This window comes from Macaca fascicularis, chromosome 4, assembly GCF_037993035.2.
Source record: "Macaca fascicularis isolate 582-1 chromosome 4, T2T-MFA8v1.1".
NCBI lineage: Eukaryota > Metazoa > Chordata > Mammalia > Primates > Cercopithecidae > Macaca > Macaca fascicularis.
In genome coordinates, this window is record NC_088378.1 from 162,735,309 (window position 1) to 162,807,023 (window position 71,715).

Here is a 71,715-nt window from a genome sequence, read left to right on the forward strand (position 1 = left end):
TAGTCAGGAGGCTGAGGCAGAAGAATAGCTTGAACCTAAGAGGCAGAGGTTGCGGTGAGCTGAGATCGCGCCACTGCACTCTAACCTAGGAGACAGAGTGAGATTCCATCTCAAAAATAAATAAATAAATAAAAAACGCAATGTGATGCTAACCATTTCCCTGTGAGCAGTTCCTCTCCCTGGTAAATTTCGTATCATACTAAAAAGTGATTTCTTGAAGTTCTTGCATATTTCCATCATGTTTAATGCAATACCGTAAACCCTACATAACCCAATGGAATGCATACGAACTGTGCTGGAAGTGCTCCCAACAAGCAGAGGGAAGTCATGACATTACAAGAAAAAGTTGAATTGCTCGATATGTACCATAGACTGAGGTCTGCACTGTGGTTGTCACCCTTTCAGCAGATGATTCATCTTGTAAACAGACCACAAGAAACTTACAATATTGATAAATACAGCACAGTACTGTAAATGTATTTTCTGTCCCTTATGATTTTCTTAATAACATTTGCTTTTCTCTAGCTTACTTTGTTGTAAGAATACAGTATACAACACGTATAATATACAAGAGATGTGTCAATTGACTGTTTATGTTATCAGTAAGGCTTCCAGTCAACAATAGGCTACTAGTAGTTACATTTTTGGGGAGTCAAAAGTTATATGACAACAACCACCATGTTGTTCAAGGGTCAACTGTACTTCCCTGTGTCTGTTACGCTGATTTGATCCTTCAGTATTTAGTGCCAAGAAAGGCAAAGAAATTTCTTCTAAAGTCAGCCAATCTCATTGTTAAGAGTAAGACTTTTCTGAAGCACTTTCGGTGCTGCTTGTTGCTTTGCAAAGCCTCCCTGATGCTTGTAGTTCATCCTTATCAAATTTTAGTCTACAGAGAGAACACTTTGCTTCCTTCAGAAGCACTCAGCACATCTGAGTTTTCCCCACTGCTCAGGAGGACTGCCATTCTTGGGTTGAAACTACATTCAGTTTCCTCTCTGGTCCCGTGTTCCTGGTCTGGCTGCTTGGCCTTCATCCTGCCTGGAATTCTAGTCCAGGAGCAGACACCAGCCACCGCAACATGATTGTAACTTGATCGCCTGAAACATGTGACCTCATGCCCTCTTCGCAGCAGCCCTGTGTGACGTTGAAAACAATGGCAAAAATAGCAATTACTTTTGCAGCAACATAATAAACCCCAGCCCTATCTCCAAAAGCTTCCCCCACACTGTTGGCTTCTCTGACCCCCTTTACAACCAATGGCAAGAGGTCTTTGCCTGCACTGTTCCTCTTCCTAGAATATTTTTTCTTTTGTTTCTCACTTAGCTCTCCTTTGAAACTTAGTCTAAGCCTCATCTTCCCCAAGACTCCTCTGACAGGTCTGTCTCTGTGATTGCACATCACACTTGTGTTTGCTCCTCTAGCAGAAGACCACATTGCATTGACGTGGCTTACATCATGGTTTCCGCTTCTAGACATGCAGAGCACAGAAATAAAAGTCTAGCCCAATCCTGTGTTTCTAATCTGGCAAAACTGCCTCCATGGCATTCATCCCACTATGAGTGGGCCTTGTCATGGTTGCTTATGTTGCGGTCTGTGTTGCGAATCCGTCACTCTTTCTTACACTCTCTGTTCTTCTCCTTGGCTTCTGGCTTCTTGCCTTGTTTTCTGATGGTGGCTTCTCACTTAACTGAAACTGGGTATTGTGCTTCTAGTCTTGGGCTTGACTTTCTCTTGGGTCTGATTTCTAATTCCCACTTCCAATGAGTCTACTTGTTTTTTTTTTTTTTTTTTTTTTTTTTGAGTCAGAGTCTCACTTTGTCTCCCAGGCTGGAGTGCAGGGGTGCGATCACAGCTCACTGCAATCTCTGCCTCCCAGGCTCAAGTGGTTCTAGTGCCTCAGTCTTCAGAATACCTGAGTCTAGAGGCGCGCGCTGCCAGGAGTGGCTAATTTTTGTATTTTTAGTAGAGACGGGGTTTCGCCATGTTGGCCAGGCTGGTCTGGAACTCCAAGTTTCAAGCAATCTGCCCGTCTCTGCCTCCCAAACTGCTAGGATTACATGCATGAGCCACTGCGCCTGGCCCAATGAGTCTGCTTCTAACCCCTCTGACAACAACGCAGCCTAACACAGAAGTTCCTTGGTTCTTCCTTCAGCACCAAGGTCATAGGCTAACTCATAGCACCAACTCACAGGCTAACGCTCAGGCCTTGTTCATCTCATGCTCTGTGGAAATGAACTGAAGAATTAACCCAGAAAGTGCGTGCACTGTATTAATATTATGCAAAACAGTGAGAATATGGGAAAGTGAGCTATAAACAGAAAGCAAGATTGTATGTGACGTTAATTTTGTTGTGTAGACAGCAAGCAAAGGTGGTTGTAGAAAAGAAAGCGAGCATTCTAGACAAATATTGGCAGGAAGGTGATCAGAGTCCAACTTAACTTGAACCAGAAAGCCTGGAGAGAGGCTACAGGTCTAGAAAATCTCCAAATGTGCTAACATAACAACATGTGGAATGTCAAGTTCTCAGGTGGTCAAGTTGGTGTCGTAAATATCAGCTACATCCAAATGCAGTGAAACTTCCAATTTCTAGTAACAACCCTCACTATTTGAATTCCTCACTTTGCCTTCATTGCTGTCATCAGCCCTGGACAGTGACTCAGTTTTAATTAATTTATTTTGTTCTTTTATCTAATTGGCTGCATTTAAGATCCATGGTGACTATTTCGGGGGCCATTTTTCACAAAGAAAATTTGTGACAGCTATGAAGAACTTGGCCTCTGGATAACACCTGGGACAAAACCCTAGCTCCCCCGCTTACTACTTGGGTGACCTTGAGTGGGTTCCTTAACCGATTCATGCTCATTTCCTTTCTCCATGAGACTAAACACTGCACAGAAAGCTGCTGGCACACACTGCTTGATACAGAGTAAACAATGAAAGGTAGCTATTATTATTGTTATTTCTGAGAATTACTGTGTGAAAGACAATTAGTGGAGTACAATACATTTCCATTGAGAATTCTTTTTTTTTTTTTTGACACAAGGTCTTGCTCTGTCACCCAGGCTGGAGTGCAGTGGTGTGATCATAGCTCACTGCAGTCTTGGCTTCCTGGACTCAAATGATCCTCCCATCCCAGCCTCCTGAGTAGCTGGGACTGCACGTGTGCATCACCATACCTGGCTAATTTTTTGTATGTTTTTGTAGAGATGGGGTGTAACCATGTTGCCCAAGCTGATCTCCAGCTCCTGCGCTCAAATAATCCACCCTCCTTGGCCTCCCAATGTGCTGAAGCGATTCCACACCCAGCCCCCATTGAGATTGGGGAGTTGGATAGACTCAGTCACTGATCATGTCACGGGCTCCTTTCACACACCTGTGGTTAGAATTTGTGGCTTAGAAAAAAATACAAATTATGACATGTCATGAACCTCCAGAGTCACGCACAATGATTTGAAACCTCACATGTCAAATCTGCCAGTGATGAGGGTCTACAATACTTTCTTCTCTTGTGTCAGTTGGAAGGAACAGCTGGACACCAGGCTGCGTGTGCTTGTAAACAATGATTTAATTACCCTGTAGACTTGTCTTCTTCGAGCAGGATGAGCCCAGTTCTTTTAACCTTTCCTAAGCATGGTTTTGATTTTCAATCTCTTTAATCATCTCTGTGGCTGTCTTCTGAACCTTCTCCAAGTTCTCCATGTCCTTTATTTTGCTGTGGAGCACCTAATTGCTCAAAATTCTAAGCTAGAAATGTTCACAGCATGGAATATAATTATACCATTTCTAGATGCCCTACTGTCCGGCAAAGGTAATTTTCAAAGGGTTTCTTTACCTGTTATTTCCTTTGATCTACATTATAATCTAGTGAGGTAGGACTATCATCCGCTTTTTTCAGTTGGGGAAATTGAGATTCAGAAGGATTCAGAGACTTGCCAAAGGCACAGAGCCAGCACATATTATGGCTGAGACTGGAACTGAAGTCACCGATTCCAGTGTTCTTTCTACTGTATCCAGGCTCACGCCTATAAACAATTTATAAAGTGCATGGCCATCTAAATAATTTTCTGCTCTACTTCACAAGAGCTCTTTTTTTTTCCCCACTGTAGTTGGGTCGGTTTCATTAATTCATTAATTTCCCCCCACCAAACTTTTCCAAATTCTTCCATTTGGCTCACTGATCCCTTGTTACTTGGACCACTGCATAATGAAGCTGAGTGGCTGGCTGGTGAGAGAGCAGGCTCACGGCAAATGTATCCCATGAGTAAGGACCTTAAAGAGATGCTTTTGGAAACATTGTTATTTCAAAGATACCGACTGGTAGTTTTACTCCTAACGACCCACCTTGCAAGGAGAAACTTTTGCCTATGGAGTTTTACATTTAATTTAATTTAATTTAATTTTTTGAGAGAGAGTCTCGCTCTGTCACCCAGGCTGGAGTGCAGTGGTGCAATCTTGGCTCACTGCAATTTCCGCCTTCGGGGTTCAAGCGATTCTCCTGCTTCAACCTCCCGAGTATCTGGGATTACAGGCATGCGCCGCCATGCTCAGCTAATTTTTCTATTTTTAGTAGAGACAGGGTTTCACCATGTTGGCCAGTCTGGTCTCGAACTCCTGACCTCAGGTGATCCACCCACCTTGGCCTCCTAAAGTGCTGGGACTACAGGCATGAGCCACTGCACCCCACTCCCTAGAGAGTTTTTTGCTCACAGTTTCCATTAAAAAGGGTATTTTATTGTGGAGGAAACAGTGATTACAAACCCTCTCCAGTGCATTCTCCTCTTGTACAGCCCAGGATGCTTGGTGCTGTTTCTGAGCACATGCGGCTTCTCATGTTTGTGACCAAAGTCTGTGGAGGGTAGACTGGTGCTAGGCCAGGGCTCCATCTCTTAGTGTTTATGTAGATTGGTTTTCCTATCCCATAAAAGTATAAATACCCTGGCTCACACCTGTCATCCCAGCACTTTGGGAGGCCAAGGCAGGCGGATCACAAGGTCAGGAGTTCGAGATCAGCCTGGCCATGTGAAACCCCATCTCTACTAAAAATACAAAAAAATTTAGCTGGGTGTGGTGGCACGCACCTGTAATCCCAGTTACTCGGAAGGCTGAGGCAGGAGAATTGCTTGAACTGGGGAAGCAGAGGTTGCAGTGAGCTGAGATTGAGTCATTGCACTCCAGCCTGGGTGACAGAGCAAGACTCTGTCTCAAAAAAAAAAAAAAAAAAAAAAAGAAAAACTATAAATACCCAATTCTTTTTTTTTCTTTTAACCATTACAATTTATTGTTTTAACATTAGACTTAATTGACTGTGTGTTTTGGTATTTATGCAGATGAAAACATAGTACAGTCTTTACTCTTCATCACACCACCTTTTATTGCAATCCTCTTATTTCATCTTCAAAACATCACTGTAGTCATCAGATAATTTTTACATCATAATTTACCTAGTAAATATTATTTGTGTGCATAAATACTGAATTCTAAAGAGGCTATCACATTTATAATTCTGGCTACAGAATTTTTTATGATTTATATTCCATCATCAAGAAGGATTTTTAAAATGCCGATTCACCTATATGTTGTATATTTTTTAAAAATGGGGCTAGGTGAAGAGGCTCACGTCTATAATCCCAGAGCTTTGGGAGGTCACGGCAGGAAGATCACTGGAGACCCAGAGTTTGAGACCAGCCTAGGTAACATACTAAGATCTTGTCTCTACAAAATTTTTTTAAAAAGTAGCTAGGCATGGTGCTCTGCAGCAACTCAGTAGTCCCAGCTACTCAGGAGACTGAGACAGGAGGATTGCTTGAGCCTAGGAGATTGATGCTGCGGTGAGCTATGATTGTGTCACTGCACCCTGGCCTGGGTGACAGGGAGAGACCCTGATTTAAAAAAAAAACAAACCTTAAAAATATGCACTCACTCGTTGACTGAATTAATGAGTCACTTAAAATGTTTTAAAGTATTTCCACACAAATTTGCAACAAAAGTTAAAGAGATGCCTTTTGAATAAGAATGCAGGGCAGGGCAGTTGATAGCAGAGATGAGGGAAGAAAAGTGGACACAGCTCACCGTGGCTGTGCACAGAGCCGTCTAGATGGGGGTGATGGGGGTAATAAACACAGCAGTGCCCCCTGCCCCTGCCATTCTGATTTCATTAGTTTGGGTGGAACCCTGCATAGATTTTATTAAAGCTCCTCAGCTGACTTGAAGCAGTCATAGTTCAGACCCAATGATGAGAGAGCATGAAATGCTTGGAGTCTGATGGCTACTGCAGGCAAGCACCTCCTGTGCCCTGGCTTCAGTTTGCCCAGCTTTGAGCAGCTGGTGCTGGTGTTGGATAGAATTAGCAGATCCAGGCCTGCACCTGGCAGGTGTGGGAAGCCCATGGATGTCTAGCTTCAAGTTCACCATCTTGAAGGACTTAGAAGCAAGTCAGCCTCTCCAGATCTTGGATCTGGTGACTTAGTTACGTCTTCCAGTTTCATGTGGGCCTCCTGTACACAACTTCCCAGGATACCTGGGATGTGAGAGCCCCTGGGCTCTGGTGCCAGTAGATTTCCAGTACTCTCTAGGTAAATTTTGTGAACTGAATATATCCTCCCCTCCAATTCATATGTTGAAATTTTAACTCTCAATATGATGGTTTGAGGAGGTGGAGCCTTTGGGAGGTCATTAGGTCATGAGGACGGAGCTCTCCTGAATGCGATTAATGTCCTTATAAAAGAGACCCCGTAGAGCTCTCTCGCTCTCTTTCCGCCATGTGAGGACGTGATAAGAAGGCAGCAGTGTGTGACCCAGAGAGAGCCTCTGCCAGAACTCAAGCATGCTGGCATCCTGATCTCAGACTTCCAGCCTCCAGAGCTGCGAGAAATAAATTTCTGTTGTTTATAAGCCACCCAGTCTACGTTACTTTGTTATAGAAGCCTGACCTAAAGTAGGAAGCATTTCCTAAACACACTTGATGAAAAGAATTTCCTGGGGTGCTTGTTAAATGTGAATATTCCTAGACCCTTCCCCTGGAGATTCTGATTCATGAGTTCTGGGGTGGGGAACTGTAGCCAGTGTATTAACAAGTCTTACAGTCAAGCAAGTTTAGGAAGTTTAGTTGAGATGTAGTTGAGGAGGTTATTAAGAGGTACAGATTTCCAAAGGCCACCTAGAATCAGATGCAGTTGGCCTAGGTTGAGGCCTAGGAATCTTCATTCTCAACAATTCCCCCGTACTCTTCAGGTAGATCTAATGTGGGTGGTTCTCATGTTCACTTTTACCAATGTGGCCTCGAAGAGAACTGCTATTTATTAAGGGCCTACTAGCTGCCTGATCCAATCCAAGATGTTCTAAACCTCTGAGTGCACTTGCTGTCTGTCTGAATCTTCTGTCCTCCCAACCATATCCAGGGTTCCTGCCACTCTTTGACGCCCAGTTGGGGCCGGGAACCCTGACAACCATGTTCGCAGCTTCCCCTGTCTTCTTGTCTTTACACATTGCCAAGGTCTCTGCAGTGCTCATGGCCAAACCTGCCAACATCATGTATCTCTCCTTTCCAGGCAGTTGAGGCAAAAAGGAAATTATGTGGGTATATAGATCTAGTTTGGAAAATGATAGCATGTAGATTCTCTAGAAGTAAGCTCTGTTCCCCTCTAACATTAAATTCAAAGAGTAAATTCAACACATGGATTCATGTTTTTTAAGTTATTTGTTTTTAGAGATAAGGTCTTGCTGTGTTACCCAGGCCGATGTGGAACTCTGGCCTCAAGTGATCGTTCCCTCTCATCATCCTTCCAAGTACCTGGGATTATAGGCGCGAGCTACCCCACTTAGCTGGGTTTGTTTTTAAAGGACGATGGTAATATAACGCCTTCAAGACTGGTTTTCCAGAAGATGCAGAAACATATATAATGGGTTTTGTACATCAACTCTTGATAAAGAGTGGTGGTATAATAATACAGTACAATAAATCATACAGTTAACATACATGAGGCCACACATACCATCTAACCCAATTCTAAATGGGCTTAAAGGAATTTATTGGCTCAAGAAATTGAAAAGTTCAACACTCTAGGAAGCCTCAGGGTGTTTTCTTCAGCTCCCCGGCTCTGTTTCTTTGAGATTCTTTTTGCTTTGCCTTCTTCTGGTGGTTGACTTTATCCTCAGTTTGGATTCTCTCAGAGCAGCAAGTGGCTGCAGCAGCTCCAGGATTTTTATGGGCAAGCCATGCCTTCCTAGAGGAAGAGAGAATTGCTCTTCCCTCAACCACTAAACAAAATCCTGGACATCCCTAGGATTAACTTAGCATGGGTTACACGCCCCTTCCTGAACCAATAATTAAACTGACCAGCACAGGACCATCGGGATCCACCCTGGAGACGGGACACCAAGATGCCCAATCTCCACGACTGGGAGATGATGGGATGGGAGGGAGGCTTTGAGAAAAATTGACAAGATCCATTACAAAAGCAATATATTTTATTCTATGACATAAATAAGACATTCTATTCCAGATGTATTGCTTTCTAGTTTACTACTTTAATAGAGGACGAGGAGGAATATCTTTGAGTGGGGTCAAAATTATCTCCTTAAACAGTTGAACTGACAGTAGACTTGAGCCTAACATTGTGCCACTTAGCATGTCCAGTTAGTCAATTACAACAGCATGACTGACTGAACCAATTGTGTATGGAGCTTGCCTTCCTGACTGTTTTGGGCCTCATAATAATTGCTATCATCTATTGATATTATGCTAGTTATTCTCCACAGTTTATCCTATTGACCTTTGACAAGGTAGACACATTGACTGAGGAAGTACCTGCGTCTCAGAGGACTTAAGTAACTTGCCCACAGTGACACAGCTAGGGAAAGGCTGAGCAAGCCTGGACTGGGACCCAGGTGCTCCTGCTTCCAAGAAAAAGATGGCCATCCTCTTCCCTCTTTGTACAGGTGCTGCCTCTTAGGGAGCTGTGAAACAGGATTCAGGAAGACCATTAATCCTAAGTGCCACCTAATCTCTTATTTCCTTGTCTCTGAAGCAGAAATGAGAAAACCCACCAGTTTCTTAGAGATTCAACACATGATGAGTGATATTTAAACATCTACAATTAACAAATGTGTCTATAGCAATAATAAAAATATTAAAATGTTGAGCAGCACCAAGCTTAACAGCCAAAGTCTTGGAGACCAGGTTGGGTATCTCTAGAGCTATAGAAGGCACTGTTGATGGGCTGTTTCTCCACATCATCTTCAGAGGACGTAGATACAGAAGCCTCACTCACTGATGATCTATGAATACAATTTTATGTATTTTTTTTAAAAAGTAGGGAGTGGGGAATGCTGGCTAAATAAATGGTCAAGAAATAATAGCAGCTAATAGGTTTAAATAATTAGCAAAAGCAAGGGTGCTAGTTATACACTAACAAGTTTCATATGAAACCCTAGGGTTGGGCACCCCTTCAGAGAACCCCACTGAACTGCTCCCTTTCAATAGAAAAATCTTGCCAGCTGAGTGGTCGTAACTTCTCTTCCAGGGGAATCTGTCCTCACTCCCTACCCCTCATCTTTACATGTCCTAGATAGTGGTCTAGAAAATGTGATGAGGCAATTTAACCTAATGGATTTGCAACTACTAATATTAATGGCTTTCAGAAAAGTGATTGGTGAGTGGGGGAAAGTCTAATTCTCATCATCTTTTGAATGTGGTATCTGCTTTGTGATAACTTCAGAGTTTAATAAAAAGCCTGCTTTATTTGTTTATTGAAGACTTTCCTTGTCAAAAGTTTGTCTACTCAATGAATATAATATTTTTGGGGAAGTGGGAGAGAGATAAGATGTTATTCTGGCCTTTCAGGTTTCCAGAATACCTGGCATAGATAAGGAAGAATGAGAGGAAGGGCTTCAGAACATCTGGGCACCTTCCAGAGAGGCGAACCAAATTGCAGGTGGGCTGAGTACTTCTAATTGCCACTAGGCTGGAGAGAAGAGGCACTTTGTGCCTTCTTCAATAAGTTATCTAATATGTGCAATATTTTCCCAGCAACGACAAGAGTGATAAAGTAAATTAGTTAATATGTTGTCATTAGACTGAGACATGGGACAGCCAGGAAGGTGGGGATAGGGCGGAGTGCAGAGGTAACGTGCCTTCAATGAGCGGATCAGAAAGAGCTGGGATTTCAGAATATTGAATCCTAGGAGCTGGATTCGCTGAGAATGGAGGGGTCGTATCTGTGGGCCTGGTGCAAATGTGAAGACACAGCATTAGCATACTTAGATGACTTCATGTCATGTGTCTGTTGTTTAACTCTTCTGAAGTAAAAGTCTTGCACGTAAACATGAAGACAGTAGGGGCCAAATTGGCTGGAACTTGCACGGCTTCAAAGGATAATGTTAAGAACTTGGCATTCGTTGAAAATGCTTGCAAAGGCCCTAGGGATTTTTTAGGACATTAAAAAAAAACCCATGAAACAAAAACAAAGGCCAACTTTAACATATATATGGTAAACATACATATTAAACATATGTATATTAAACATGTATATTATATATGTTACCATATATAATATATAATACTTTAATATATATGTGAAACATACATAATATATTAGATATGTTATGTATGTTTAACATATAATATATAATACATATGTGATATATAATACTTCAACATATATGTTAAACATGTACTATATATTATGTATGTTAAACATATATTATATATAACAGATATGTTACATATATAATATATAATACATATGTGTGCTAAACATATATAATATAAAATATATAATACATATCTGTTATATATGTTTAACATATATAATATATAATATATGTTTAACACATATATGTTAAAGTATTATATATTATATATTATATGTTAAGCATATATAATATGTTATGTATGTTTAACATATATTATATATTATAGTTATTTATCTATTTATATGTTAGACATAACAGATATATTAAACATATATAATATATAAGTTAAACATATATGATATGTTTAACATATATTATATAAAATACATGTTTAACATATATGTCAAAGTATTATATATTATATATGTATTATATATTACATGTTAAGCATATATAACATATCTAATATATTATGTATGTTTAGCATATATTGTATATTATAGTTATTTATTTATATATGTTGAACACATATATTATATATAATATAACATATATTATATGTGTTTAACATATATATGTTAAAGGGCCTTTGTTTTTGTTTTATGGTTTTTTAATATATATGTTTATGCTGTGTATATATGTTTATGTATATATTTATATACATATATGTTTATGTATATATAAGGTATATATAGTTTATGTTTTTATATACATATATGTTAATTGTTAATTTGGCCTGAGATGCAGATATTGTAAAGCTTCAAAAGAACAACCAAACCCCAAACTAAGTTCCTTGGGTCTTTCACTTTCCCTAGAAAACAAAGTGAGGCACAGTCTTCAGTTTCCGACTGGGAGTATTCACCCCGCCCTTCAGATTAAGCTGGAGTCAGCCAGAAGGGAAAGGTGTGATTCAGTGATTTGGTGACTCAGAGAGAAGTTGGGCTTGCCATCTGGCACTCTGAGGGGAGGTGAGGCCTCTGTCCACACCCTGCTCGTCACTGGCCACTCCTCAGCCACGGCCTCTTGTCCACTCAGGCTCTCAGACTGTGCGTAGTGTCCATGCTAAAGCATGGCTTGTGACATTTTATCTTCTGACATTTGATTTTGTCCCTTGAGAAGGGGATAGGTATGATTTTGAAGAATTAGTTTCACCCTTCCCAGTTGCCTTTTTGAGGTGGAAAGAATTGAAAGTCCAGACAGTCTGGTACTATTAACTTGAACACATGACTCAGAAAGATTTGGCTTCATTCATGGCTTATTAGCTGTGTGACTTCAGGCAAGCCTCTTAACTTCCCTGTGCCACAGGTCCTTGTGTATAAAATTAGAGGTTTGCACCAGATGGATCCTAAGTTCCCCTCTAACTCTAAAGATCCTGACCCAAACCCAACAGGAGATATATTTTATTTTATTTTTATTTATTTATTTAGTTTGAGATGGAGTTTCACTCTTGCTGCCCAGGCTGGAATGCAATGGCACGATCTCGGCTCACTGCAACCTCTACCTCCTGGGTTCAAGCAATTCTCCTGCCTCAGCTTCCTGAGTAGCTGGGACTACAGACGCGTGTCACCATGCCTGGCTAATTTTTGTGTTTTTGATAGAGATGGGATTTTGCCATGTTGTCCAGCTGGTCTCGAACTCCTGACCTCAGGTGATCTGCCTGCCTCGGCCTCCCAACATGCTGGGATTACAGGCGTAAGTCACCGTGCCTGGCACCCATAGGAGATACATTTTAGACCAACGGAGTCCTGCCCATTCCTGCCTTATTGGAAGGCCCAGTTTTGCATCCTTAAGAGTAACAAACAGCACCTGTGCAGGAGACAAAGGCTGGGGAAGGAAGGGATTCTAGTTTTCACTCTTGAAGAACATGAGGAACTTGTTAGAAAAGATGAGTTTTATACACTTTAATTTTTCTGGATTCCCAGGAACACTACGTTTTTAACTGATCTTTGTACCTTCAATTTTTTTCACAAAATCAATGACCTTGTCCGTCTCCCTGTATCAATCCCACGTAGAAATCCACTCTTAAAAGCTCACACATGGAGTGATTTCTAATCTCATTTCCTATATCCTAAGTCTCAGTTTTCAAATACTCCCAAATCCCTTTGGTTCTTCTCTGGCCCCTCCACCAACATTGTAATGGTTGGAAGACACAGACAAGCCTATTTGCTCTCCTCCGTTCCTATGATCAGCCTCCAAACTGCTCACTCGGTGATTAAAAGTGAGTTAAAATCTGGATCTAAGAATCAGCTACCATTGCTTGGACATGTATGCCCTTCTAATGACACACGTTTTGCTTTTTATTTGGCCTTGATTGACTGACACCTGAATCATTTCGCTTCCCAGGGATCCCTGTCTTCCCTGCCCGAGTAGGGAATGCAACCACATTTATATGAGTTCTACATAAACTTGGGTTTCTATATAGGATGCCGTGTTTGGAGAAATTAAAGACCATCTCAGTTGTTGCTGTTGTTTTAATGTAAATCGCCCACAGAACCTTGAGAGCAATTTCGAATACTGTACAGTCTCACCAAGTCCTTACCAGTGTTTGTGTCCATGTGGAACACTGTGCTCCAGGAGCATTTGTTCTGAATGACTGGGATTTCTGAAAGCAGATGCTATGGTGAAAATGTGGCTCAGGATAGCTCTACTTATTTATCAATGCTTTCATGCAAAACAAATACTTCAGTTAAAGACAGCATGCTTTGGGCTTCTGATTAGATCACAGAAGTATAAATATCACAGGGCTTTTGTGTGTTTGTATGATGTGAATCAGCAAAGTTCTTTCCTCTAACCCTTCATTTTTAATGTAAGCCTGTCCAGAGAGGCATACTATTTCTTGTCGCTGTTCTTGCTCAATATACTGCTCTCTGGTTTGCATTATTTGAATAAGTAGGAGGTTTACAGATCAAATAAAAATAAAAAACCCCACCAACTTTTGACAATTCTGCTTTTCATCCTTGATGGCAAGGAATGCTTGTTTTCAACCAGGCTTCAGGGATGGGTACTGTGGAGGAATTTTTTGGACGGTATAAACTCAGCCCACTAGCTTCCCTTTCCAGGATTCAGACCACCTCACAGTCTTGCAAGCTCTTCTTTAATAATGGAAGTGTGAGACTCCCAGGTCGGATTTAAGCATTTAAAAAATATAATGGTTTGCATACTGTGCAGTGATTTGTAAAATGTGAATGCCTACAAAAGCCGTGGTTACCCAGCATAACATTATCTTATTTTTAGTTACACAACCAGTAAAACAGCTGGAGGTCTAAAATCATGGCCTAGCACTAAATGCATTACTACATTTTATCCATGCAGTAAGGGCCTGTCCTTTTCGCTAGACGATAGGAGAAAGTGGAGTGATTACTGGCAAATTAACACTTCCAATTTTAATAGGGAAGCAAGGCCTACATAAAAGCATCGGAATTAGAATCTATGCCAGTTAGATATTGTACTGCACATAATGTGCGCCAAGATCACACTAATATACTACTACATTTTATAATCAAATGAACCTTTATTCATTAGTTGAGAGATAACATCTACTCAAGTTGACTGAAGAAGTCACCAGCAAAATATTTTACTTTATAGCTTCTTAACATAGTTAATAGAATCATATTGGCAATAATAGCAAAATATAATTGCCACTTAGCCGTGCTTGTTTTTGTTTTTTCTTCTGTAAAAGCATAAAGTGGTGTGTAACACCCCATTCCCTTTATCTGTAAAACTCATCTTTTCAGCTTGGTCAGTAATTTTCATATAGCAGACCCAGAAAATATGAAAATATGCAATTGCTGATATTGACTTATGTGACTACAAAGATGGCAATTTCCTATAATCTGATTTAGAGTGTTTCCCCACAAAACATACACACAAAAACACAAGCATGCACATGTTTGTAGTTGATACATTTATTTGTTATACGAATTGTGAATTTTGAAAGTAAATATTCCTGATTTTTTTCCAGTGATATTTCCTGGGTGGTTGTGTCTGGGAGCTGCATGCTCCATCTGCCGCACTCTTAAGCCAGACGATCACACAATAAATACAAACAAAGCATGTTTTTATTTGTTATAGAAAAATGAGAATGAAAGCATTTTTGCTACATTTATTGATCTGAATCAAAACATACTAAAACAACCTCTCGACAAGACCTATGGACTCTTCTCCATGCCTACAAACAGATTCTCCCGTCCAATACCTCTTAGAAGGAAATGATGAAGTTGCTGGTACCTCTGCTTCTGTTCAGCCATTTGCTGAATGCCTTAGTCCTTGTCATCACACAGAGTGGCTTCGCTTCTGGAATCTTAAATTCAATTATCCTGTTTGATCACAAGCTTTTATCATGACAGCTCAGCCACCTACTTTCTTGCGTGTCTCATCTTCTTTGAGACGTTCAGTGCCTCGTCCACACTGCTGATATTTTTCCCCATCGGTTTTACTACTGTAAACAATATCATTAAAAAATTTTATTTTCTACTTATTTGTTGCTGGTGCATAGAAATACAATGAACTTTTCTAGTTGTTTTGTTTTAGTAACATTGCTGAGCACAAATGCCAAACATTTACTCCAGGTTCTTTGGGGTTTAGAACACTAGTGCTATTTTTTCTAATCATATTCCTTTTGAAGCTTTTCTTGTTTTACTCTCCTATCATACTGGGTAGGCCTTCCAGTACAGTTGTGAATAAGATGGTCATATGTGTCATTTTTTTTTCTAATTTTAAAGCCAGTGCAAGCTGGGCATGGTGGTGCACACGTAGAATCCCAGCACTTTGGGAGGCTGAGGCAGGAGGATCACTTGAGGCCGGGAGGTCAAGACCAATCTTGGCAACATAGCGAGACCTTGTCTCTACAAAAAATTAAAAAATTAGCTGAGTGTGGTGGCATGTGCCTGTAGCCCTGGTTTCTTTGGAGGCTGAAGCACAAGGATGCCTTGAGCCTAGGAGTTGGAGGTTACAGTGAGCTATGATTGTGCCACTGTTAAATATGGTATTTGCATTAGTTTGTTTAAATTCTTATTATGAGGTTAAGATGTTCCTGTCAATTTTTAGTTTGCAAAATATGTTTTTTTTTAATGCTCTATTCCCCTTGCACATATTAAGATAATCAAATGGCTTTCTCTTTTAACCAAAGTGGTGAATTAATCAATTTTCTAACAATAAACCAATCTTGCATTCCACAACTAAACCCAATTTGGTCTGTATGTATTAAGTTTTAAAAACATATTTGTTTTCTTAATATCTTGTTTAGGTATTGGATCTATGTTAATATGTGAAATTTGCTTGTAATATCCCTTTTTTATACTGTTCCTATATACAGTATCCTGTATACAGTATCCAACATCATAAAATACATTGAAGAGTATTCCCACTGTTTTCTGGAAAATTGGATACCATTGGATTGATAAGTTCTTTAAAAGTTTGCTGAACTTGCCATAAAAGCCTGGGCCTGCTGCATTTGTGAGAAATTTGGATTACATTAATAGTCATAGATCTAATTTGGTATTCTGGTTCTTTCTGAGTCAGTTTTGGTAAGTTAAATTTCTTTCTGTGAATTTCTCCATTTTGTATAATTTTTGAAAATTTATCGGTTTGTTGTTCATAATGTTTTATTATCTTTTTAGATCTTTAAAGCATCTGTGGTTATGCCTTCGTATTCATCCCTAATAAGGTTTCTTTATATCTTCTTTCTTTTCTCTTGATTAATCTTGCAAGAGGTTGTCAAGTTAACTAGACTTTCCTAAGAATTAAATTTTGGCTTTGTTGATATTTATTGTATGTTTTCTGTTTTTCTTTATTTTTGCCCACTTTCTGCTTTCTTAAATTTAACTTTCTTGCCTTTTATCTGACTTCTGAAGCTGGATGTTTTGTGCATTTTCAACCTTTTCTTTTCTAATATAAGCACCTAAAACTAAAAACACTTCTGTTAGTAACATTTCAGTTCAATATGTGTATTTTCAGTATGTTTTCATTTTGACTCTCTTCTAATTTCTATTTTTTTTTTTTACTCATAAGTTATTGGAAAGCATGACTTAAATTTCCAAATGATTTTTTAAAAATCTAATTTTCTTTTTGTTATTGATTTTTAACCTAATTTTATTGTTGTGAAAGAATTTGCCCGTATGATATGAATTCTTTGAAATGTGTTGAGACTTGTTTCATGGTGTAGCATGTGGCCTATTCAAAAATATGCTGGGTGTTTGAAAATGAATATATATTCTTCAATTGTTGGGTAATACATAAATCCAAACTTGTTAATTGGGCTGTTAAAATGTCCTGTCTTTTTATTTTTCATTGTTTTTGTTTGCTTGATTTAACTATAATTGGTAAGGTTGCATTAAAATATTCTACAAAGATGGTTGATTTGTAAACTTGTCCTTAAAATTTAGTTAATACTTTTTCTACTCTAAAGTTAACCATATTTTTAGGATTTATTATTAAGTATGTAAACGTTTAGAACTATTACAGCTTGTTCTTGTGGATTGAAGGTTTTGTTGATATAGAGTGACCATGTTATCTTTCGGAATACTTTTTTCTTAAAGGTTTTTGTTGTTGTTCAGTGGTAATATAGCCTAGCCACCCTATCTTTCTGTTGGCTAGTATTTTCCTGGTATATTTCCCAACCTTTTACTTTCATGTCCTTGTGCTTTAAGCATGTCTTTTTTTTTTTTTTTTTTTTTTTTTTTGAGATGTAGTCTTGCTCTGTCACCCAGGCTGGAGTACAATGGCATGATCTGGTCTCCTCTTCCTCCCAGGTTCAAGCAATTCTCTTGCCTCAGCCTCCCGCGTAGCTGGGATTACAGGCGCCAGCCACCACTCCCAGCTAATTTTTGTATTTTTAGTAGAGGTGGGGTTTCATCATGTTGGTCAGGCTGATCTCAAACTTCCGACCTCAGGTGATCTGCCTGTCTCAGCCTCCCAAAGTGCTGGGATTACAGGCGTGAGCCACTGCTCCTGGCCGAGTATGTCTATCTCTCTCTCTTTTTTTTTTTTTTAAATTTAATTTCAATCGTTTTTGGGGAACAGATAGATGGCTTTGGTTACATGGATAAATTCTTTAGTGGTGGTTTCTAAGATTTTGGTGCACCCGTCACCTGAGCAGTGTACGCTGTAGCCAATATGTAGTCTTTTACCTCTTATGCCCCCACTACCCTGCCCCCTGAATTCCCAAAGTCCATTACATCATTCTTATGCCTTTGAATCCTCATAGCTTAGCTCCTGCTTATAAGTGAGAACATTCCATGTTTGGTTTTCCATTCTGGAGTTACTCCACTTAGAATAATGTTCACCTGTATCAAGGTTGCTGTGAATGCCATGATTTCATTTCACTTTATGGTCTGAGTAGTATTCCATGGTGTGTATACACCACATGTTCTTTATTTACTCATTGCTTGATGGGCATTTAGGTTGGTTCCATATTTTTGCAGTTGTGAATTGTGCTGCTATAAACATGCATGTGCATGTATCTTTTTCATATAATGACTTCTTTTCTTTTGGGTAGATGTCCAGAAGTGGGATTGCTAGATTGAATGCTAGCTCTACTTTTAGTTTCTTAAGGAATTTTCATACTGTTGTCCATAGTGGTTGTACTAGCTTACATTACCACCAGCAGTGTAAAACTATTCCCTTTTCACCACATCCATGCCAACATCTATAATTTTTTGACTTTTAAATTATGGCCATTCTTGTATTGTGGTTTTAATTTGCAATCCCCTGTGGTTTAATTTGCATATTTTCATATGTTCGTTGGCTGTTTGTATATCTTCTTTTGAGAATTTTCTATTTATGTCCTTTACCTACTTTTTGATGGGGTTATTTGTTTTTATCTTGCTGATTTGTTTGAGTTCCTTGTAGATTCTGGATATTAGTCCTTTTTTGGACATACAGTTTGCGAGTATTTTCTCTCCCACTCCATGGGTTGTCTGTTTACACTGCTGATTATTTTTTTTTGCTGTGCCGAAGATTTTAGTTTAATCAGGTTCCATTTATTTATTTTTGTTGCATTTGCTTTTGGGTTCTGGGTCATGAATTCTTTGCCTAAGTCAATGTCTAGAAGACTTTTTCTGATGTTATCTTCTAATAGAATTTTTGTGGTTTCAGGTATTAGATTTGAGTCTTTCATCCATCTTGAGTTGATTCTTACGTAAGGTGAGAGATGAGTTAAGAATTTCTCTTATGAACAGCTAATAGCTATGCTTATATTTTTTACTCAGGCTATCAAACTTCAGATGTGTTTGGATTTATTTCTGCTATTTTGTGTTTTCAAATATGCCATAGGCTCTACTTTTCTTTCTTCATGTCTTGCCTTCTTTTTGATTGATTTTTCTCACTCTATTATTTTTCACTGTACTAGTTGGAAAGTAATAAATTATACTTTTAGTCTTAGTTACCCAGGATGTTTAGCATGCCTACTTAATAAATCAATTACTGTTTTTACCCTTCTCGCAGATAGTACAAGCAATCTGCCCACCCTATTTCTACTCAAGTGTTATTTTAATTCTTCCTATATTTTTGATTCTACAAATTAGATACTTCATTCTTTTTGTTTTATATGTTCAATGTTTGTTTTAGATGTCATTAAATGTTAACAGTGTTCTTTGCCTGGCATTACTTATGTGTCTTATCTTTACTCTAGAATTTTCTTTTTTCCTACTGATATTCTTCTATAGTGTTTTGATTAATTGCCTTTAATAAGGACTTGATTGTAAAATTTCTTGTTTCTTTTTTTGGTTTGTCTAAACGATGTTTCTATTTGGCTTCGCTCTAAATATAATCTACACAGGCTATACAATTTTAGATTGGCAGTCATTTTTTTTTTCTTAGTACTTTGAAGACACTAGTCCACTGTCTTTCAGTTTCCATTGTATCCTGTCTTTGTAATAATTGTTCTTTTTAAAGTACATAGGTCTTTTCTTTCTCTGATTCCTTCTAAGATCCCCTTTCCATTCCTATTCTGTAGTTTTACTGTAATGGTCTAGATGCAGATTTCTTTATATTTATCCTGCTTAGAATTCATTTTAATTTCTGGATCCGAGTCTTGTCCATCAAAGCTGAAAATTTTCAGCTGTTTTGTCTCCAATTATTGTTTTCCCCAGCTCCCCATTCTTTTATGATTTTGTACAGCTTTTATTGTGTGTTAGGTGCTCTTGAGCACCTATTCCTTGTCTTTTCTCTCTACAATCTAGTTGTCTTTCTGTGTTACATCTTGGTATAATTTTAGCTTTAAAATTATATATGAATCCTACTTTCAGATGCGTCTAATCTTCTATTTAATCAATTTCTTGTGTTTTAAAACTTCAATTACTATCATTTTTTTATCTCTGTTAGTTCTATTTAGTGTTTTTTCAAAACTGCTTGGATATTTTTATTGTCTTTTTTCCCCTCTTACTCATAATGTCAATGCCCCCTTTTATTTCTTTAAACATGTAATGAAACATTTGCAAACCATAACATCTTTCTTTAACCATATAGATTTTCAAAATACACCTACTGAAGTCTATGTAGGTCTGATTCTACTGTCTGTTATTCCGGCTGACTCTTGCTTATGGTGCCTTGTTTTCTCATGTTCTTAAGGATATTCAAATGTGAGGTTCAGTTTAATGGAAATTTATCTATGGAAATTCTTTGCAACCTGGCTGAAGCAGCATTCTTCAAGACAGAAATTTTCTTTTGTCAGGAATCTGGGGGTCATTACCAACCTGCGACCTTTTATTTATTTTTAGAGATGCAACTCACTCTGTTGCCCAGATTGGAGTGCAGTGGTAGGATCATAGCTCACTACAGCCTCAAACTCCTGGACTCCAGTGATCCTCCTGCCTCAGTCTCCTGAGTAGCTGTGACTACAGGTGTGCACCGCCACACTTGGCTAATTAAAAAAAAATGTAGAAACTGGGTCTTGCTATATTGCCCAGGCTGGTCTCAAACTCCTGGGCTCAATCATCCTTCCACCTTGGCCTTCCACAATGGTGTGATTGCAGGTGTGAGCTACTGCACCCTGCCCCATGACTCTTTCTTTCTTTCTTTCTTTTTTTTTTTTTTGAGACAGAGTCTCACTCTGTCACCCAGGCTTGAGTGCAGAGGCGTGATCTCGGCTCACTGCAAGCTCCACCTCCCAGGTTCATGCCATTCTCCTGCCTCAGCCTCTCGAGTAGCTGGGACTACAGGTGCCCACCACCACGCACAGCTAATTTTTTTGTATTTTTAGTAGAGTTGGGGTTTCACCATGTTAGCCAGGATCATCTCGATCTCCTGACCTCGTGATCCACCCGCCTCGGCCTCCCAAAGTGCTGGGATTACAGATGTGAGCCACCACGCCCGGCTGACTCTTTCAAGAGAAATTCTTGGTTTGAGGATTCTTTGAACCACCCTTTTTAATGAAATGGTCTCCTATCAGTAACCTCCTTAGTAAGGTCCTGTGTTTTATCTGTTTTTTATCACACTTCTTGTGACTGTCCAAATGAAAGCTCATGGTCATTAAAGAGCACAAGATGCTCTAAGGGCAGCAGTATCAATGCATGTTCTAGGTGGCTACTAATTTCCTTCTGATGTTTTCAGGGATATCCCCACTTCTGGTTTTACCCTATCTCAAACAAAGCCTCTTAATTCCTTCTCATCTTCTAGATCTTTTATCTTTGGAATTCTCTCACTATTGATCAAGTCCTCAAGATCATTGTGGAGGTATTCATTCAGCATGATGTTTTAAGCCCTGGAAAGGTATCCTTTGTTGCTCCTGACTGTATCACGATCTTAGTTATTTTTCATTTCTTACATATTTTACATACAAACTTTCCCTCCCTCCCTCTTTCCCTCCCTTCCTTCCTTCCTTCCTTCCTTCCTTCCTTCCTTCCTTCCTTCCTTCCTTCCTTCTTTCCTTTCTTCCTTTCTTCCTCTCACTCTTTTCCCCTCCCTTCCTTCCTTCCTTCCTTCCTTCCTTCCTTCCTTCCTTCCTTTCTTTCTTTCTTTCTTTCTTTCTTTCTTTCTTTCTTTCTTTCTTTCTTTCTTTCTTTCTTTCTTTCTTTCTTTCTTTCTTTCTTTCTTTCTTTCTTTCTTTCTTTCTTTCTTTCTTTCTTTCTTTCTTTCTTTCTTTCTTTCTTTCTTTCTTTCTTTCTTTCTTTCTTTCTTTCTTTCTTTCTTTCTTTCTTTCTTTCTTTCTTTCTTTCTTTCTTTCTTTCTTTCTTTCTTTCTTTCTCTTCTTTTTCTTTCTTTCTCCCTTTCTGTCTTTCTCTCTTTCCTTTCATTTTTTGACAGGGTCTTTCTCTCTTTCTCTCCTTCCTTTCATTTTTTGACAGGGTCTTGCTTTATCACCCAGGCTGGAGTATAGTGGCATGATCATAGCTTAGAATTCTTAGAATTCTTTTTTTATCTATGCTCTTTCCCTTGATGACCTTGTCTAAACACTTAAGTCCAAACCCATTAATGCGCTGATTATTCTCCATCTACATCTTCAACCCAGGCCTATGCTGAGCTCCTTACCTGACTTTTCCACTTGGATGTCGAACAGCTCACACAGTGTCTGGTCTTTGCCTCCTGCCTCAAATTGATTTCTTCTTCAATTTTCCTCCTTTTAGCTAACAGCAACTGCATTCTTCTAGTTCTTCTAATTCAGAGTCATCTAGGACTCCTTTTTTCCCCCACCCCACATTTAATCCATAAATAAATCTCACTAGTTTTAACTTCATACTAAGTCCAGAATCTGACCATTTCTTTTCCCCTCCATGGCAACCAGTCTTATCCACGCTAATATCAAGTCTCGCCTGATTTACTGCAACTGTCCTAAATGCTCCACCTCTCTCTGCTGTTGACCCCTTTAGTCTATTTCCACTGCAGAGGCTGTGGTGGTGCTATTAGGATGTCATTCAGATAATGTCATCCTTCTGCCTACAGCCCTCCAGAGTAAAAGCCAAAGTCTTTGTAATGGTCTTAAGATCCTACAGTCTGGTTCCCATCACTTTCTGACTTCACACTTCCTTTCGCTGTCTCCCCTGTATTCTTTGTGCTCCACTGGTCTCCTTGCCCTTCCTTGAACACACAACGCATGCATCCCCTTCAAGGCCTTTGCATTTAATGTCCACTCCACCAGAAGCACTTTCCCCAGATCTCTGCAGATCTCATTTCCTCATCACCTTCAGATGTTTGCTCAAATGTCACCATCTTCATGAGCTCTGATCAGACCACTGCATTTAAGATTATTACCTCTCCCTCCACATTCCCTATTCCCCTCCTTACTTTGTCGCTCTACATAGCACTTATCTTCTAACATATTTCATTTTGTTCAGTATTTGGTGCTCTTATTAGCTTCCTCAGGTAGGGCTTGTTCTTCTCTTGTTCACTGATGGATTCTCAGAACCTAAAACAGTGCTTGGCACATACCAAGCATTCAATACATAGCTATTGAGTGGATGAATGAATAAGTGGAATAATTAGCCTGCTGACAAAAATGGAAAAATTGAGAACAAGGAACAGAAAGTGATCGTTAAAGGACTCAAATATTGCTTTCTTTTCATGGAAGAGGGGAAGAATGAAAAAGAAGAAAATCATGGGTGATTTTGAAAAGTCCCTAAAAATGAAGTTATTTGTTTTAAAAAAAGTTATCAGGTGCTCCCTATTGATCAAGTCCTCAAGATCACTGTGGAGGTGTCCATTCATCATGATGCTTTAAGCCCTAGAAAGGTATCCTTTGTTCCTCCTGACTATATCATGATCTTAGTCATTTTTCATTTCTTCTTTGTTTTGCATACAAACTTTCTGTTTCTTTCTTTTTTCTTTTCTTTTCTTTTTTATGAGACAGAGTCTTGCTCTAATCACCCAGGCTGGAGTATAGTGGCATGATCATAGCTCACTGCAGCCTTGACTTCCTAAACTCAAATGATCCTCGTGCCTCAGCTTCCTAAAGTGTTGAGATTACAGGTATGAGCCCCCATGCCTGGCTCAAATGTTCTATGTTTGCTTTGTTTTCATTTGTGGTGCTCAGATCAAAATCATTTCGTGTTAACAAAGATCTGATCATTATAAGAAAAATGTAATTACTGTGAGATGTCTACATGCTTACTTCAATTTTATAGAGCCTCTTTCTTAAGAAACCCTGAGAGTGACTACCAGCAATGATCTACCCTGGCTCGTCAGGATATTCAGATTTTTTAAAACATTCCTTGTCATGTGACAATTATGGATTATTTTTATGTTTTCCTGTTAGCACAGCGTAGCATAAATATCATTTTAACTCTCCACAAACTTGAGTTCACAAATTCATGACTTTAAAAACTAGAAAAGTTACTCCATTTCATTTCTAACTTAAGCCCTTATTCCACTGGTGACAGGCACTAAAACTTAGTCAATGAGGGATAACTTCTCCCTGGGACTGTATCTGAGACATAGGGGAGAGCTTCATGCTGTCAGTGAATTGGAGGGGAGGGGCATCTGGTCTTCTGTCTTCACTGTCTATTCATCCAGTGTTCCTTGAGCCATTTATGGTCACACCATTGTCTCTGGTTGTGGTCCACATACTCCAAGTACAACTCATTTTGATCTTGAGGCCCCTCCTGGTTCCTTGGTTTTCTCAGCCTTTTTGCTCCCTCATGGGAAGTGGGAGGATGTAAGACTGTGTGCTGCTTTCCCACTGCTTTCTGGGGGAGAGACTCAGGGACCTGCCTCAGACCTCCTGCCATTTCACTTCTTTAGTCGCCACCTCATGCTGGCTAAGGTGACTTCTCCTTGAAGTTTCTCAATGTCCCAGGCTTCCTTGAAGAATTCCAGTCTCCCCTGACCTCAGATCCCTATCTGGAATTTCTACCAGTTCCCCTCCCTCCAGAGCCCGTCTTGGCTGTGGACATAGGGCAGGGTCTGGTGAACTCTCTTGCAGGCCTGCATCATCATCTGACTTGACTGTTTTCCTTTCCTAATTGTCTACCCTAGCCAATGGAGTTGCAATTTAGTTTTCAGCGATACTCTTTCCAATCTATTGTTTATGTCATAAACTTTATGTGTATCAATAGGCTCAGTCTATTGAAACCCAAAAGCCCAGTTCTTAAAATCACATCTTTGGTGTGCATGCCTGTCATTTGTGTAGGAGTCTCCCAGGTCAATTTGGAAACTCAAACCTGAGTATGATTGGGTTCTTTCTCTTTATATTTTGATAATCCCAACAATCCAGGAGGTAGTGGGTGTTCTGATTTGATGAATGTTCAGGAGTCTAAGTAGAGAAGCTCAAAGGCAATTGGTGAAAAGGAAGTATGGGAAAGAAGTCCTCCCCAAATCACAGTGACTTAAAAATAATTATCCATAAGACTCCAAACATCTGTATTGAAAAAGTTCTCACAAAAACATTTTGCATGTTCACTCTACCCTCTATGGGGCAATTTGTTTCTTCAGCTGCTGTCTCTCTTTGCATGATCTGAAAATAATATTGATTTATGATTATTATTTGTTGTTTACTTTTTCCAGTTTGTGAAATAACCACAGAAAGGTTTTTCCTTTTCATCTGGGATTTTTTTTTAATATGAAAGGGGGTATGAAGATTATCTCAATCTTTGTCAAGAAAAATGTAGAAGTATCCTAAGGAGATAAAAACCATAATAGGTAATCAACTGTGTATTAAAACAATTGACTAAGATTAAAAAAAAAACTTTGAGTCCCCCCAAAGCAGAAAAAATGTGATACAGAGGTAAGAAATACTTCTATTGCTATTTCTTTTGGAGCAGATGACTTGATTTTCTGCTTACTGGTCATGAAACCACTAAATATGTAACTTCCTAGGCTGAAGGAAAAGAAGACTAAGTGCCCTTGTTGTATTGTGCTCTGGATCTCTGATGACAGCCAAGAGAGTCACTGTGAAAGAAAGAGTCACGCTTAACTCCTTGTGGTTCTATTAAGCTGTCTGTTGGCTCAGAACGCCAGACTTGCCTAAGAACATATGAGTTCTGGGGAAAGTCATGGCTAATCAGCTCTCAATAATCCTCTGGAAGCTCAAAAACCCTCTTCACTCTGGATTCTCTTTAGCATCCCACTTTCCAGATTTGCTGCCCGAGAAGAATAGACAGAAAGCATCATACCATATGGGTTTTTGAGAGTAAAGGGCAGGGTGGAGGCGGGGGATACAGAATAGAAAGCTGTTCATTCCATCTTTCATGTATGTCCTTGCTCCGGAGATTTTTACGTCAACCCCATTTCTTGTTAAGTCAAACCCATTTCTCCTTCGATGGGATGGATTTGAATCTTTCCCCAATACTACTGTATGAGAAACGAACCATCAACATAGAAACAATTCTCAAAAGTCAGTGATTTAGCAGTAAAAGGTGCCATATTTAACTTTATTTTATTTTTTATTTAAATAATGGTTAGATGCCACGAAGTAGGTGGCAATGCCTTAACTAAATGCTTGTTGTCAGGCCCGAGGGCCTCTTCCATCCTTGTCAAGGGGAATGCCAACCTGCTCTCCTTCTGTACAACACTGAAGTCAATTTTAAATTTTTCTTTAGAGAAATCAGTTCTTTGGGATTCTCCAATCACTACCCTTTGTTCACGCCCAAAGCCTACTCTTGTATTCTGATAGTATGAATAAGACCAGACATATTTTCCTCATTACAAAAAAAAAAAAAAAAAAAAAAAAAAAAAAAAAAAAACTCTGGGACAAGCATTGCTTTGGTTTAAATACTTTCAGAAACTGTACAAATACTGGAGGAACAATTGATAGTAACAGTGAAAGCAAATAAAACTTGGTTTAAATATAGTTATCCGCTTCTTCCCCTCTTTCTTTCTCTAATAATAGAGCATTTATTAGATGAAACAAAGTAGGATCTGGTGTTTCCAGGGTGGGTAACATACACAAGTTGAATCTCCAGTTTCAATGTATAAATGTGTGGTCTCACTGTAATCTTTGTGAAGGCCTCAGCAGCTCAAGATAAGCGTTTACATTTCAGAATCCGTGAAAGCAAACTTAAAAATAAGAAAAAGATGCCAAAGTAAATGCAAATGCAAGCGGCCTCTAGTTTCTCATTTAGAAGTTATATATTTGGTATTATAAGAAGACCAAAAAAGACACCTGAAGGGGGCTTATCCTCCATACAGAGACATGTTTATGACCCCACCAGAGTTGCTCCATCCCAGATGTCTGCAGTGTGGTCTGGACATCTGTTTTTAATAGTTTCCAGGCTTGCCAGTGAGAACATTATCACAAATGGGTTGAATATGATTTGCACAAGGAGTGGAGGTTGTGGGGGAAACAGACAGCTAATAGAGGTTCAATAGTTTGGATAGTTCTTAATTTTCATGAACAACTCTGGGAGTGTGATGCTGAGCTCTATACAATTCAAATGCATGGTGCTTTTTGTTAAAAGGGGTATCTTGTAAAAACTTTCCATTCTATATTTGTGACACAGAGAACACCTATTTTAAAATTCTTTTGTTTCTTGACAAAGCAAGATTACCAGCTGTGGGGTAGATAGGTAGAAAAGGGCAATATCCCTCTCATGTCATTTACCCATGTGCATGTCAGCTGACCCTCTGACTACCACTGCCAGAACCCGAAAACAGCCCCTTCTTCAGGTCAAAAGGTGAACAGATCCAGAGGGGTATATAGGAGGGAAATAGCATTGAGAGGGGCTCTGCTGACTGCAGGCTGACTATGCTTAGCTCTATTCCAGGCATGGCCAAGGCACGTGACCTTTTAGGACACCCCACAGACTCTGCTATTGGTCATTTTCTTAGTGGGCAAGAAAACACCAGGGCCAGTAGAACCAGAGTCTACTGAATGCCAACCTTGATTTTTTGTTTGTTTGTTTGTTTTTGAACTCAAACTTAATTCTAGGTTAGAAGCAAATTCTAGTGGAAGCAAATCCATTAGAAAGGGGAGGGAGTCAAGAATTGTTTTGGAATAGCACTGTGCATTATCCATTCACCTGTGTTCTTCCTATCATTCTTCTCATCTGTGTTTACAGTAAAGATTTTCTAAGTTGTCATTTTATCAAGCATCCTAAAGAGTAGGGTTCCCCAACCCCTGGGCCAGAGACTGGTACCATTCCATGGCCTGTTAGGAACCGGGCCACACAACAGGAGGCAGGCAAACGAGTGGAGCTTCATCTGTGTTTACAGCCACTTCCCATTGCTCGCATTACCGCCTGAGTGCTACCTCCTGTCAGATCAGCAGCAGCATTACATTCTCATGGGAGCATGAACCCTATTGTGAACTGTGCATGTGAGGGATCTAGGTTGCTGGCTCCTTATAAGAATCTAACCCTTGATGATCTGTCACTGTTTCCCATCACCCCGAGATGGAACCGTCTAGTTGCAGGAAAACAAGCTCAGGGCTCCCACTGATTCTACACTGTGGTGAGTTGTATAATTATACAATTATTTCATTATATATTATACTGCAAATAAAGTGTACAATAAATGTATAAATAAAATGCACAATAAATAGATAAAGTGCACAATAAATGTAATGCACTTGAACCATCCCAAAACCGTATTCCCCACAACGCTGTCTGTGGAAAAATCATCTTCCATGAAACCAGTCCCTGGTGCCAAAAAGGTTGGGGATCGCTGCTCATGAGGACAAGAGAAAAATAAAAATTTGGCATCTATAGTTTTATCTCTATTGATTCCTTAAAACTGTATCAGCAAATGTATTATTTTTCAATTAGTTATTCATTCATATATCAGATTCAAAAGTATAAAAATATGTACATAGAAAAGTATTTTTCTTGCCCCATCTGTTGGGCATTCTTTCTTGGGGTCACTAATGACTTTATCCCTTCAGAAATATTCTCTATAACTTACATTTTAAACCTGAATATTTTTCCTGGCAAAGTGAAGAAATACCAAGACGATTTTTGAGTTCTAATCTGTTATTGCAACATTCAATAACGTTGCGTAAGTATATTTCAAAAACCAAGTTACATGCTCAATAAGCTTACTAGGGACCACAAAAGAAGTCCATGGTATAGTTTCTAGCCTCAAGGAATTTAAGATTCTGATAACCAGAGAGATCATATGCATAATGTAAATATATTTTACTGAACTGAGCACAAGGCATTGTAATTTCCTTCCCTTTGATTAGGATTGTCTTGACAATAGACTCTTTCTCATTTATCTTTCTATATACATGGGTCCTTGCATGGTGCCCGGCCCAAAATAGGCAGTCAATAAATGATTGTTGAATGAAGGCATGGATGAATGAATGAATGAATGAATGAAGAGTGGATCGAGAAGTCAAGGCAATGCTTGAGAGAGAGAAAATCCTACTAATGGCCTGCAATGACTGGTGATAGTGAAACAGAGAATACCCAGACATTGGAATTCTGAGAGTCTCCCTCAGGAAAAAGAGAGGGGTGAGGTTCCATGGAAAAGGTGGAGACAGGAAAGAGAAAAAGGAGGGAGTGTGAAAACCATTCTAGGTGTGGTGAGCTGGGTGAACAGGAAAAGCAAATTTATGGTGGCAGAAATGCACGGTTTGCTAACCAAGACCAGAGAGGACATTGACTTGATGTAAGCATCATTTTTCTTTTGAGATTTGTTGAAAATTCGGAGAGGCATGATGAAACTGAATTGTGATGAGCCCTGAAAGTCAGCAGAGGGATTTGAGCTTTATCCCAAAGGCATTAGAAAGTGATTCAAAGCTTTTGAGCTGGTGAATGCTTCAGAAAAGTAATCTGATAAACCAGAAGCCAGGAGACTGACTTGGTAGGTATTGTGATATTTGAGGCATTGGATGATAATTTTTAGGAAAAGGTACAGTTCTGGGAATGGGAAAGAGAAATTGATCTTTAAAACATTTTTGGGGGATGTACCAAGGGCATTTGATAGTTGATGAGACAATAGAGGAGAAAAAAAGGAACAGTTTTTGTGTAAACTCAGTTATCTAGAATGCCACTAATCCGATGCACTCACATTTACTGAACACCTACTGCGTTCAAGGCCTTACACATTTCATAGAGCAGATCCCTCAGATACACAACTGGACCTCATCAAGAACTGAATCAATACAAATGTCCTTATTGGGATATTAGTTAACAAAAAGGTTTTCTGGATATTGATCACATTTATTGACATGTTCTACTTATTTAACTTTTTCAAAGGGGGAAAGAAGAGCTGTAAAATGCTCTTGAAATCAGGTTTGATGGCAATTAGAATGATCCATCTGCAAGGAGGGCCCATTTTCTTGTGCCATCTTTCTCTCCTCCTTCTTTGGTTCTGACATGTTGACAGTCATCCCAATCTCATGATTTTTTCAGTCCCTGGCTGGGGCTCTCTGGACTTGTTTGCTCATAAATCCTGTGCTCTTTTAGAAGTTGTGGTTTGTGAAAGATTGATAACTGGTGTCAGGTCCCCTCCCTCCCCAGCCCACCCTCTGTGGTCGTTCCATAGTGGTATATAATAGTGACACTTCAGAAGCCACAGAAAGAACTGGGAGGATTTACTTGTTAACAGATAAATTATTGCTGCAGAGGGAAATGCCATTCCAAGCCTGGGGAACACGTCGCTTGGCATTTGCTCAGGGTTCTTCATAATCTGGCTCAGTCAGTTTTGGTTTTATGAATTTTTTGCTTTTTGGGGTCTAAAAACCAGTTTGGGATGCGTTCCTCTTTCCAAGCCTCCCTTGTTCCATCTTAAAGTGCGCGCGCGCACACACACACACACACACACACACACACGCCCCATTACTATGTGCCTTTAGCACTTAGTTGTCCATAACAAAAAGTGGAAATTGCCCCAGAACGTGACATGACTTAGAACATAGTAAAAAAATTTGGATAAGGCTGAACAAAAGCAAGAAAGAAGAAAGGAAGAAGAAACACTCCCCCTTAATCAAATCCTTCATTTCCCCTAGAGCAAGCAGCTCTTAATTATATTGAATGAACAGACACAACAGTGTGCCACAAGCTGCTCCAAACAGCTGTGGGAAGTCTCCATTTTCAGGCAGACGTGGCCAGGGAGGAAGACTCCACTGGCCAGTCTGCACATTTAGATCAGGATTAGTTCTGAGGTCTGTTCCTGGGCCTGTTTGGGAGGAAGACCAAGGCTTGTTTCACTCCAGCTGTATTTTTCTGTTGACGTTCTTTTGCAATTAAATATTTCAACCAGGCTTTCAGTGGGTTCTTCCAGATCTGTCATCTACTCTACTTTACTAATAGTCAACTGTGGATGGATTGGCATTTCCGTGAGTTCACTCTTTGGTCCAGAAACCTGCTGAACTTGTCTCCAGCTACAGAACAAGAGTTTTCTTCTCCTAATCTGTCGCTTAACTACAGGTTTGCAAACAGAAAAGAGAACAAACTCACTCCATCATCTTTCCCTGGTCACCCACTCCCAATCCAGTTCCCACTCTAATTATAGCTGCTTATTTTCTTAGCTTTACATGTCTGGTTTTTGTGTGAAAAAAATACGAATGCATGCGAAAGAGGACAACCATTTAAAAATAAATGTTACTGCCTGTTTACAAGATACTTGTCAGCAAGAAGACTGTACTTGTTCTTCTTTTCCTATTATATTTCTTTATCTCTCTTTATTTATCATACATAACCACAACCAAATTATAGTACGGAAAGAAACACATTCTGTAATCTGGGTTTATTAAATTTCCTATCATCCTCCTTTTATGTTTCTTTCAACACACATTTTATCATCCCAGGGGATCTGAAACATTTTCCCATGTAAATAGGCATCTAAACCACCAAATTTTCCAGTCTTGTTTCTTCTCATGTAGGTTCTTTATTGATTGTTTTCCCTTTTCACTTTATACAATTGTAAATAAAATAAACTACTAGTTAAACTTTAAATCACGGAATCAATTGTATTCTATTCATTAGCTGATAAACTTCTAATATATTTACAGCATTAGAACTTTCTTTTTGGTCTCATAACACTTTTAACATCAGGCCATATGCTTTGTTAATGATAGAGTTTTTGTTTGGGTTTGTTTCCGATAGAATTTTCCCTAGTAAATCCATGTCTAGTAATTGTCTTTAAAGTGCTGTTTAGTACACTGAATTTCTCTTGTTATTTCTATTGGGTTAACAGGTAGTCAGACATGTTCTCATTTGTTGCCATATTAAAGATCCATTACAAATTAATAATGAAAGTAGCATCAAATTTCCCCCCAATATTTTCTCAATCTTCCACTGATTTAACACTATTCTGCACATAACACCAATTCCATTAAAAAACTCTTCCACTCCAAAGTAAACAATATTCTATTAATAGCAAGGATGTTAGGGCTGTGGCTTGTGGCCTTAGGCTTCCATTATATTATTCAATCTCTCTGTGCCTCATCCTGTATTAGTGAGGGGACATTGGGCAAGATATTGTAACCCTTTCTTTGCTGCCTTTGACAATGAGGAAGAGGGTTGTTCATAGAGATGCAAGATGAAGATGATGTAAGATGAAGAGACGAAGTGATGGAAAAAGTACTAAACCCTTGAACTGAATTACACGATGACACATATTCCAGTTCCGCCAGAGGGGCTGAGTCTGTTTCTCAAGCGCTTCATTTGGATTTAACGATCTTCTCCTCAATCACTTTAACTCATCACTTTTGCCTAGAGATTCCCAACCGCCCGCACGTTAGAATCACCTGTGGTGCTTTTTAAAATCCCTGATACATTAGTCACTTGTAAAGTTCCTCATGTGATTCCACTGTGCAGTCAGGGTTAAGAACCAGTGCCATGCCCAGTCATGTGCAGATTAAAATTCTTGTTCTTAACTCCTTTTCTTCCTTTTGAGGAACATCATGATTTTTGGAGAAATGCTTTGGGTTCAGCAATCAACTTAAAAAGGATGCTTGTGGACATGCCAGTGATTCTTCTATCCCAAGGGCACTCATACCCTGAGATGGTAAAACCTCATCTGGGGAAAAGACAATAGGAAAACTAACTTATATCCAGTGAAAGGATGTAAGTGGCTCTCCTTGTGCAGTCAGCTAACCGGCTGCCTGGATCTTTCTCTCCTTTTTGTAGCCGGGTAGATAACAGCTGGCAGACATGGGGTCTGTGTGTGCCAGTTGCTGTCCCCCCCCTCTAGGCCTGCGGGGTGGCGCCCTGGGCTGCCCTTCAGCAGCAAGTCCAACTGCCTTCAGAGAGGAATTAATGGAGAGTCCTCAGGTCCTGGAACTCAAGTCCATCTGTCTTGTGTTCTGGGATTCCATGGGCCCCTCTGGTTTGTGAAAATACCTGGTCCAGGTCACCCCTGGTGAGAAGCAGGGAAGCTGAGGGAAGGCAGATGGTCTGGTGCCTCTCCTACTTTTTGGAGCAAGATATTCCAGTGTGAGAAGAAGTTTATTAGGGAATCTCTCATACAGCTCAGAAAGTGAAACGCTGTATAGAAGATCAGTTTTGTACTAGCTCCTTGCCCCCCCCCCTTTTTTTTTGTTTTTTTTACAATGCCTTTTTCTTCTTTTTCTCTCTCTTCTTCAAGTTCATTGCTTCTTTCCTGGTGGAAAATACTACTCTTAAAAAAAAAAAAAAAAAAAGCAAAAGAAAGACAGAAAAGAAAAAAAAATCAATGAAAGACCCAATACTAAAAATCATCACTGTCAATAGTTTTTCTTCCAGTCTTTTAATATGCATATTGTTTGTTTTTTATCATACTGAACATCCAACTTTTTCCTATATTTTCTTGTAATACCACGAAATAAACATTCGCCCATATTATTGATAACTTTTCAGAAACATTTTCTTCAATAAATAATATCCCATGAAATGAATGTAACACACTTACTGTTTCCCTTTTAGAGTTAGCATGTTTCCAAATTTTTATGTTTATAAGTAATACAGTAAATAAAACATTTAAAAATATAGGTAATAAAAAGTGTAAATGGAATAATAGCCTTAATATACAGAGATAGAGATCTTACATAATCAATATATGAAACACCAATTTTGAGAAAAGGACATGAATGAGCAATTATACAAAAAATAAATATTGAGTGACCACTAGATATATGATACATGTTTATATCTATTAATGAACAAAAAGTGACAAATAAGATGGCAACAAGAGGCTTTTTAAAAACTATTAAATTAGCAAATATTTTCAATAATGATATTGGTAGGGTAGAGGTTGTCAGACACCCTTAACAAGAAAATAAATTGATAAAACATTTTCTGAACAACACTTTGAAAATATATCACCTTTCGGCAGGAACCGCCATCTTCCACTAATTTGCCAAGATGACGAACACAAAGGGAAAGAGGAGGGGCACCCAATGTATGTTCTCTAGGCCTTTTAGAAAACATGGAGTTGTTCCTTTGGCCACGTATATGCGAATCTATAAGAAAGATGACACTGTAGGCATCAAGGGAATGGGTACTATTCAAAAAGGAATGCCCCCAAATGTTACCGTGGCTAAACTGGAAGAGCTACAATGTTCCCCAGCATGCTGTTGACTTTGTTGTAAACAAACAAGTTAAGGGCAAGATTCTTGCCAAGAGAATTAATGTGCGTATTGAGCACATTAAACTCTCTAAGAGCAGAGCTAGCTTCCTGAAACGCAGGAAGGAAAATGTTCAGAAAAAGAAAGAAGCCAAAGAGAATGGTGCCTGGGTTCAACTGAAGCGCCAGCCTGCTCCACCCAAAGAAGCACACTTTATGAGAGTCTGGGGGAAGGAGCCTGAGCTGCTGGAGCCTCTTCCCTATGAATTCATGGCATCATAGGTGTTAACAAAATAAAAGACCTCTGGGCTGTAAAAAAAAAAAAAAAAAAAAAGGAAAAGAAAAATAGAAAATATGTCAAATATGCTCTTGCACACATGTTTATAGCAGCACAATTCACAACTGCAAAAATATGGAACCAGTCCAAATGCCCATCAGTCAATGAGTGGATAAAGAAAATGTGGTATACGTATACCTTGGAATACTACTCAGCCATAAAAAGGAACAAAAGAATGGCATTTGCAGCAACCTGGATGGAATTAGAGACCATTATTCTAAGTGAAGGAACTCAGGAATGGAAAGCCAAACATAGTATGTGGGAGCTGAGCTATGAGGACGCAAAGGCATAAGACTGCTAAGATAGACTTTGGGGACTCAGTGGGAAGGGTGGGGGTGGTGAGGGATAAAAGACTACACATTGGGTACTGTGTACACTGCTTGGGTAATGGGTGCACCAAAATCTCAGAAATCACCACTAAAGAGCTTATTCATGTAACCAAACACCGCCTGTTCCCCTAAAACCCACTGAAATAAATAAATTTAAAAAAAAAAAACAAAAAAAGAGATAAAAAAGAATAACAGCAAAGTAATGTCAAAAAATATGTTAAGTATCCTTAAAAATTGTATACTTTTTAAGAAAGGCATTTGTCCTCAAAAACAAAGTTCTGTTTTCAGAAATGAAAAGTTGATACAAAGATTTATGTATAAAGCTGTTTAATGCATTGAATATAGTAATTAAAAGTAGAGGCTAATCAACTCATCTTATACCTCTATAACATCTATATCAAGTGGAACACAAGTAATTGTAGAAGAGGACGGAAAATTCTCAAAATATTTTTTTGAATAAATGTAGCATGAGATGGAATTGTGTAATCGGATTTGACAAATGCTTATCAAAATGACTAAAAGGAACTAACTACTAGTTATCTCTGGTTATTATGAACGAATTTAAATTTTGTTATGTTTACATGTCTTTTTAAAGTTCTCTACAATGAAAATATTATACAATGAGAGAGGGAATATAAGTGAGTAGTTGAGAATTAGCTCCTGATGCCAATTCTGGCCCCATCACTTACTATTTAACCTGAGGCAAGTTATTGAGCCTCTCCGTGCCTTGGTTTCCTCATCTGTAAAATTGGATAACAATAGTACAAACCTCAATAGGGTTTTTATGATAGTAAATGATTCAATCACATAAATCTTTAGGACAGTTTCAGGGACAGTGTAAGTGCTCAAAAGTGTTAACTGTTCTTAATTTTTTAGAAATCACAAAAAAATTTTAAATTATGCAATCTGCCTCTTCCTCAAAGAACACTTTAGTAAACATGCGTGCATAGAACTCCCCCTTCCCAATTTTAAGTTTTTTTCCTTGGGATAAATTCTCAGAAATAAAATTCCTAAATCCTTGATGATTTTTGCTGAAATTCTTTCCAAAGCTGCTATAAGACATTTTCATGCCAAAAATATGTGACATCACCTGTTTTAGAAAACTCTTACTAAGTTATTATTTAAAAAATGAGTATGTGATGAAGGAAAATGGCTAATATTTTAAATTTAAATTTCTTCGATAATTTTTGAGATTAATAATTGTTATGCTTACTATTGCTAAACTTTCTTTTTTGTAAAATCGTTCCTATCCTTAACTTACTTACTTATTGATATATTAGTGTTTTTCTTATTGACATGTATAAACTCCTCATATGGTAGAAATATTAAGCAACTTTCTGACATAGCAGCTCTGAAGATTTTTTTCATTTGTGGAATTATTACTATTTTTTGGTTTGATATAAAGAAATTTAAATATCTTATTGTCAAATGTATCCCAATTTTGCTTGGCAAATGTTCGGATTGATTTTAAATTTAACAACTTCAGCTGAGAAGATTTTTGACATAATTCTATGTTATTATATTAGCCCTTAAAAGCTTTTCAGCGATCGCTATAGGGAATGATATTTTTTAATTTTGGAAGAGAACTTTTGCTCACTAAGGTGACTGGCCAGGAAGCATGAGTGAGTTTGGTTCATTAATCAGTCTGAAAGATTTCTAAAAATTCTGCGTCATCAGGCAGAATCTCCAAGGTGGTAGCTTACACCCTTATCCCCTTCAAAGTACAAAAACGTAGGTTCCTCTCACTAATCACTAGGTAAATGTCCCCAGGGTAGGCAAACTATGACTGAGGCCACATTGACCTCTACCTTGTCAGATTAGGCTAGAAACCACGTGGCATACCTCCCTTATAGTGGTTTGATCAAATGGTCAAGTCCCACAGCACGAAACTGTGGCATGTGATGTTTACATGATCCTAGGAAGAAAATGGACCAGCCGACCGTTTCAGGCGGAAACCTGTTGACAAGAGCTTAAGTAAGTCTCCGTGTACATCAAGTACTTTGGAGACGCCAAAGGTGTAACTTTCAAGGGCAAAGACCTCAGGACAAAGCAACTTGAAGAAGCCAGGAACTAAAGACGGGACATTTGGTTCAAAACTTGAAGTGGCTCCCCGCCCCGCCCCAAGAGTGCATGACAGGTCAGTTTGTGTTTTGATTCCTCAGTTTCTCCATGCTTCTTCCTCTTGTTGCCATGTCCTTCCAGAAATATCCTGAATTCTCAAAGCTAAGTGATAGTGAGTGTATGTTAGAAAGCCGTCCTTGCATAAATAATAGGTTATTTATAACAGCAAAAGGTCACTTAGTTCATCAGTATCTAAAGAAGTGGCCACTCGTCTGGACATTTTATTATAAATGAAGGCACTTCCCTTGAATGTTGACCCTCTGCCTTGCTTTGTAGTGGGCTACCTCATCTATGTTACCTCTTGTCTTTCTTTTCTTTTTTTTTTTTTTTTTTGAGACAGAGTCTCGCTCTGTCCCTCAGGCTGGAGTGCAGTGGCGCGATCTCCACCCACTGCAAGCTCCGCCTCCCGGGTTCAGGCCATTCTCCTGCCTCAGCCTCCCGAGTAGCTGGGACTACAGGTGCCCGCTACCACGCTCGGCTCATTTTTTGTATTTTTTAGTAGAGACGGGGTTTCACCTTGTTAGCCAGGATGGTCTCAATCTCCTGACCTCGTGATCCGCCCGCCTTGGCCTCCCAAAGTGCTGGGATTACCGGCGTGAGCCACCGTGCTCAGCTGTCACCTCTTTTCTAACTATTGTTCACTAAACTGTACGAGCAAACTTAATCTCTTCTTAGGCATATTATATGATAATGACAATACATTACACAAAAATGGTCTAAAATATTTTTCTTTTTGTCTTCAAATATTCTCCCCTGATACACTCATGAATCTCTTTGACAGCACTATTGTGGGATAACATTGACACTCAGGCCATCAGAAATGAATGGAAGCTGACAACATGCTTTAACCTAAATTGTAAAGACTGTTGTCTGGCTATTCAAGTCAAAAACAGAGTTTACATAACCACCTAGCATGGTTTCTGGTTATGTAAAATGTGACTGAGTATCTGAATCCTGGATCAAAAGCTTCCTCCACATGAATGGTTCAGTTAGGAGGGGGAAGAAAACCCAAGATTGAACTTTGCCAGTGAAAGCATGGATCATTTCACATTTTGCTTTGTGAAAGAGCAGAAAGTAAAGACAAATGAGGAATATGCACGGGGCACATCAGAACACCAGGTCAGTGGAAAAAATAAGCCTGGAAAATGTGGGGGAGAGAAGCGAATGACTCAAAGGAAAGTCACGAGGACCTGGCAAGCTTTCAAGAGAAGTTGAATAACAGGGGAAGAGAGATGCTTGACTTGGGGATGAACAACTCAAAAAAGCTGTACGTTTAGTTCCTCATGGGTTTCTTGAGCATTTTCTAGGAGCTATGCACCTTGTAGGCCCAAAGTACTGGGCACGGGGGACATACAAAGAAATATATGTTTTCATCCTTGACTTCGCAGAGCTACTGCAGGTTTGAGCACAAAGCCTTCATGGGGGATAAATAAACATAAGCAGGGCGGGGGTTCTGATTGAAAACTATAAATGCTCAACATGCAGGACAGTGAATACCTACACTATGGGCTATCAGGGATAGGAGAGATAGACATTCACCTGGAATCTGAGATGGGCATTGAAATAATGGGGGCAATTTGTGCAGATAAAAGACACAATGTCCCAGGAGGGAGTGAGCCCAGGCATAGGTTTAAAGATGGGGACAAGCTTAGCAAGTGTGGGTGCACGGCCAGGAGACCTGCCTGGCAGGGATGAAGGGTGTGCATTGTGACCAGACTGAAGATCATGTGGGGTGATAGAATGAAGAGTATGGCCGTGAAACAATGGGTAGCAGAAACCAAAGTCACAGTTGTAGTGACACTAGATGCACCCTAAGGGTACAATGTCAAATGATGAAAATTGAGCTGAAAAGTGGCATAAAAACAGGTCCTTGTAGTTTTAAGAATCAGTGGGCACCAATCATTAAAAAGTCAGGAAACAACAGGTTCTGGAGAGGATGTGGAGAAGTAGGAACACTTTTACACTGTTGGTGGGACTGTAAACTGGTTCAACCATTGTGGAAAACAGTATGGCGATTCCTCAAGGATCTAGAACTAGAAATACCATATGACCCAGCCATTCCATTACTGGGTATATACCCAAAGTTTTATAAATCATGCTGCTATAAAGACACATGCACACGTATGTTTATTGCGGCACTATTCACAATAGCAAAGACTTGGAATCAACCCAAATGTCCATTAGTGACAGACTGGATTAAGAAAACATGGCACATATACACCATGGAATACTATGCAGCTATAAAAAGGATGAGTTCGTGTCCTCTGTAGGGACATGGATGCAGCTGGAAACCATCATTCTCAGCAAACTATCGCAAGAACAGAAAACCAAACACCACATGTTCTCACTCATAGGTGGGAATTGAACAATCAGATCACTTGGACATGGGAAGGGGAACATCACACACCGGAGCCTATTATGGGGAGGGGGGAGGGGGGAGGGATGGCATTGGGAGTTATACCTCATGTAAATGACGAGTTGATGGGTGCTGACGAGTTGATGGGTGCAGCACACCAACATGGCACATGTACACATATGTAACAAACCTGCACGTTGTGCACATGTACCCTAGAACTTAAAGTATAATAGTAATAATAAAAAAAAGAATCAGTGGGCACTGAATGCATCATGTGATCAACAGCAAATCATTAACTTATTTGGGCCTCAATGTTCTCACCTGTAAAATGGGGCTAGTAACTTCTATCATACGGTTGTTCAATTAATAAAACTGGGTTAATATATAAATGTACTTATAAAATGTAATGCAAATTTAAATTATTAGGGCAGGGCTGTGGTGAAATGTAAAAGTATGGGCTTTGAAGTCAGATAACCCTAGGTAAAAATTCTTGCTCCTCCACTTACTTTTTGTCCTTGGGCAAATTATTTAACCCCCTGAAACCTCAGATTTATCCATTTAAAATTGAGGGTAATGCTATAATATCTATTCACAGAATGGTGGGTGATTAGAGGAAACATTTAGAAAGTGTCTAGCATAAAATGACTCCTTAGCAGAGGTAACTCTTGTTATAATTTAGCCCTTGCTAGAGGGAACCTGCCTACTTATTAAGAAAGATTAGTCCCCTGGCTTTGCATGAATGGAGGGAAATTGAAGAGAGGTTGGATAAATTGTTTCAGATGGTGGAGTTTCAGTGGGGAGTGAGTCAGGTTAGTACGTGTCCCTAAAACAACTGGGTGAAGAGAGCTGAGACCAGCTGGGGAGGTCAGAGCACAGATGACTCTACGGTTTCTATGTTGAAAGAGGGTGGGCTGGCAATTTAATTAGAAAAGGGAGTAAGAATTTGAGGACTTGTCTTGAAGTAGCTTTCATGTAGAAATCATGTTGACTTGACTTGGATTTGTATTTATTTGAGGGGCAGCTTGGAAGGCGACAAAGATGAAAATTCTAAATTCTCCAAGAGATACCCTCGGTCCTGACACCTTTCCAGAGTGGAAATGGACACATAATACATTTCAGTTATTGGGAATATGCTGTTTACCAGTATCAAAGTACAGTTAACCCTTGAAAAACATGAGTGTGAACTTGCGAGGGTCCACTGATGCATGGGTTTTCTTCTGCCTCTGCCACTCCCGAGACAGCAAGACCAACCCCTCCTCTGCCTCCTCCTCCTCAGCCTACTCAATGTGAAGATGACGAGGAAGGTGATCTACTTCCGCTTCATGAATAGTAAACACATTTTCTCTGATGATTTTTAAATCATTTTTTCCTTGAGTTTACTTTACTGTAAGAATACAGCATATAATACATATAATATATATAATATGGTTTAATCACCTATTTATGTTATTGGTAAGGCTTTTAGTCAGCTGTCATCTATTAGTTGTTAGGTTTTGGGGGAGTTATGTGGGGATTTTCAACTCTGTCGGGGGATTGGTCCTCCTAGTCTCCCCATTGTTCAAGGGTCAACTGTAATATGTGTATATGCTAAAAAATCATGGTATCAGTGGTGACAATGTAAATGGTATCTAAGAGCTTGAGACTCCTAAGATCTCAATTCAGTAGCCTTCTGCTCCTTTGCTTCCTTTCTTTTTTTTTTTTTGGAGACAGGGTCTTGCTCTGTCATCCAGGCTGGAGTGTAGTGGAGGTGCAGTCTTTAACTCCTGGGCTCAAGTGATCCTCCCGCTTCAATTTCTCAAGTATCTGGGACCACAGATGTGCCTCATCATGCTCAGCTAATTTTTAAATTTTTTATAGAGACAGAGTCTCACTACGTTGCCCAGGCTGGTCTCAAACTCCTAGCCTCAAGTGATCCGCCTGCCTTGGCCTTCCAAAGTGTTGTGACTACAGGCGTGAGTCACAGTGCTCAGCCTGCTCTGTTCGTTTATTCCTTCTTCCCTTAAGATGATCAATTAAAATATTACTGGTTTCTGTTCCTTCCGCTGGTAGTTTTTTCAGACTCCTGCTAGTTAAATGTTAGATCTCCTGAATGACTTTTCTAGTCTCCTATCTTATTTATCTTACCGTGTATATTCTGGGAGAGTTCCTCAACTTTATTTTAGAAACCTGACTGCTCTTTTTAATCTAAGCAATTATGCTTTTAATTCCTCAAAATTTATTTCTTGTTCTCTGATTGTTCCTTTTTCATAGCTTCTTATCATTATTTTCCAGATGTAATAGTATCTTTGATCTCTCTTTATAAGAAATGGATTCTTTAAAAGTGTCTCTTCTGCTTTCACAATTTTCTGTTTCCTCTGGGTTAGTTATTTTGCTGAGTTATCTTGATCTTTTGTTGTTGTTGTTGCTGTGTTCTTTTTCTAGAGCTGGTGGTCTTTGGTTGTATGTCTAAGAAGAAAGCTTGGGGTGGTTGGTTTGGGTTTCATCCATCGTGTGGATGTGCAATGACTTCTCATTGGGAAGCTGGCATACTTCTTTTATGGGAAGGTCTTATTCAGGTATTGTATTCGTCTGTTCTCATACTACTATGAAGAAATACCTGAGACTGGGTAATGTATAAAGAAAAAGAGGTTTAATGGACTCACAGTTCACATGGCTGAGGAGGCCTCACAATGATTGTGGATGGTGAAGAAGGAACAAAGGCCCATCTTACATGGCGGCAGGCAAGAGAGCGTGTACAGGAGAACTGCCCTTTATAAAACCATCAGATCTCGTGAGTCTTATTCAATAGCATGCGAACAGCACAGGAAAAACCTGCTCCCATGAATCAGTTACCTCCCACCAGCTCCCTCCCATGACATGTGGGGATTATGGGAGCTACAATTCAAGATGAGATTTGGGTGGGGACACAGCCAAACTGTATCAGGGATGTCAGAGTCACTCCCCCTAGTAAAGCATTAGCTTTCCTCAGATAATTTGTTCACTGGCTTTGCAGAAGTGTTGATGTTTTACTCCAAAGAAAACTTGCTCTCTGCAAACAAGGGAGGGAAGAGGAGGATGAGGATGAGGATTTGGGCTGGTGCACGTGCACAATTTAGAGTTACCCCACTAACCCCCCCACCTCTCACTCCCACCTGGGTAAAATCTGCTGACTCTGGACCTAGAGCCCTCTTTAGGGCTTGAGGTTCTGCTGGGCAGACTCTATCCTAATCCTTTTCTCCTCCCTTAAGTGTAGTGGCTTCCTGAACCTCTTTCTTCTGTCTACCTGTCCCTATCCATGTTCCATGTTCCAGAAATTTGTTGAAATTGGTTGACTGTCTGTATTGGTGACTGTCCTATTCTCTTCATTTTTATGACAGATTCCTTTCTGTACCTCTATACTTTTATTCAGGGGTCTTTGGGAGGGACCCGAGGCAGACACATTTGCATGGTCTGCATTTGGAATGAGAGGCACTGCAGGAAATAGTTGATATCCACACTGCAGCCTGGCCAAGCAGGTGCACCGTTTTTATTTCACAAATGAAGACACAAAAGAATCAGCATGTTTCTTTATCTAGAGAGCAAGTTTTGATAATATAGTTAACGTTTCTTTGACATGGAACATTCTAGAATTCTCTTGAGTGTTGCTGCAGGTTTTTAGAATTTCCTAATGGTTGGTTTCCAAGAGAAGCAGAGTACTCTCCCTTTCTTCTATGCAAAAGCCAAGATAGAGCAGAGAGAAAGGTATAGCAACGAAGATAAAGCTCCATTCCTTGGCAGTCAAAGGCATTTGTGAGGTAGCTACAGGTGCAAGTTGCTCTATGCCTTAGGCTCCCACCCCTTCTTGGATAGGGGCAGTGCTGGATTTCCCAGGGAGCTAATGAAACCTAAGCATGAGGGCTTCTCTCTCATATGGGACACTTCCAATATTTTATTTTAAATTCTGTATTCTGAAAGAGGGACCCCAAATGGTATAAACTTCAGGCCGTACAAAGCCAGGATCCTCCCAGGTGGCAGGAGGGTGGTGTGTCAGCGATGGAGAGAGAGTATCAGCTTCCTTTTGGTGTGGGGTCTGAGAAGGCACAGCACAAAAGGAAATGGGAAACTGACAATCATCTGCTGAATGTGATGCCAAGTCAAAAAATTCAGACGCAACATCCAATTCAGTCTTGATTTATCTCCATGGCCTGATGTTCTATTACTCAGGCTAACTTCACTTCCATTTCTACAGGCCCAGTTTGTGCTGAAGCCAGGAGGCTGTCTACACCAAGGGAGAACTGGGAGGTGCTCCTAAGAAGCTTCTTTCTTCTTTATTTTTGGGAAACATGCTTACAGCTGAGGACCAGGCAGAATAGTTTAAGTTGGAAATGTAAAGTGGCAATTCTCTGCATTTAGTTGATCCTGGCCCTGTGGGAGTAGCTTAGCTGAAATGTGGTAGAATATTTTCTCTTGGTAGATTACAAGTTTCAAAAATACCTTCCATGCATCAGAATTTTCTAAATGCATCCCTGCTTACAGTGAGGCGGAGGGAACAAATTTTACTCAGGAAATTCCAGTCATTTGAAAAAGAAACTCTTAGGGGACTTGCTAGAAAATTGGAAAAGGGGAAAGGTAGATCAAAGTATATATTAGAGTCTGCAAAATTATCAGGTTCCAGGCCCATGATGTAGTGTGATAACAACCAAGGAAAATATGGAAGTAAGGGCAGTAGGCTTGGTATTAAGCCATGCTGAGCAAAAATTGTTCTTCTCAACATTTCCTTAGGTAAACCACCTATGCTAAAGTCAAGTATTAAGATTTTAGCACAATGGTCCAGGGGTATTTTTACGTAGTTCTTGAGGCTTTAATAGTTGTGCAAATCATTCACTACCATGTGAGAGTCTCTGGCACTGCCAATATCTTGGTTAGAAATCTTTTGGTTACAGGTGAGAGAAAAATAAACCCAAATCAGCATATGCATACACGTAATTGGAGAGTGCAGGGCAGCATACTAAGATGGATTTCGCAGCTAAAACAATGTCATTAGGAGGGGATTCTCTTTTCCTCATCTCATGGTTTTTTCCATGTGTGGGTATTGGTAGTGACTGGATGGCTCCAGCAGCTCTATCTCAAGTTTATTCACTGAGGTACCAAGTTTAGGAGATGCCACTGAAGCAATCATATTGGAGAGTATATCAGTTAGGATTCTGCTTGATGAAAGTCATAGAAAACCCAAGTCAAACTAGACTTGGCAGAAACAGTGTGTTGGCTCACATAACTGGAAGCCTATGGAAGCTCTGATTTGGGGTAGAGTCTGCTTTAAACCTCTAACAACATCCACAAGATTTCTGTCTTGTCTGTGCTTTCTGTAGGTGCCAGCTGCCTTCACCCAGTGACTCCTTTCATGGGTCAAGAAGGCTGAAGCAACCTACACCCCTTTGCCTCTTGTCCTCCCACTATCAAGTCCAAAAGAAGAGTGGTAACTTTTCTTTGGCTGGGTTCATGTTATCCTTGAAGAAATCATCTTGCCAGGCAGATGGCCGATCTGGACTAAAGTAAGACTATCACGGTCTATTGGTTGGAACTGGGACAACACCATCCAAACTTCTCAACTGAAAACTCGGCTCTGTAACCAGAAGGAACAGATAGTGGATAGTGGATAGTGGGCAGCAAACCACAAATGCCTGCTATTAAACAAATGCCCATGACAAGAGTTGTGTTTTGTTAGTGATCAGAACATTAGCAGAGGAAAAAAGGTAAAGAGAAGGTGTATTTATCATGGTTCTGCAGAGAAACAGAACCAATAGGATATGCTCTATAGATCTATTTATCTATCTGTCTATCTATCTATCTATCCATCCATCCATCACATGAGGTTTACAAGGAATTGGCTCATGCAATTGTGGAGACTGAGAAGTCCCACGATCTGCTGTCTGCAATCTGCGGATGCAGAAAAGCTGGCGGTATTAATATAATTCCAGTCCAAGTCCAAAGGCTGAGAACCAGGAGTGCTGACGGTGTAAGTCCCAGACCAAGGGCAGGAAAAGACCAATGTCCTAGCTGAAGTAATCTAGCAGAGACAGAGAATTCCTCCTTTGTTTGCCTCTTTGCTCTGTTCAGGCCCTGATGGGTTGAATGAAACTCATCCACCATGGGAAGGACAATCTACTTTACTCAGTCCACCCATTCGAGTGCTAACACTCTCCCAGAAACACCCACACAGACACATCCACAATAATGTTTAACCAGACTCTGAGCATCCCGTGGTCCAGTCACGCTAACACCTGAAATTAACCATCCCAGAATGTGTCCTGGGATTAGTTTCAATAGTGATGGCACCAGGTTGAAGAGGCCAAAGAAGAGACCCAGACCCAACAAATGAGACATGGAGTTTGATTAGCAGGAAACTTACAGACAAGGTGGTCCAGTGGCAGCTGTCTAGACAGGAGAACCACCTTACCTACAGTCCAGTGGTAGTGGGCTAGACAGAACCGCCTTACCTACAGTCCCGTGGCAGTGATTGTACAGGAAAATGGCCTTACCTACACTCCAGTGACAGTGACTGTAGAGGAGATCTGCCTTACCTACAGTCCAGTGGTGGCGACTGTACAGAAAAACCACCTTGCCTACAGTCCAGTGGTGGTGACTGGACAAAAGAACCACCTTGCCTACAGTCCAGTGGTGGTGACTGTACAGAAAAACCACCTTGCCTACAGTCCAGTGGTGGTGCTGGACAAAAGAACCACCTTATCTACAGTCCAGTGGTGGCAGACTGTACAGGAGAGCCATCCTACCTACAGTCCAGTGGTGGTGACTGGACAGGAGAACCACCTTATCTACAGTACAGTTGTGGTGATTGTACAGGAGAACTACCTTACCTACAGTATAGTGGTGGTGACTGTACAGGAAGACCACTTCACCTACAGTCCATTGGTGGCAACTGTAAGGAGAACCACCTTACCTACAGTCCAGTGATGGTGACTGTACAGGAGAACCACCTTATCTACAGTACAGTTGTGGTGACTGTACAGGACAACTGCCTTATTTACAGTACAGTTGTGGTGACTATACAGGATAACCACCTTACCTATAGTACACTGGTGGTGACTGTACAGGACAACTGCCTTACCTACAATACAGTTGTGACCGTATGGGAGAACTGCCTTACCTACAGTCCAGTTGTGGTGACTGTACAGGAGAACCACCTTACCTACAGTCCAGTAGCAGCAGCCTAGGCAGCATCACAACTGGTTGCAAAGAGCATGTGGTTTACACAGCATTTTTCACTCAGCACCCTCCCTCTAACAACCACCTGGCAACCTTCATTTAACCCAAAACAGAGGGCTTCCATCCCCTGTATACCCATGTTTTATGGGATGGGATGGCCTCGGGGCTTAGATGTTCCTCATAGATAAGGAATGAAACTCTGCATTGGCCACTCCCGAATTCCTTAGCTTGGAACTCCGAACACGCATTCAACTGCAGGGCCATGCAGGGTCATTATTAGGGTATGCTTAAGTTAACTTATCGCTGTCAGGTGTGTCTACCATACAGAAGGGTAAGAGAAAAAGAAAGAAAATGCTCATTTAGGAAGTGCCTACTGCATCAACTAAGAATGTCAGGCATTCTTAGATCCTTCCAACAACTTCAGTTACAGATGGAATAAAGTCCTGTCCAAAAACACATAGTCAGGGGGATGGAGGCAGCTTTCAAATGCAGGATTGCCCCCTTCAAAGCCCATCAGGGAAGCTCTGCTGAAGTAAGAACACAAAAGCCTGGATTTGAATTACACAATGAGAGCTGTGTCATATGTATAGCTATATCACCACCCCAGTGGTTCTCAAACGTGTGCCTTTCAGAGCGTAGGCCAGGTCCTTCTTTTTTCAGTCGTATCTGTATAAAGCCAAGTTTTCTTCAGCTATTTCAGCCAAAACAACACATCGCAACACATTCAATGCAGAGGCAGATAGGGAAATCCAGCTGTCTTCTATTAAGCAAGGTATTTCGTAAAGATATCATATAAGATTTGCAAACAATGTAAAATAATGACACTGCAAATTTTCTTTGGTTTTGGAAAATAGTTATTTTTTAAAATAAAATGTGTGTCATTTGTGTTAATATGTATTCACTATAGTTATTTTGGGTTATTTAATGGATGAAAAAATTTTAAAACTTCTCTTTTAATTTCTAATATGATAAATATCAATAGGTATAATTTCCATAAACAAAAGCTCTTTGGGGGTCCTCTATACATGTTAAAGAGATGCTGAGGTCAAAAGATTTGAGGACTGCTGCATATAAAGGAGGCAAGTCTCAAAATATAACCCTCAGGTGGAAGTTTTCAGGTATCTGACCTTAACATTGCATTCTCTTGCATGGACTTTGCTTTTCAAACAGTTGGACTTTTGTCTTTTAAAAATGACTGAGTCTATTTTGTAAGGTAAAAATAGCCTGGAAAACTAGAACATGAATTTTTTTTAATGAAATTTTTTTACATGAATATTTTTTCATGAATTTTCGCCAGGCGCAGTGGCTCAAGCCTGTAATCCCAGCACTTAGGGAGGTCGAGGCGGGAGGATAAGAGGTCAGGAGATCAAGACCATCCTGGCTAACACGGTGAAACCCCGTCTCTACTAAAAATACAAAAAATTAGCCGGGCATGGTGGCAGGACGCCTAGTCCCAGCTACTCGGGAGGCTGACGCAGGAGAATGGTGTGATCCCAGGAGGCGGAGCTTGCAGTGAGCCGAGATCGCGCCACTGCACTCCAGCCTGGGCGACAGAGCAAGACTCCGTCTCAAAAAAAAAAAAAAAAAAAAGGATTAGTTTTAAGTTCAGGGGTGCGTGTGCAGGTTTGTTATATGGTAAACTTGTATCACGGGGGTTTGTTGCACAGATTATTTCACCATCTGGTTATTAAGCTGAGTATCCACTAGTTATTTTTTCTGATCCTCTCCCTCCTGCTACCCTCCACTCTCCCCCCTCTGATAGGCTCCAGTGTGGTGTTCTCCTCTGTGTCCATGTGTTCTCATCATTCAGCTTCCACTTATAAGAGAACATGTGGTATCTGGTTTTCTGTTCCTGCATTTGTTTGCTAAGAATAACGGTCTCCAGCTCCATCCATGTTCCTGCAAAGGACATGATCTCCTCCTTTTTTATGGCTGCATAGTATTCTATGGTGTATATGTACCACATTTTCTTTATCCAGTCTACCACTGAAGGGCATTTAGGTTAAAATCAAATTAGATGCCCGAGCATGAATTCTTGATAGCTCTTTATCATCCGCTGTGTTGAAAGCACTTTCCCACCCAAGCTTACTTTAAAAGTAAAAGGCAGAATGCGGCCGGGCGCGGTGGCTCAAGCCTGTAATCCCAGCACTTTGGGAGGCCGAGGCGGGCGGATCACAAGGTCAGGAGATCGAGACCACAGTGAAACCCCGTCTCTACTAAAAATACAAAAAATTAGCCGGGCGCGGTGGCGGGCACCTGTAGTCCCAGCTACTCAGGAGGCTGAGGCAGGAGAATGGCGGGAACCCGGGAGGCGGAGCTTGCAGTGAGCCGAGATCACGCCACTGCACTCCAACCTGGGCAACAGCGTGAGACTCCGTCTCAAAAAAAAAAAAAAAGGCAGAATGCTTGATGAACACTTTGGGAATAGAGTCACTGAGACATGGAGTCAGCAGAGTGGGTCAATAACATCATGTGCCCCAGTGGAACAGCATGATCTTAGCAGAAAGTGTTATGTGGAATGCACTTTTTCAGTGAAAAAGGGCCAAGGAAGAGTTAGTGTCCATAATGAAACTAATGACTGTGATGCAGCATGTTTTCAATTTTTATTTAATTTTTCCTCTCACTTTGTTTTACTCAACCTTTGCCAGAAGGGGTCAAAAGGGAGAAAGCAAGCATGAAGAAAGAATATGAAACTGAAGACCAGGAAATCCACAAGTTAGATAATAGTTTCTTTTCTTTCTTTCTTTCTTTCTTTCTTTCTTTCTTTCTTTCTTTCTTTCTTTCTTTCTTTCTTTCTTTCTTTCTTTCTTTCTTTCTTTCTTTCTTTCTTTCTTTCTTTCTTTCTTTCTCTTTCTTTCTTTCTTTCTTTCTTTCTCTCTCTCTCTTTCTTTCTTTCTTTCTTTCTTTCTTTCTTTCTTTCTTTCTTTCTCTCTCTCTCTCTCTCTCTCTCTCTCTCTCTCTCTCTCTCTCTCTCTTTCTTTCTTTCTTTCTTTCTTTCTTTCTTTCTTTCAGACGGAGTCTTGCACTGTCGCCCAGGTTGGAGTGCAATGGCATGATCTCGGCTCATTGCAACCTCTGCCTTCCGGGTTCAAGCAATTCTCCTGCCTCAGCCTCCTGAGTAGTTGGGATTACAGGTGCCCACCACCACACTTGGCTAATTTTTGTATTTTTAGTAGAGACGGGATTTTGCCACGTTGGTCAGGCTGGTCTTGAGCTCTTGACTTCAGGTGATCCACCTACCTTGGCCTCTCAAAGTGCTGGGATTACAAGTATAAGCCACCGCGCCTGGCCCTTTCCTTTTTTTTTTTCTTTTTTTTTTGAGATGGAGTCTTGCTCTGTTGCCCAGGCTGGAGTGCAGTGGTATGATCTTTGTTCACTGGAACCTCCGCTTCCTAGTTTCAAGTGATTCTCCTGGCTCAGCCTCCCGAGTAGCTGGGATTATTGGCATGCGCCACCACGTCCAGCTAATTTTTGTATTTTTAGTAGAGATGGGGTTTCTCCATGTTGGCCAGGCTGGTCTTGAACTCCTGACCTCGGGTGATCTGCCCGCCTCGGCCTCCCAAAGTGCTGGGATTACAGACGTGAGCCACCGCGTCTGGCCTAGTTTCTTGAATAATCAAGAATTGTGGGTATTTCTAGATCTGGAAGACTGGAGGACACTTTACTGTTTTATGAAAGCTCTAATGGTAGAAGCTCTTTTAAGATTTTTTAACAATTGGGAGTATTATTTTCCAGCGTAGTAAGTTAAAATTATTAAGTTAAGTTTAGCCTTCAAAGCAAATTCCAGATTGTTTGATTTGTCATGCAAAAGTGCTGGATGTTTTATCATATAAAAAACAGAACTGTTTATTGGGTTTTGGACTAACTTAAGCCCATTTCACATTTTTGTGAAAAGGCAAAAGTTCATTTTATTGTTGCAAATCACATGTACAAGTTTTTCTGAACAAAAAGTCTGAATTTAAGAACTTAGAAAGCAGAGGCTCACTGGATTTTGCTGCTTAGGAAGCTTAAATAGATGTGGTTGTGAGCTGATCTCTAAGCCCTGGACATCTTGACGGCCAGGTTGTTCCAACTGAAATTGAGGCATAGTGGTTGGGGCTTTTAGATAGAGTAGGATAGAGTAACCTGAGGGATTTGGGAAAGAACTGACTGAATCCTGGAGGAAGTAGAGGGACTTGAAACCTGCAAAAGAACACACAGTGTAATAGGAATGGGGTATATTTTAGGGACAATCTGGGCTCAGTGGAAAGAAGTCAAGGCAATAACTAACTATATTGCATGTCCAAAACTGTTCTTACAATTTAGTAACTATTTGGAATTTAATTTAATTTTACTTTTTACTGAATATCACTGTTTTTAAGGTCTCTATGAGGTATACTGTGGGAAACAAAATATAAATGCTATGGTCCTGGTCTTTAAGAAATCTACAATCCAGAAAAATACTAAGAAACATCTCCAAATGTTTACTATCTAGGATAGTGTGATAATACTAAATTAAAGACACTGTGTGCTTTGGGATTGCATAAAAAGGAGAGGTTTATAACCATTAGGAGATTTGGGGAAGTTTTGATAGTGTAGGTAATGTTTAAATTGGATTTTATTAAGGATGAGGTTTCAAATGGAGAAAATGGATGGAAGGGCATTTCAGATGAATGATTGATTAAACAGTGTCAGTGGGTATAGTGTTTGGGGCACAGTTTGGACAATTGTAGAGTGTCTGACCTAATCCTGGCCTCAGTTAAGGATGACCAGCCCACTCACAATAATGGACGGACCAAGGCAGACATATGGCCCCTACTGGCCAGGCTGTTTGGACCAGAGAGGGGCAGCTGATCCAAAAGCAGCCAACCCATGGCTGGCCTGGGTCCTGACCTGTTTTGCACAAATAGGGAAGAACTGCGTTGGTTGGAGTCTCATTCCTGAAAAATTGCATCCTGAAATGAAGAAAATCAGCAGTTAGGTTTGGAAAGTGAAGCTGAGAGGATGTGTGCACCAGGAGAAATGAGGTAGAGAAGGACATTATGAGGAAGAGATGTCATGAAGATGAAGTTATTCAATGGTTGGGAGGATAGTTCAGTAGGAGGGAGACATAGTTGTTTCATCTCATGGTTGTGAGAACCCAACTCTGGCCTGTTCTAATGGAAAGCATCTGGCTTATTGAGATGTTTACAGCTCTGAGCTCAAATAACTAAAGGAAAACTCAGTAGACCGAGAAGGCAAAACAGCAAAATTGGCCTTACTGAGACAGTATGAGCTGTTACCTATGTAATGTTTTTAGAAGCTGTATGGATGCTGGAAAAACTTGCTGCCTGTAACTATCAGTTTCGTTAATTTACCATAGGTGCCTAAATTCCCCTTATTGGGGATCTCTTCCTTTGTGGTTAAGCCTTGTTCTCTTCTGGGAGTGGTGGTGATATTGGGGGCGGGGGGGTAGGAGGGATGTTTATTACGAAGAGGTTAAATTAGTGTAGTACTCTATTTGTCAAGACTCTTGGTTGCAAGTGACAGAAAACCCAGCTCAAAGAGGCTTAATCAGAAACCTGGATCATTGGAACCAGGTACTGGAGCCATGTCAGGAGGACACATCTCCCCATCTCTTGAATCTGTTTTTTGCTCTGCTCACTTCATTTAGGCAGTCTTGTCCCCAAATAGTGGCAAGATGGTTCTCTCAGCAGCACCAGTAGAAGGAGAGCAGTGTTTTCCTTGTGGCCTTTGGAGATGTTCCGGAGGGAACTGCTTACTTGGTTGACTTTGTTTACATGCCCTTTCCTAAACTGTCACTGTGGCCAACGGATGGAGCACACCGCTTGGGTGCTCAGTCGTGGGTCCACCCTGGATTCTGAAGGTGGAGTCAGTTCCACCTCAACCGCAGGCAGAGAGTGAGGATGGGATAGTTCCCCAGAGAAAGCAGGCTGCTACCAGAAAAAGAGGTTTATAGAGCAGGCAAAGAACAGATTCTACCGCAGCTGTTAACGTTTATGGGCAAATGTGCCTATTGGATTGCCCGTCTAGGACAGTAAAAACTAAAGGTCCAGAAAGCGGTGTGAGGGGCAGAGGGGAGCTGGAGTCCCAGGAAGGAGAGGTTGGAGCTGCCAAAGACACTAGACACAATTTTGCCTCTGGCAGGTCAAAGCCTAGGTGGGTCCCTGAGAGTTACTATTACCATCATGGGAAAAGAACACCTTTAAGAGTCCACAGGTAGAATTGAAAATGACTAAGCGAATGGAGAACTCTTACAGAATGTATCAGCTGCTCAATGAGCCATGACAATGTTCTGAATTGAAATGTTTTTCTTGATTTTCTTGGGTTTTGGTATCTGTTATATGTATGACTTGCGTTTTTCTTGCTGCAGGTGTGATTTTATATTTAAAAGGATAATAATTTTTATCCTTGAAGTTTATTTATTTATTGTTTGTTTTATTGTTTGTTGTTACTTTGTGAAAATCAAGGGAATTTTTTTTTCCTTAAGGCATTGTTTCCTTATTTCAACATCTTTTTTTGTTTGTTTGTTTTTGGTTTGCCTGCAGTTTTGGTGAACAGAATGTAACATGGCAGGATTTGGTGTGCTTTAATGTTGTTTATGCTTGCCTATGATGAATGCCAGTCATACCAATTCCCTCATAAAGGCAAGTCACCAGAGAACCCTCCCCCATCCCAAGCCCATGCCTGTGGTTGGAGTCCCCCAGGAGCTTACAGTGGCTGAGCTGGGAGCGGGGTAAGCCTGCACACACCTTGTAGCGAGTCACATCCAGAAATCTTGCTATTCTTTTCTTAGCTGAAGAAAAATGTTTCATTAAGCTTTGGCTGCCAATTTCGTCCACAAACTTTGGAAACTGACTGTTGGGTTTTAACGACTAATTATTTTCCCCTAAGCAGTGTGTCATCAGTTTCCCTGGCTGCCTGCAGATGAACCTTGGCCTCTGGCCAGGCTTCTTCCTAGGGTAACTGCCTTCTACCTAAAGATCAGGCTCTTGGCTCTAGCTCCACAATTCTCAGTTTCAGAGTTGCTCTGACTTCTGAAGCCAATAACCATTTATTGAGGTCAGCACTGTCTAAGACAGCAGCCACAATCCACTTGTGGCTATTGAACAGTTGAAATGTGCTTAGTCCAAGCTGAGGTGTGCTCGAAGTGTAAAATACACATCAGATTTTAAAGACTTGGTATGTTATAAATTGAATTGTGTCCCCCCACCTCACAAAATCCTTGTGTTGAAGCCCTAACCCCTAATGGGAGGTTTGAAGGAAGAAAGTAATTAAGCCTAAATGAGTTTATAAGGGTGGGATCCTCATACGAATAGTGCCTTTATAAGAAAAGACACAGAGAGCTCTCTCTCTGTTATGTGAGCACACTGCAAGAAGGTGGCTGTCTGCAAGTCAGGAAGAGAGCCCTCACAAGAACCTAACCCTAGTAATACCTAAATCTGGGACTTCCAGCCTCCAGAGTTTGAGAGAATAAATTTCTGTTGTTTGTGCTACTCAATCTATGCCATTTTTATTTTGGCAGGTGTAGCAAACTAATATATAGTATGAACAAATAATGTAAAATATCTAGTTAATATTTTTGTATTGACATATTAAAATAATAAAATACATTATTACAATTAATTTTACCTTTTTTATTTCACTTTTTAAAAAGTGGCTATGAGAAAATTTTATATTATACATGTGTCTTCCATTACAGGACACTGGTGACCTAGACCCATGGGTTATTATTAAATTGTCTTTAATTGTCCTATCAGATTATTGTTCAATCTTTGTTTTTGAGGGATCTCTAAACTTCTCTTTGGTTTATGTAATTTTCTATTTCTTTTTTCTTTAAGAGCCAGAAGATTAAAATAAAACAAAATAAAAAAGAACAAACACATAGAAACCAAAAGAACACAAGCGACATAAACCCTGCTATATTTCGTGGTATTAATATTTTTTGATTAAAAGGATTTATCTCCTTTTGATCTCTTTTCTGTCTTATTTCTTGCATATCGAAGCCAACATTGGAACAAATTTTAACATTCATAGTATAAAATGACAAATCCTATGAGAAAAACAAATCTGAAGGGAGTTGGGGGAGTTTCTGCATTCTCAGCACTGAGTCTTTCGTGGGGGGTGGGATGGTTATGGTTAGGAAACAAGGCAGAGAATCTCCTGTTTTCTTTTCAATAAGCCACGGCTGAACTTAGCTTTGGGGAGGGTTAACTGTCAAAGCTTCTCTGGCTAGAAGTAGGGAAGGTTCTGCCAAGCTCTGTTGAATGCATCCTTAGCCACACCAAATGGGCCTCTGAATAGGCCCAGAAAATTGCTCATGTCATCTGTAATGGGGGGAACATCTTGCCAACAGCAGAGCAAAGTGCAAAGTATCCTGGGTTAATGTATATGCTTTGGGCAGGTCTACCTTTAGTAAGAAAGCTTCTGGTACCAAGTTTTGCTACTGGAATTTATGGTCTTCACAAGTAAAGACATTTCTGTTTATTCTGAAGTCCAATTTGTTTAGTGTATTTCCTGCTTTTCTTGAATTTTATCATTGGCAACAAATATTGCCAGTTATTTACCTTGACCTGACAGATTTATTTGGTTGACTTTTTGAAAAATGTCTGCCAAGTAACCAAATCAGAATAACCATGATCTGCTGTCAGTTATTCTTCCAAGTACCAATGATGTTCCATGAATAGTGACTAATGTGACTTGCAACTCAAATGATCCCAGAAGTCAAGCATTATTCTTTGTCATGCAGCTGACATACTTTAGGTCTGACTCACATTTCTTCAAATATAATACAGTATTTTTAAAATATATATGCAAGTGTTCAGATTTAGTCAGTTCATTTTTACTGCTGCATCAGGGCCATTAGTAAGTAAAACACCCCCTCACACCTTGCCCCAACCCACCTGTGGCTGGTAGTGAAGAATACAATAACTGCTAGTTTAATTTAGTACCATTCCTTGATTTGTGCTGAGTGGCCAGTAGTTTTACCCATTGCTTTTGTACCATGAGTGCAAATGTCAACACAGTAAAAAATGAAAATAGTATCTTTATTTTATTATGAAAATAGTTTTGAACTCCAAGACCCCCGAAGGGTCTTCAGGGACTCCTTGGGGGCTGAAATTAACTCATTGAAAAGTATTTTTCCAAAGTGTATTACAAATGGAGGGTAATTCTTCTTCTAAAAATTAAAAATCATATTAAGATAATTCATTGTTGGAAATGCTGAAGCAGACTCCAGAACACCTGGGTGGGAATGTCGTCTAGGGAATGCCCACATCTCTCAGAAGACGGAACTCAACAATCGTTACAGTGTCCTTCAGTTTGACGATTTTTGTGCTGTGTGGTGACAACTATTTCCCAAGGCTGTTTCAGCGTAATGGGTCAGTTTCCTTCCTAGTTATGATGGAAAGGTGGAGATTACTCTTTAGAATCCCTGAATGACTGTAAGTTCTTCTCTATTCATGAGAAATCTAATAGGTCCTGCAGCCTCAAAATCTGAATTAGCGTGGATGATTTAGATCAGCTGTAGTTACTTTGAGGCTGCTAATAGACTCCTTGGCTATTTATAGTTACAGGTGAAGTAGGGGATTCAAGTTGGCACAATTGCTTCATTGGGATTGGAGCATGGGCTTTGTAAAGACTGAGAAGAGATGCGAAGGCTGTGTTTTCCATTCTTCCACACAAGACGGCATTTGTTTTGTCACACATTTGTTTGAATTAAAAATATTAATTGATGACATTGCTCTGAGAAATTGTTTGATATCTCAGTAGAAATCCTAACACATTTTGTAAAGTACTCACCTACATCATATTTTAGAGTAAAGAAGTAAATAGGCAAAATGGAAATTGTTTCCATATCGGTATGATACTGTACATTGAATTTGTACATTGCCCTGCATGTACAAGGAAATGAAGAGTCTAGAATTTAGTCTCAACAGACATATCTATTTATCTTTTGACTTAGGATTGTCTTGGCAATGCGGGCTCTTTTTTGGTTCCATATGAACTTTAAAGCAGTTTTTTCCAATTCTGTGAAGAAAGTCATCGGTAGCTTAATGGGGATGGCATTGAATCTATAAAAATTACCTTGGGCAGTATGGCCATTTTCACGATATTGATTCTTCCTATCCATGAGCATGGTATGTCCTTCCATTTGTTTGTGTCCTCTTTTATTTCTTTGAGCAGTGATTTGTAGTTCTCCTTGAAGAGGTCCTTTACATCCCTTGTAAGTTGGATTCCTAGGTTTTTTATTCTCTTTGAAGCAATTGTGAATGGAAGTTCATTCATGATTTGGCTCGCTGTTTGTCTGTTACTGGTGTATAAGAAAGCTTGTGATTTTTGCACATTAATTTTGTATTCTGAGACTTTGCTGAAGTTGCTTATCAGCTTAAGGAGATTTTGGGCTGAGATGATGGGGTTTTCTAAATATACAGTCATGTCATCTGCAAAGAGGGACAATTTGACTTCTTCTTTTCCTAACTGAATACCCTTATTCTTTCTCTTGCCTGATTGCCCTAGCCAGAACTTCCAACACTATGTTGAATAGGAGTGGTGAGAGAGAGCATCCCTGTCTTATGCCAGTTTTCAAAGGGAATGCTTCCAGTTTTTGCCCATTCAGTATGATATTGGCTGTGGGTTTGTCATAAATAGCTCTTATTATTTTGAGATACGTTCCATCAATACCGAATTTATTGAGAGTTTTTAGCATGAAGGGCTGTTGAATTTTGTCAAAGGCCTTTTCTGCATCTATTGAGATAATCATGTGGTTTTTGTCTTTGGTTCTGTTTATAGGCTGGATTACATTTATTGATTTGCGATGTTGAACTAGCCTTGCATCCCAGGGATGAAGCCCACTTGATCATGGTGGATAAGCTTTTTGATGTGCTGCTGGATTTGCTTTGCCAGTATTTTATTGAGGATTTTTGCATCAATGCTCCTCAGGGATATTGGTCTAAAATTCTCTTTTTTTGTTGTGTCTCTGCCAGGCTTTGGTATCAGGATGAAGTTGGCCTCATAAAATGAGTTAGGGAGGATTCCCTCTTTCTCTATTGGTTGGAATAGTTTCGGAAAGAATGGTACCAGCTCCTCCTTATACCTCTGGTAGAATTCGGCTGTGAATCCATCTGGTCTTGGACTTTTTTTGGTTGGTAGGATATTAATTATTGTCTCAATTTCAGAGTCTGCTATTGGTCTATTCAGGGATTCCACTTCTTCCTGGTTTAGTCTTGGGAGGGTGTAAGTGTCCAGGAAATTATCCATTTCTTCTAGGTTTTCTAGTTTATTTGCGTAGAGGTGTTTATAGTATTCTCTGATTGTAGTTTGCATTTCTGTGGGGTCGGTGGTGATATCCCTTTTATCTTTTGTTATTGCGTCTATTTGATTCTTCTCTCTTTCTTCTTTATTAGACTTGCTAGCAGTCTATCAATTTTGTTGATCTTTTCAAAAAACCAGCTCCTGGATTCATTGATTTTTTGAAGGGTTTTTTATGTCTCTATCTCCTTCAGTTCTGTTCTGATCTTAGTTATTTCTTGCCTTCTGCTAGCTTTCGAATGTGTTTGCTCTTGCTTCTCTAGTTCTTTTAATTGCAATGTTAGGGTGTCAATTTTAGATCTTTCCTGCTTTCTCTTGTGGGCATTTAGTGCTATAAATTTCTCTCTATACACACTTTAATGTGTCCCAGAGATTCTTGTATGTTGTATCTTTGTTCTCATTGGTTTCAAAGAACATCTTCATTTCTGCCTTCATTTTGTTATGTACCCAGTAGTCATTCAGGAGCAGGTTGTTCAGTTTCCATGTAGTTGAGCGGTTTTGATTGATTTTCTTAGTCCTGAGTTCTAGTTTGATTGCACTGTGGTCTGAGAGACATTTTGTTATAATTTCTGTTGTTTTACATTTGCTGAGGAGTGCTTTACTTCCAACTATGTGGTCAATTTTGGAATAAGTGTGATGTGGTGCTGAGAAGAATGTATATTCTGTTGATTTGGGGTGGAGAGTTCAGTAGATGTCTATTAGGTCTGCTTGGTGCAGAGTTGAGTTCAATTCCTGGATATCCTTGTTAACTTTTTGTCTCATTGATCTGTCTAATGTTGACAGTGGGTTGTTGAAGTCTCCCATTATTATTGTATGGGAGTCTAAGTCTCTTTGTAAGTCTCCAAGGACCTGCTTTATGAATCTGGGTGCTCCAGTATTGGGTGCATATATATTTAGGATAGTTAGCTCTTCCTGTTGAATTGATCCCTTTACCATTATGTGATGGCCTTCTTTGTCTCTTTTGATCTTTGATGGTTTAAAGTCTGTTTTATCAGAGACTAGGATTGCAACCCCTGCTTTTTTGTGTTCTCCATTTGCTTGGTAGATCTTCCTCCATCCCTTTATTTTGAGCCTATGTGTGTCTCTGCATGTGAGATGGGTCTCCTGAATACAGCACACTGATGGGTCTTGACTCTTTATCCAATTTGCCAGTCTGTGTCTTTTAATTGGACCATTTAGTCCATTTACATTTAAGGTTAATATTGTTATGTGTGAACTTGACCCTGTCATTGTGATATTAGCAGGTTATTTTGCTCGTTAGTTGATGCAGTGTTTTCCTAACATCGATGGTCTTTACATTTTGGCATGTTTTTGCAATGGCTGATACTGGTTGTTCCTTTCTATGTTTAGTGCTTCCTTCAGGAGCTCTTGTAGGGCAGGCCTGGTGGTGACTAAATCTCCAAGCATTTGCTTATCTGTAAAGGATTTTATTTCTCCTTCACTTATGAAACTTAGTTTGGCTGGATATGAAATTCTGGGTTTAAAATTCTTTTCTTTAAGAATGTTGAATATTGGCCCCCACTCTCTTCTGGCTTGTAGAGTTTCTGCTGAGAGATCTGCTGTTAGTCTGATGGGCTTCCCTTTGTGGATAACCCAACCTTTTTCTCTGAGTGCCCTTAACATTTTTTCCTTCATTTCAACTTTGGTGAATCTGACAATTATGTGTCTTGGAGTTGCTCTTCTCAAGGAGTATCTTTGTGGCGTTCTCCGTATTTGCTGAATTTGAATGTTGGCCTGCCTTACTAGGTTGGGGAAGTTCTCCTGGATGATATCCTGAAGAGTGTTTTCCAACTTGGTTCCATTTCCCCCCTCACTTTCAGGTACACCAATCAGATGTAGATTTGGTCTTTTCCCATAGTCCCATATTTCTTGGAGGCTTTGTTCATTTCTTTTTCCTCTTTTTTCTCTAGACTTCTCTTCTCACTTCGTTTCATTCATTTGATCTTCAATCATTGATACTCTTTCTTCCAGTTGATTGAGTAGGTTACTGAAGCTCTTACATTTGTCACGTATTTCTCGTGTCATGGTTTTGATCTCTGTCAGTTCGTTTATGGCCTTCTCTGCATTGATTATTCTAGTTATCCATTCTTCCATTCTTTATTCAAGATCTTTAGTTTCTTTGCACTGGTTACGTAGTTCCTCCTTTAGCTCTGAGAAGTTTGATCGACTGAAGCCTTCTTCTCTCATCTCGTCAAAGTCATTCTCCGTCCAGCTTTGATCCATTGCTGGTGATGAGCTGTGTTCCTTTGGAGGGTGAGATGCACTCTGATTTTTTGTATTTCCAGCTTTTCTGTCCTGCTTTTTTCCCATCTTTGTGGTTTTATCTGCCTTTGGTCTTTGATGACGGTGACGAACTGATGGGGTTTTGGTGTGGGTGTCCTTTCTGTTTGTTAGTTTTCCTTCTAACAGTCAGGACCCTCAGCTGTAGGTCTGTTGGAATTTGCTTGAGGTCCACTCCAGACCCTGTTTGCCTGGGTATCAGCAGCAGAGGCTGCAGAAGATAGAATATTGCTGAACTCGAGTGTTGTTGTCTTATTCTTGCTCTGGAAGCTTCGTCTCAGGGGTGTACCCCGCCGTGTGAGGTGTGAGGTGTCAGTCTGCACCTAGTGGGGGATGTCTTCCAGTTAGGCTACTCAGGGGTCAGGGACCCACTTGAACAGGCAGTCTGTCTGTTCTCAGATCTCAACCTCCATGCTGGGAGATCCACTGTTCTCTTCAAAGCTATCAGACAGGGGCATTTACCTCTGCCGAGGTTTCTGCTGCTTTTTGTTTACCTATGCCCTGTCCCCAGAGATGGAGTCTACAGAGACAGGCAGGCCCCCTTGAGCTGCGGTGGGCTCCACCCAGTTCGAGCTTCCAGGTAGCTTTGTTTACCTACTTAAGCCCCAGCAATGGCGGGCACCCCTCCCACAGCCTCGCTGCTGCCTTGCAGTTAGATCTCAGACTGCTGTGCTAGCAATGAGGGAGGCTCCATGGGCGTGAGACCCTCCCATCCAGGTGTGGGATATAATCTCCTGGTGTGCCGTTTGCTAAGACCCTTGGTAAAGTGCAGTATTAGGGTGGGAGTTACCCAATTTTCAGGTGTCGTGTGTCTCAGTTTCCCTTGGCTAGGAAAAGGGATTCCCTTCCCCCTTGTGCTTCCCAGGTGAGGCAATGCCTTGCCCTGCTTCAGTTCTTGCTGGTCAGGCTGCTCCAGCTGTCCAGCACCGATTGTCTGGCACTCCCCAGTGAGATAAACCTGGTACCTCAGTTGAAAATGCAGAAATCACTCGTCCTCTGTGTCACTTGCACTGGGAGCTGGAGGCTGGAGCTGCTCCTATTCGGCCATCTTACTCCTGGAATCCTGACTTTTTAAATATGTTTTTATAACATATATTTCTCCTGGCATAAGAATAATTTCACACTTTTCCTTTAGGTGTTCTTAGATCAGAATTCATGCCACTAGGGATGCAGATATGTGTCAGTGTCTTAAGATAAGTCCTTTAGGTGTCCTTAAAATGATCTTTATTCTGGTATGTCCTTGGAGAGATTGCCTTTAAGATTTGATTTAAAATAAGAACATAGGGATAATGGGTACAGATACACACTATTAGTAGGAAGATTACATATGTCCAGAAATTGGACCAGCCTAAAAATCTCACCTTTTAGAATAATTTTTTAATCCTTTCTATTTATTTTCATTGTCATAAAAAGAAGCACATAATCCTTAACCTTTGTTTTGCATTATATCAGATGACAAACCTTCTGAATTTCACACAACACATAATTTTATTTCCTTCACACACTAATTTCCCATGTAGATATTCCTAGGTGTAATTAGACAATATTATTTTTATTTACCAGATTAGGTCCCCCCCAATATAGATGGGTAGTAAGGAGGAAGGTTTTAATAAGCTTTCCATGTCTCTGTTTGTTTTCATACACTCCCAAACCTAGATTTGCTATGTTCAAATTAAGTAATATCTGCACAAATGGAAAATATACATGCCTTGCTGGTCCTAGATCCTCTACATGGTACCACACTGACACCAAAACAACACTCTTTAGAAGCTTGGCCCTTTGTATCCAACTTAGCCAATGGAGCTTAGCACCATCCAATTTCCTACCTGAGTTGTTCCATGTGCACAGGATTTTGATTCATGCTTGCAGAGTTCACCTTTAAATGGCCAGGACTTTATCTCTCAGTCTTCCCTCTGGTCTAATTACTGGACTGTTTAACTGGAAGTCTTTTGAGGGCAGCATTAATTGATGAGTCTTAGCTCAATGCAATGTCTTAAATCCAATAAGAATCCATAAAAGAAACTTCTTTTAAAGTTAAATTACTTGTACAGACAACTGAATGGGAAGCTAATTATACCAGTTTTGCAAAAGAGTAACTTTATGATTTTAGGTAAGATACTGACCTGTGGTAATAGTTTTATTATCTATACACTGAGAGGTTTAATATTTAAGACAAATCCTCAATCTCATATGTTCATAGACAGTATTGAGCAAAACTGTATCTATTTTCATTATCACCATTACGTTGCCTTTGGCATTAAGTGGTACAGTTGCCATCCATATAATGATAAAATAATCAGCAAATTTAGATCAGCAAATTCTGGGGTTTAAATCAGTTATTTGGTGGACTTACATGATTATTTGACTGAGCTGTTTCAACAGTCTAGCCAATAATATGAGTTAAGTACTTTCAGAGAAAATAGCCACAGTATTTCTCAGTGGGTTAATTCAACGCCCTCAACCCCTTTTGGGGAGATGTTGATGTTTTATGTGATATTTCTTGTACGTTGAAGCTTTTAGTTCAGAGGGTGAGGGTGATGAATGGACCTTCCGAGTGGAGGACTAGGGAAGAGGACACCATGGATTCTGTCTTCCTCTCTTATTGTTGGAAAGGATGGCAAATTAAAGAGGGAAGGAAGCATCTGTAATTGATTAGAAATGAATCTGGTATGCAGGGTGACAGGTCCCTGAATGGCCTTGGCTGAACCAGCTCTTCCATCTCCTGTTTGTAGTTGTCAGGATAATTGCAGAATGTGCTGAGAATGTAGTATCCTGAGATAAGGAGGAAATTTCTGCAACAGCCCAAGCTTTGTGCTGTTCCTTCCTAGGACAGGATGTCTTGCAACACTTTAGCTCAGCAATCTGTTTCCTTGGGGTTCTGCAACACTTCAGCTCAGTAATCTGAGTTCCCCTGGGGTATAAAATCCAGTGAGATTCCATCTTCCCTAGGCAGTTTTCCTGAGCCCTGGGGAGTCAGCTCACCGTGGATTTGAGACTTCTGTTGATTCATGCTGCCTGTCTGTGAGCGATAAAGTTGCTCTGCATGACTTCTTGTGTAAGTGTTCTGTCTCACTAGACTCACACTTTGGAGGTTGGGTTTATGTAAAGCCTCTGGTAGCTGGGTTTGTGCAAAACCTCTTGCCAGATCTAAAAACCTTAGCAGAAATTGGCAAGGTATTTAGAGTTCTCTGGAATTGATGCTGGTGGATGGTATTGGTGAGGTGTTTAGAGTCCTTCCCTGGGATTCATAACGGATGCACGGTTCCAAGGGTTACTTCAAAGACAATAAGAAGGTCCACATCTTCTGACTGGGGATACCTGGATTAGATCTTTCCATTTCTAAGAAAGGAGGTTTTGACTCTTTCCAAAGCACTTAATTTGTTCTTCATCTAATGCTCTATAAGAGTAGCAGAACTGAAAGTGTATGTGGAATAATGATGTACATGATATTGAGAGAAGGGACATATTTTCATTCTCTGGGAAACCTGTTAGCCTATGGAATTCATAATGGAAAAATCATTAATTTGTCTGTTTCTTGTGGTGACACTTGTATATAAAACTACTGAGTAGCTGGATGGGGAGATTGAATCCACTGACTTAAATGAGGGCATGGATGGAAGGCTAAATTTACTCAACCTTTTTCGTTTCCAAAAAGATAACAGATTATTGTCTAGAGACAGTAATTTCCTTTATGTGAAAATTTATAGTTTGAATTGGAAGGAGGGATTGAAGGCAAAAAGAGTACTTGGAGGTTTATTATGATTTCAAACTTCAAGTACACAATTTGAGACTCTGGAAATAAAAAAAATTAAATCATAAAGTAGTGTATATTAATTTGTGAGTACATTGGGTAAATGCAATACAATGTTCTTGAGTGAGTGTTGCTACTAAAATGATTGGAACAAAACTATTTATTCTCGTCAAGCTCCAATAACACCATTCTGCTGACTTATTTCATTCATCAGATCTGTTTTTTCTCTCTGTGTGTCAGGCACTGTATTGGAAGCACAGAATTTAGTTGGAGAGATGCATATGTGAACAAATAACTGCATTACAGCATATAATTATTACAATAAATCATATTTATATGTTATATAATGTAGTATATGGAGAAGATGATGAAGTGAAAATATAGAGCAGAGCACAGGCTTCTTGGGGACCTGTAGAGACCTTCCCCACAGGTGGAGAAGGTGTCATGTGAGATCAGTCTAGGAAAGTAGATTGGGCCAGAGTTATCTTCTGTGTAACCATGAGCAGCTATGGAAAAAGGTAAATGACCTACTTAGGTATGGGTTGTTCCTGTTTTTCACTTGGAGAAGGGGTTGCAGGGAGGGGAAGTTAGAGGCAAGGAGACCAGGTGGAAGGCTCTTAATAGTAATTCAGGCAGGAGAAAATGCAGTGTGGGGTTCAGAGTCTGCTGACTGGATGAACTTACGGCCTATGTGACCTTGAGTAAAGCTGTATGCCCGATTATTTCTAGATTAAAGGGGGCGGGGCTAATGATATCTATGCCTGATTATTTCTAGGTTAAAGGGGGGGCAGTAATGATATCTATCCTTGCTTCAAGCACCCTTCAGAGTCAAGATGGATTCCCTACCCAAAATTTGGTTTGGATGTGACACACTCACAGGGGGTCTGAGAAGACATATTACTTACATAATGAAGTTTTCTGGAGAGAGCCGGGCATGCTTTCCAAGCAGTTCTGAAAGCCTTGAGTAAACAGAGAAAAGAGGCTGTCTTGGGGTTTTTATAGTGGTTAGAGAGTGGGGCTGGGTGGAGGCTTGTGTGGTTTGAATCACCCATGGGTGCCACAGAAGGAAACACTCAGGCTTTCTTATCAATTTGTCCAAGTATGGGCACAAGGGGAGGATGAGGGATCACCATTTAAACTTCAAAAAAATCCAGTCAGATTCTCTATTACAACCCCAGTTTTTGAAGACTGAGTTAAATACTTTAGGTAAAGTGCTTAGCATAACATAGCCTGTCTAGAATAAATGCTCAGTAAGTGTCAGTCGGGGTCATGCTGATTATAACAATAAAAAGGTCATAACAAACACAGTGGCTATATGGATAATACAGATAAGGGTTGGGATTTAAAAAAGTTATTATTTCTTTGCTTGGTGCCTCAAATTTAATATGCTAATTGTGCTTTGGGACAGCTCTCTCTATCCTCTAGTTGTCTAATTCTTTTAACATACCTATATTAAAGGTAAACTAACCAATAAAGATGAATTGAATACCTGCTATATTTAAGGTGCTAACCACAGAAGATGAGTTGGGTGCAGCCTTGTCCCATAAGCATCTTACATCTACCGAGATTTGGCTGCAGTTAGAGAATGAAGAACATTGTATAGCAGACAAAGAGCTTCTTTGGTGGGAAGAATAGATTTCCTTTAGTTTCTTAAGAATTGTCAATTCTATTTGTCTTTTGGTAGCAGTAATTGCGTTTTTCACACAACCATTGTTGTATCCACAAAATGGGCTTAACATTGGGATACTTTATAATACCCTACTTTATTTTTTTTTCCAGTTACTGTACATTTATTTATTTTATTTATTTGACTTTAAGTTCTGGGATACATGTGCAGAACGTGCAAGTTTGTTACATAGGTATACATGTGCCATGATTGCTTGCTGCACCTATCAACCTGTCATCTAGTTTTTTTTTTTTTTTTAATTTTATTATCCTTTAAGTCCTGGGATACATGTGCAGAATGTGCAGGTTTGTTACATAGATATACACGTGCCATGGTGGTTTGCTGCACTGTCATCTTGGTTTTAAGCCCCGCATGCATTAGGTATTTGTCCTAATGCTCTCCCTCCCCTTGTCCCCCACGACAGGCCCCGGTGTGTGATGTTCCCCTTCTGGTGCCCATTTGTTCTCATTGTACAACTCCTCCTTATGAGTGAGGACATGCGGTGTTTGGCTTTCTGTTCCTGTGTTAGTTTGGTGAGAATGATGGTTTCCAGCTTCATCTGTGTCCCTGCAAAGGACTTGAACTCATTCTTTTTTATGACTGTATAGTGTTCCATGGTGTATATGTGTCACATTTATAAACAAAGTGCTTTGTAGGATTTGGGATTAGTTACTTCTTGCTTAGACTTCATAATTGAGTCGAATTTTAGGTGACAGTTAATAAGCAGAGCCTGGAGGCTAGAAGCATTAGTAGGAAGTGTAGTAGGAAAGCACAGCGATGAGATTCTGAGATACAGTGGTTGGAATTAGAATGAGTAACTGGAGTAGGAGGTAAGAATGAAAATGCGGTAGAAGCTGAATTGTAGAGGACTTTGGATGAGGGGGACCTTGGAAAGAATTTGGACTGTGGACAAAGAGGTTATTGCAAATTTTTGAGCAAGAAAATGATGTGACCAAGCTGCCTTTGGGGACAATTACTCTAGCAGCAGTGTGTTGGGTGACATGGAGGAGCAAGAGCAGAAGCTGAGGGAACAGAGCAGAGGGTCCTGAAAATGGTGAGACAGGCAGTGACGAGGGCTGGATTCAGGCTGTGGTCCCCATAAAAGAGGAGGGTGATGTCACTGGAGATGTGGTCAAGGTGGAATGAACAGGGCTTAGCCATGGTTCAGTGGCAGATGGGAAGGAGGGATCAATGACCACCTTGGGTTTTAATCTGGGTGACTGATAGGATTACAATACTGTGAATGGCAAAGGATGGGGAGATGGGCAGGAGTAGGTTTGGGGTGGTGAATGGAAGGGTAAGAGGAACAATAATTTCAGCTTGGGGAACAGGTATGAGATGTTGGTGGAACATTCAGCAGAGTGTTGGAACATGCAGGGAGACTGGGCCAAGAAATATAGATCCGGGGTGGAGTTGTAGTGGAAACTGACTAAAGGGAACTGGCCAGACACCGAAGATGCACCACATGCCAGGCATTGTGTGGGGCTCATTGTTGAGTCAAAGAGGCTAATAACTAAGCCAATGGTTAGAACTCAGTGCTGTAAGCACTATACTTCAACATACGCGGGGAATGACTATGGTAATACAAGACAGGAGATGGCTGGGGAGAGTCAAGCCTGTCTTTAGGTGTGTGTTAAAGGCTGAGCGGATGTCTATCAGCTTCCCAGGGAAAGAAAATCATTGTAGACAGAGGAAAAAGCACATCCAAATGCACAGATCGAAATTGTGCCCTGGGCTTGGGGAGCAGCAGTGGTTTGGTTTGCTGGGAGATAGGGTTGGGATGGGAGAAAGATAAGGAATGGATCCTGCAGAATACCCTGCTTTAGTGTCAGGAAGAGAAAGAGAACACTGTGGTGGGGACAGAGAGGAGGAGGCAAAAGGAAAGCCAACCAGTCGTGTGGTGGCTCAAAAGGCAGACTCAACTGATCAGATACAGAGGCTTGTTCACGAACCTGGAGTTCTCTCTTCATTTCTCTGTGCCTCATTTCCTTCATCTGTAAAAGGAGGGTTTTGAACCAGATGATTTCGAAAGCCCCTTCCTGTTCTGAGGTTCTGTCTGCTTCACCAACTTTGGGAAGCTTTATTTTCTTTTCGGGTCATGTTGAACAATTTAGTCTTCTAGTAATTAGAGTCTAATTGGAAGCCCCGTGACCTGCAGGGGTACCACACATCCTAACAGGGGCTGACTTACTTGCAGGGCAGAGTTCCCGCACTGGGAGCATTTCCTCATTAGACCTCCCCAGGGGGCTGCACCCAACAGTCATTGACTCCTTGGAGTGGGAGAGACATACAAATATTTATAAAGGTCGTGTTGGAAAATATTTGAAAACAATTGAACTGCAAAACATGTGTTTAACATTTATAGTGTTTGGACTGGAAAGGATACTTTTAATCATCCTTGTTCTTCCTGGAGTTTTACCAGCTCCTTCTATCCCTGAGAGAGCTTCTTCCCATCAGCAACAAATAGCAAGAGATTTCTAGCAAGAGGGGCTTCTGCACCGTTCCTTGTGATTTAGGTGAAGGCTCGATTGGAGTGCATGTTTTCAGATCCTAGTAATCTTAAATAAATAATCCAAGTCCATGACATTAATAAAAGCAGTAATTCTGTCAAGTGTCCTTGCTAACTTCCTAAACTTCTGAGGGGCCAGACTGGTGATTTATGAACGCTGCCAGAATCTGAGCTGGGGCGTTTTCTAGGGGATTCATTGGGAGGTATACTTTTAAGGGTAATTACCATGTGTCAGAAAGATGCCTTAGCTCCCTTGACACCGTGTGCTCCATTTTATTTCAGAGGTCAAATGGCAGGAGAATTAGATGTGAAAGGGTACCTTTTCCACGTTTACAAGTAGAAAGTAAATGTCGTAATATGCTAGGCTTAATTCCAACTTTACGTAGGAGTCAATTAACTCCATGTGTACCTTGCTGCCACAGGTTGGCTGAGATTAGCAGCCATTGATCGCAGTCTTCCCACACTCCTATGGAAGAGAGATGCACACATGTGCTGTCTGTACAGAATGATATCCTACTGGAGTGTTATCCTAGGTTTCTATGGAACTATGAAGGAAATGCACCTGGCCCAGTGTGGGAGAGGTAAAGAGACACATGGCGGGTAGGAATATCTTTATGAATGAGGTTTTGTGTGAGCTGGGTCATAAATAAGCAGTTGTGGTTACCTAGGTGATACGCAAAAAGAGCGACAGAAAGAGAAAAAGCAAGAGGCATGCGATAATGAAGGGGGCGCTAACAACAGGCCTCTCATTGGGAGCATGAAGGATGAGGGGGAGTTGCAGGAGTTGAGGCTGTGAAGGTAAGGGACGGTGGTCAGCCTGGCAGTAGAATGGAAATTCCTTCTCTGCTAATAATCTGGTTTTAAAATCTGTTGCTGCTCCATCTGATGAATGTAGATGTGAATATGGGCCCTTAATAACTGTATCAGTCTCTTATCTTCTGAAGTTAAACTAGGCATGGCCAGGCTGTCTTACTGACTCCAAGCTCCCAATCCAGTTCTGGAATTGGCTTTTGGATCTGCACCCCTTGGTTTGTTTCTCTATGGACTGGTCCCAGATCCTAATATCCATCTCATCAGCTGAGATGGGTCTCCCTGGTCCATGACCCAGACACTCAAGTAAAGTTAAGAAAATCTGGCCAAGAGCAGTGGCTCATGCCTGTAATCCCAGCACTTTGGGAGGCCGAGGCGGGTGGATCACGAGGTCAGGAGATCAAGACCATCCTGGCTAACACGGTGAAACCCTATCTCTACTAAAAAATACAAAAAATTAGCCGAGCGTGGTGGCGGGTGCCTGTAAGTCCCAGCTACTTGGGAGGCTGAGGCAGGAGAATGGTGTGAACCTGGGAGGCAGAGCTTGCAGTGAGCTGAGATCCGGCCACTGCACTCCAGCCTGGGCAACAGAGAAAGACTCTGTCTCAAAAAAAAAAAAAAAAAAAAAAAGTTAAGAAAATCTCATTGTAGGCCTCCCTGCCCCCAAATAATCAGATAGATCCCTTATAGACTGAGCCACTCTAGTTCATGCTAAATTTGCTAAATCTCTTGAATTTGGTGTTTGGACCACAGCTTCTTTTCTCCCCCTTTTATCCTGATTCCTTTTCCTTGTTCTTCTCTGCAGTCAGCCTCAGGAGGCCCTCTTCTTTCAGCTCTGAACCTCTTGCTGCTAGCCAGCTGAGGTTGAGTTGGTTAATATGTCGCATATCTTAGTGTATTCAGATGGCTATAATAGAATACCATAGATTGGGTGGCTTGTAAACAACAGAAATTTATTACTCACAGTTCTGGAGGCTGGGAGGCCCAAGATCAAGGTGACAGCAGATTTGGTGTCTGGTGAGATCCCATTTCCTGGTTCATGATGGCTCCTTTTCACTGTGCCCTCACATGGTGGAAGGAGTGAGGGAGCTCTCTGGGGTCCCTTTTATATAGGCACTAATCCATTCATGAGGGCTCCCTCATGAGTTAATCACCTCCTCCAATCCTCATCTTCAAATACTATCACATTGAGGGTTAGGATTTCAACACAATAAATTTTGGGTGGACATAAACATTCAGAGTAAAGCACCAGATTAGGGCAAAGTTCTCCAGAACTGGCAAAAGCCAGTTTTCGGCAGTTCCAGTATCTACTGGTTCCTTTGCCCTGCCTCTGCTTTCCAAAGTCTGTGTGCCGTTAAGTGTATGGCAGGTTTATAATGAAGCATTTCCTAATGTGTGTTTGGAGGAATGGTAAATACGGTAGATTACACGATCATTCTTAGGGATTCACAAAGATTATTAGCATATTAAAAGGTCCTGGAAAGTCCTATGGTCTAGAAATGTGTCTAATTTGAGTTGAGCATTTCCAAAACAAAACAAAAGCATTTCTTGTACCACATAATCCTTTTTTTCAATAACATCAAATCCCACTTGGAGCTAATGTTCAGTGGAATACACTTAGGGAATATGGTTTGAAAGCATTAAAATTCCTTTCTAGTACTATTGACTGAGGGTGCCAACCTTCCGCATGCTGGCCTTCCCGAGGGACTGGGAAGAGTATCTCAAACAGAGTTGTAGCAAGCTCATTGCAAGATTCTCTGGGACTGTGTCTGCAGAAACAGGAAAGGTATGGCAAACCTTGTTATTTTTCCTGCCCAGTATTAATTTTCCCCTGTTTTGTGAACAGTGTCCTAATTTTCTTAGAAAATTTAATTTCTAAGGCTGATTGCCCCCCCACCAAAAAAAATTTATATGTTAAAGTCTTTATTTCCAGTACCTTGGAACGTGACTGTATTTGGAGGTAGGGCCTTGAAAGAGGTAATTAAGTTAAAACGAGGTATTTAGGGTGGGCCCTAATCTGACTGGTGTCCTTATAAGAAGAGATGAGGACTCAGACACACACAGAGGGAAGACCACGTGAGGACACAGGGAGAAGACGGTCATCCGCAAGCCAAAGAGAGAGGCCTCAGGAGAAAGTACCTCAGGAGAAAAAACCTCGCTGACAACTTATCTTGGAGTTTCCGATGCCAGAACCACGAGAGAAGAAGTTTCTGTTGTTTAAACCCCTCCACTCTGTGGTACTTGGTTATGGCAGTCCTCACAAACACATACATAAGGTTAAAGTGAGGCTGACCCCATTGCTTGGGTCCACAGGTAGAACAAGATATGACAGTGGCCACAGTGATTGGCTTTGGGTTGGTCACATAACTGAAAATAGGCCAATGAGATCAGCCCCAATTTTCTTGCACTGCTGGAAGGAGGTATCCTCTTCCTACTGCTGTTGCTAGGTAGATAGGAGACTAGCTGGAAGCCATCTTGACCACCATGTATGGAGAGAGCCTGACTGAGAATAGAGCCGGAAAAGAAATGGTGGAGCTGAGAGTAATGTAGAGTCACATTCCCCATAATAGCATTTGAGTGCCTTAATCTAGTCATGCCTGAAGTTTTCTACCCCCAGGACTTTTCAGTTATGTAAGCCAAAACATTCTTTCCCCATCCACCTTTTTTTTTTTTTTTTTTTTTTGCCCAAGCCCATTTGAGTTGTTAAAGAATCTCAAATGATACATAAAAATAACAAACTAGCCTTCGCGAAAATGTCCATTAGTGTTACATTGTTACATTCTTTTTCTTTTTCTTTTTTTCAGATGGAGTCTCACTGTTGCTCAGGCTGGAGTACAGTGGCCAATCTCGACTCACTGCAACCTCCGCCTCCAGGGTTCAAGATTCTCCTGTCTCAGCCTCCTGAGTAGCTGGGATTATAGGTGCAGGCCACCACACCCAGCCAATTTTTATATTTTTAGTAGAGACGAGGTTTCACCATATTGGGCAGGCTGGTCTTGAACTCCTGACCTCAGGCGATCCACACTCCTTGGCCTCCCAAAGTGCTGGAATTGCAGGTGTGAGCCACTGCGCCCAGCCCGCACTTTTCCTTTTCAAAC

The 71,715-nt window shown here is 40.3% G+C and overlaps 1 long non-coding RNA gene and 1 other non-coding gene across 2 annotated transcripts; one reads left to right on the forward strand and one right to left on the reverse strand.

Annotated features, from left to right (window-relative positions):
• Positions 1 to 25,946: 25,946 nt before the first annotated feature.
• Positions 25,947 to 26,072, reverse strand: LOC123573246 (U6atac minor spliceosomal RNA). The gene has a single exon (XR_006697973.1). It is a non-coding gene; the product is annotated as a U6atac minor spliceosomal RNA (small nuclear RNA).
• Positions 26,073 to 36,656: 10,584 nt separating this feature from the next.
• Positions 36,657 to 47,203, forward strand: LOC123572885 (uncharacterized). The gene is made up of 2 exons (XR_006697428.3): positions 36,657 to 36,790; positions 44,458 to 47,203. It is a non-coding gene; the product is annotated as an uncharacterized lncRNA (long non-coding RNA).
• Positions 47,204 to 71,715: the final 24,512 nt, after the last annotated feature.